Genomic DNA, 72,089 nt, shown 5'->3' with positions numbered 1-72,089 from the left:
GAAGTGACGAAATTACAGTGATAAAGAATAAAACAGATCAGTGCTTGTCAGGGTTAGGGAGAGGGCTGTGATTTTTAAAGGAATATCACAAGGTCGTTTTGGGGGGCACTGTAACTATCCTGTATCCTGATTATAGAGGGGGTTACATAAATCATACATGTTAAAATTCAAAGAACTATATACCCAACAGTCAATTTTCCTCTATGGTAATTTAAGAAATGAAATTAATCAATGAAAAGTATACTCTTCTGTTTTATTTAGCTATTCATTTGGTAACATTATTACTTTTCCAAAATTTGTATTGCCAGTTATCAGTTACATTGTTGGAAAAATGAGCCTTTGTCAACTAGCCTAGAAAATCTAAACACAACTTATCACCCTAGTTTTAGGGGAAAACATATTTTGAGTTTCCATCATTACTTGACAATGAAGGATAACTTCAATGCAGAAGACAGAGAAGCAAGATGAGGGCCAAGTGAAGACTAAGATGAAGGTAGGCAAAGAGAGTGGTGCCAGAAGAGCATAACCAAACAAGGTGAGCAGGTGTGGGTCCTCCAGGAAGAAAGGAGAGACTTCCTAAGAGGGAAAACATCACACCTGAAGGGAGTTTGAGCTTTCAATTAGTGGCTCATTTACCTGAAAGCGATTGAGGAGAACGTTGCAAAAAGAAAGAGACTGATCTTTCCAGTCACCACATTTCACGATAGTTTGACTACTCTCCCCCACCTGTTCTAGCCAGTTCAGGCTGCTATCACAGAATACCACAGACTGGGGGGCTTCTAAACAACAGAAATGTATTTCTCACAGCTCTAGAGGCTGGGAAGTCCGAGATCAAGGCTCCAGTAAATTCAGTGTCTGCTGAGAGCCTGCTTCCTGATGCATGGAGGACACCTCACTGTGTTTTCACCTGGCGGAAGGGGTGAGGGAGCTCTCTGGAGTCTCCTTAGAAGGCCACTAATCCATTCGTGAGGGCCCTGCCATCATGACCTCATCACTTCCCAAAGGCCCAGCTCCTAATACCATCACCTCCACGGGTAGGATTTCAACATGGATTTGCGGGAAACACAAACTTCAGTGGTTATGGTAAATTCTAGAGATAATGTTTTTTTACCTCAGATATATAAACATATATATATATATGCACATAGACACATAATACATATATTATGTGCAGTTAGGAGTTCAACATATGAATTTTGGGGGGACACCAGCATCAGTAGTTATGGTAAATTCTAGAAATAACCCTTTTTTTTTTTTTACCACAGATACATAAACATATATATACATATACACATGTACATGCATAATATGTATATATATTAGGTGCAGTTAGGATCTCAACATATGTATTTTGGGAGATCACAAACGTGAGGAGTTATGGTAAATTCTAGAAATAATACTGTTTTCCACAGCTACATAAACGTATATATGCATATATACATATACACACACATATATATGCACACACACTGTACATAATAAACATCTTATGTGCCAGGTGGGTGAGGACGACAGGGCCTGGCCGCGAGCAGAAGCGCGGGAAGCGCGCGGAGGGCCTACCTGTCCCGGGGATCTGAGGGGAGGCGCCTTCTGCAGCGGCTGTTTCAAGGTGTGAGCAGACGCTTGGGAAGAAGCAGCTAATCATTCGGGCGAGAAGGTTCTTAGGACGCGGTCTGGCGGTCGTGGTCCAGCCCACAGTCTGGCAGGTCCTTGAGGGCCCGAGCGGAGAATCTGACAGAAACGTGCATTTTGTGACAGGGGTTGTTGTCTAATTCGACGTCGCCGCGGGAACGGCCAACTGCGGCTCCGGCCCGGAAGACAGAGCAAAGCGCTGGGAAAATGGAGCCGATCCCGCAGACCGTCAGCTTCTCGCGGCACCTTGAGGCGGGATCATCCAGAGGTCGTGACCTCAGGTTGACCCGGGAGCTGGACCCGGAAGTGAGGCTCCTCGCCCTCCCCTGGCCTTGGAATGCCCGCCCACAGTTCCTTCCCACAGTGGGAGCCGTTTGCAAGGACGCAGCTTTGAGAGAGTGGGGTGCCATTGAGACCCTTTGGATGGTGTAGGTGACTGGACCCCGTTAAAGCCTTTCTATAAACTTGAGATTCTGGCGAGCAGGCGTGGAGATCTGCTTGCAAGGATGAGCAAGTAGCATGTTATCATCGTTTGTATAAATAAAAATATTTTTAGTTAAAAGAAAAATATATATATATGTAATTAAAATTACAATAAAAGTTGACATTCATTACAAGCCTGTCACGGATCTAAAATATGTTAAGTTCACTGACACTCTTCCATTCAAACAGTGGAGTCTAAATCCCTTCATCTTGAATATGGGCTGGACTTAGTGACTGTTTTTCAACAAGTAAATGTGGTGGGGGTGATGTTATGTGACCTCAGAGGTTAGGTCATTAAAAAGATACACCCTGTGCCCTCCCCCCGTCCCACACCCCTACTGTTCTAATGGGGGTGGGGGGGGGGGGGAGACAGCCACATGCCATGAGGCTTTTCAAGCAGCCCTGAGGAGAGGCCCACCTGGAGAGGGACTGAGGCTTCCCATCAACAGCCAGCACCTGGGTAAGCAGACCTGTGTGAGATGGCCACGTTCAAGGTGAATTCTCCAGCCACAGCCAAACCTTCAGAGGTCCAGCCAACATCTTATTGCAGCCTCATGAGAAACCCCACGCCAGAACAGCCCAGCCAAGCTGCTCCTGAATTCTGAAGTCACAGAAACGGTAAAGGATAATACATAATTATTGCTGCTCTAAGCCACTAAGTTACACAGCATTAGATAACTAATACAAAGCCTATAGGCATCAGGTTTCACATACATTATCCTATTTAATTCTCATAAAGTAGAACATCTCATTTTACAGATGAGGAACCTGCTGCCTGGAATTACTGAAGAATTTATCACATGGTCATGGGAGCTGGTCCACAGCCCAGCTGGGCTTTATACTCAGGATAGGTTATGTAGGTCATATGACTGCATGTCAGGCCCTGGGGACACAGTCATGGAAACTGGTGAGTGAAGTGTTGATCAGAGGGAGAGGCTCCCGAACAGGAGAAGGGGAAACATCATCAAGTTCAGTTGGAAGAATGGAAGGAGCTAAATTAGCAACTTCAGTAGCAACTCTGCAGGTCAGGTTGAACTTGAGGGTAAGGAATGAGAACTTTGGCAAAGAGAAAAGCAAAGAGCTAAATTAGCAACTTCAGTAGCAACTCTGTAGATCAGGTTGAACTTGAGGGTAAGGAATGAGAACTTTGGCAAAGAGAAAAGCAAAACGAGGTGAGAAAAATAATATAAATAAATAAAATTCAAAAAAAAAAGAACAAAAACGGTTATATCCTTTTAATAGCAAATGAGAGGGTAGCCAGGGACACAGTAGAAATCAGTCAAAGTGGAGTAAGAGTCTCTATCAAAGCTACACTGCTCATTTTCTGTTACTAGTTGCCCTGGCAATAGGATCCCCACCTTATTGTAATGATATTTAAATGAGAAAAGTGCATGATACTCACATGTGTCTAGTTACCTTCACCTTCTCAGGAGGCCTGAGTAAAATTTGGGCAGAGTTTTGTCCCAGAAAAAGAATTATACCAAAAAAGGAAACTTGGAGAATATGACTCATGGTCTGGTGCTCAGCCTCGCAGGAAGATCTTCCAGATACCCCTGATCTGTTTCTTTCCCTCATAACGCTGGTAGGAGTCAGTGTTAAGTAATAAGGCTTGCAATTTTTCACGTCTGGTGCATTCTGGTTTTAATCTAAAGGAAACCCTGTAAATCAGGGCCCCAGCCTGCCCAGCTGCTCCCTCCCAGAACTCTGTGTAAGGGATTAGAATCCTACAGGTGCCCTGCTGTTTGGACAGCTCTGCCAGCTTTGACCATTTCTGAGAGTCGGGCTGGCCAAAAAGAGTATATTTGTTTCCTAGGGCTGCCATGACAAAATACCGTAAACTGGGTAACTTAAAACAACAGAAATATGTTATCTCATAGTTCTGGAGTCTAGAGTCTGAAATCAGGATGTCGGGAGGGCCGTGCTCTCTCTGAAGTCTTGTGTAGGGGGATCATTCCTTGACTCTTGCTAGCTTCTGGTGTCTTTCTGGCAATCTTGAGTGATTCCTGACTGCCAGCTATAGCACTTCAACCCCTGCATTCATTGTCACATGGCCATTTTCTCTGTATGTGTCTGTGTCTTCTATAAGGACACCGGTCATATTGGAGTGGAGCCCACCCTAATGACCTCATCTTAACTAGATTACATCTGGATTACATCTGCCAAAAAAAAAAAAAAAGTAAGGTCACATTCTGAGGTACTGGGAGTTAGGATCTCTACAGGAGAATTTGGTGGGGTAGGGGCACAGTTCAACCCGTAGCGGAAAGGGAGTAGGACCCAGAGTCAGTAGAAATAGGCCAAAGGAGAAATGACCCAAAATGAATACCCCAAGGTGATTCACACTTTATATACACCCACCTGCACCCCCGTGAGAGTCCTTCTTCCCTTAGCTCCTCACGTCCCTTGCAGTCCTCACAACACTACAGTTAATCTAAGAGATAAGGTGCCAGGCTGCAATGGTGAAGATTTGGCTTGGCAGGACTCTGCCTCTGGCTGAGTGTGTGACTTTTCCAAGTTGCCCACCTGTGCACCTGATCAGTGACCTTCGGATGAGTGTCCCTCAAACATACAGCAGCTCGTGAGTCACTTGAGCTTTGGTCAGGCATTCGTGCTGGGCAGGAGTTTCATCAACACAGCAGACAGTTTACTCCCTAGACAGGCTCTGGGTCTCAGGTGTATTTTCTAGCTCCCATCATCACATCTGCAACTGATCCTTTAGGAAAGGGGATAGGCAAAAGGAACTCTAGTCCAAAAATGCTTAGGGGACAATATGGAAATGGCATGCGTCGCTCCTGGTCACATTCCATCGTCCAGAATCAGCTACATGGTCACACTCAGAAGCCAGGGATGCTGAGAAACGGTTTCTAGCTGAGTGGCCATGTGTCCGGTTAAAAATCAGGAATTCTATTATTAAGGTAAAAGGCCAGAATGAATATTAGTGAAAAACTGTCTGTTGCATTCTTTATACATGTTTTTTATATTGTGAACTTCTTCTGTGCCATAATTTTTGAAAATTTTATTTTAACATTTGCATAGTTTTCAACCACATAGTTTTATAATAACATATCATTATTTTCCTCTTGTTAGACATTTAGTGTTAAACTTTTGACATTATAAATAATGCTACAAAGAACAAACTCACCGATCTTGTGCGATTCTCTGATTATCTCCTTATGATAATCTCCTGAAAGGTTTTCTTGAGGCCCCTTGACCCAGGTCTTTGATCCAGGGACCAAATTAGCCTGAAGAACTGCTGATCTAGGTCATCTTTGAGAAAAGTGAGTTTCCTATGGTCTTAGCACATTCTGCCCTTCCCCCGGGCCACCTTGCTTTGTCCAGCTCTTCTTCTAGGCCCAGGGCTGGCTACCAGCAGCAAGCTACTTACTTGGGAGATAATTTGTAGCCAGATGCGCCATTGCTAGGTGTTTTCAGAGGGTTTGATTTGAAGGGTTTGCCTTGAAATTGTGTCCCGTGCATCCTTACTATTTTTACTCATCAACTGTATTTGCACACTGCTTTACAATTTGCAAGATGCTTAACTACACATGACCTCATTGGCTGGATCCAACAGTGATTTTTCTGAAACACAAATCTGATACTACCACTTTCATGGCTTAAACTCTTTGAAGAACCCTTGGCATTCTCCGATTCAAATCTAAATTCCTTAACATGATTTATAAATCTCTCTGACTGACACATCAATTAGCTTTTACCTAATAATAATAATAACTTAATGGATGAAAACAAAAGCCATTTATTTAGATCATGATTCTGTGGTGCTTTGAGCCAGTCTCAGCAGGGCTCACTCATGCATCCATGGGCAACTGCAGGTCAGCTGTGTGACTCTGTTTCTGGAGATAGCTGGCTGTAGACTGGGGTGACCAAGAAACTGCGGCAAGCATCTCTCTCATCATCCATGAGGTTACCCTGGACTTATTAAAATGTCATTGTAAGTTTCCAAGAGTAGCAAAAAGCTTCCATGTACAAACATTTTTCAAGCCTCTTCTTGTATCACATTTGTTCATTTTTCATGGGCCAAAGAAAGTCCCACCGTCAACTCAGAGACGGGAAAATAGACTTCCCCTGTTAATAGGAGGAAAAGAATCTGTGGCCATTTTTACCATCTACTACTTCTTTCTCGAGTCTCATCTCTTTTTGTCCCTACTTTCATCTCTATGGACTCTGTTCCAGCCAAACGGAACTGTTCACAACTCTGCCTTGTTTTTTAGGCTTTTGCTCATGCTAATACCTTTCCTGCTCTGTCCTCCCACTATTTACCTAGCCAGCTCCTGCCGGTCCCATCCTGGCGGTCCTTTCCAACAGGAAGCCTTCTCTCATCTCCAGTTCCCTGTGCTTCCTCTTATAACGCTTACCACACTCTGTTACAAATGTCTGTTTTCTTGTCCATTTACCCCACAAGACTATAAGGTACTTGAGAGCAAGATGTGTTTTCTGATGCATACTTGGTACCTAGTGTCATACAGTAGGAAGCACAAAGCTATTTGTTGGTCAACTGATCAACTGCATATGAATGAAAGAAAATAGATGTAGGAAAGCCTTTTGCAAATCTGCAGACAGATACTTCACAATGATGGAATCTTTGGGCTGGAAGGGACCTTAGCTTGTCTATGCATAAATCCTTAGAATAACACTGATAAAAATTGCTTCTAAGTCCACTGCGCACATCCCTTCTAAGGGATGAGAAACTCAGCTCTTCATCACAGATAATTCTATTGCTGAACTGTTTTCAGGCTTGAAACTTTTTCTCTCCAGTTGAACCCAAATCTGTCTCCCAGTAACTCCTACCTGTTGCCCAAGACCTTCCATCTGAAGCCTCAAAGGTAAAGTTAATCTGTTTCCCATGCATCAGGCCTCTTCATCCGAGATCTAGCAACTGTTACTCTTAGTGTATTCTCACAACCCTCACCATCCTGGTGGCCTTCCTCCTGGCATGCCCAAGTGTGTGTCTGTTTTTCTTGGAAAATGACATTCAGAACTGGACAGGATATTCCCCTGGAATTGGGGGATGCACCTCTTGGTAAACCATTTGTCAAGACCATGATGGCAGCCACGAAGTTTAGGAGTGCTGGGAATTGTAGCTCCCACAAGGATGGAACTCAGCCCCAAATCAAAACATTGGGATGACTTTTCTAAGAAGTGTGTTTAAACTCTACACAGGCACTGGCAGGAGGAAAACCTGAATCTTTTTTACTTGTTCTTGTCATTCGTATCCAGGTCAAGGCCCCCAAAAGGCCAAATTTGCCAGACTTCAAATACCTCTGATAAAAAGAGGGAAGGGGTGTTGAGGTGTGTTCCACCATGAATAGATCACAAGCTTCGGAAGGAAACAGACATGGACTGGACAACAAAATGCTTTAGATGCCTGTGTTAGGAAAGGGAGTTAATCCCCTAGGGTTTGCATTTCCTCATCACCTCCTGGGCTACTGTTAGGATCATGTGTGTGTAATTAGAGCTAACATTTGTTTGGAACTTGTCATGTGTCAAGCCGAGTGTGTACACACATTTTATACATTTTAACATGTGCCTACCTCTACCAAGAAGGTTCTGTTATTATGCTCATTTTGTAGAAGAGGAAACGGAGGCTCAGAATGTTAAAGTGATTTGCCCAGTGTCACAGAGCAAGTGAATGGCAGTGCTGGGCCATAAACCCAAGTCTTTCCAGCACCAGACTACAGGCACCCAGTGAACCCTCAAGCCATGTTGGTACCTGCAATTCCACATCAAAAGTCAGAGGAATGGGTGATTCCTGTCCCTAGATGGTGACTGACGTGAGCTGCTGCAGCTCAGTGACCACAGGGCTCACACAGCCACCGTGCTCAGCCCTCAGTGGTAAAAGCCTGGCAAAGATGCTCAGCTCAGAACAATATGCCATCAGTCTCTTGGGGTTTGGCAGCAGTGACCAGTTTTGCTGCTATATTGGCACACTTTCCCAGAGATAAAGTAGAAAGCAGGAAAAAAAAATTTTTTAAGGGAAAAAGAAAACCCACCCCTAAGTGTTATTTTGCTAACAGCCTCAACTTTGTAATAAATAAAGACTGCAAGTGGGAAGAAAATGCATAAAATGAAAATAAGCTGAGTGAATCATGGAACACACTATGTATAATATATAAATATTCATGTTAAATTACCTTTTACTCCAATTCCTGGTTCTCCTGTGTACACTTAGGGCTGAGTGGTTTTGTTCGGGAGGGCTTAGTTACTGACACAATTGCGTGTCACTTTTAGGAGAGCATGAGGAATAACTAAGAATGATTCGCACCGAGTAACGTCAAATCCCAGTGTAAGCCCCAGGAGCTCAAGCACCCTCTCTGCCTTTGGCAAGGGAACAGTAATCCATCTCTTGGTCCTTCCCAGTCAACGGAAACTGAGCTGAGGGAGAAAACAGGGAAGAAAATCCTTAATCTTAGCAACAGCAGGATCTGGTATTTTAGCTGTGGAGCTTAAAGAAAAAACAAAACGTAACAAAAAGCCTTGTTGAAAAGTTCAAGTCTAGGTAAGCAGTTTCTGAAAGAGTCTTTTGTATGAGTGGGGAGATGGGCTGTGCGGGCAAGAAGGAACGAGGGCCAGGCAAGGAGGGGCCCTGCTTTCCTGCCCGGGAGGGGGTGGGTTCCCTTCCTGTGGGAAGAACGTGGCTGCGTTGCTAAAGGCTGGTACAGACTGTCACGGCGCTGATGGGCAGGCCAGCAGAGGGAGGCCAGTGTGCCTGGAGGCTCAGCTGGCTCAGGGGCCAACATTCTTTCCTTTGTTCAGCTCTGGCCTCCCAGTGACCTTGAGGTTAAACTGCAGTCAAGCCCAATGGCCATGATAACATGTATCTTACTCCTCTATGCGGCCATGAGCTGCTTCCCACCAAAGGCAACATTCTAAATGTGAGCTCTTGGAATTTCCAGACCAAGCGATGAGTCGGAATCTCACTCTCTAAGTTATCCCAGCTTGTCCCTACCTGGGAAAGGTATGGTGTGTGTAGTTTGTGTGTGAGTGTGTGTATTTATACCATGTTAGGTAATGGTCTGCATGCCAAAATGGATCCTACATAAACAGTTTTATATATAAGAACAGAATGACTTTAAATTGTTAAATCTGGCTTTTTCCTGTGCCTCATGGACATAAATTCATTACATCAGCCTTTCCTTCAAACAGGGTCTATAGTCCATGGAGTTAAAACTTTCTAAACTTTCTATAGCTCTGTGCATTTACTCCAGTTAATTCAATAAGTACTTCCTGAACACGTACTATGAGGCAGGAATGCCCACAGCCAGTGTAGAGAAAAACAGAGGCTCTGCAGTCAGACTGGATTCAATTTCTGGCTCTGCTACTTGGAGCTTTGAGAACTTAGGTTAAAAAGTTGAAACTTTTGGTGCCTCAGTTTCTTCATCTGTAAAGTGAGGGTAAAAATTCCTCAAAGGGCAACTGTGAGGATTCATTAAGATGCATATAGGACGCATAGTAAAACAGTGTCTGGAATCCAAAATTCTTTGCAAGTGTTTGCTGGTATTAAATCTCAGATGCTACCTGCAGAGAGGGCACCTCCTGACAGGGAGCATCGTGGCAAGTCGAGGCCCCATTTCCCACCCCTCCAATAACCCAGAGAACCCTTACTCTTTCAAGAACCACTGCTTTAGTGACTAGTAGCTTAAATCACATTTTCTTCATTATAGCATGGTCACATGCTACCAGAAATGGCAAAGACAAGATGATAGGAGTGCAGAAAGTGCAACAGGGTGCACGAAGTATCTGAGCATTCCTCAGAGAGGAGAAACAAAACTTAACTTTCCTTTTATACCAAAGGAAGCACAGACTTATTACCTGGGCTTGGGTGGGGACCATGTATATAACCCTCTATTACTCCAGACAGGTCCTACTTCATGTGCTCAGCCCTCAATCATTGACAACTATTTCACTTTTGACCTAGAAAAGAGAAATACTAATAATCTTAGCTAACTTTCGTTAAACACTTGATGCCAAGAACTGTGTTAGCCCTTAATGCCATTTCATTGTTTAATCAGCTGAGCCACACCGTGAACGAGTTTGTGCAGGATGTTTGACCTACACAGCCATCCCCACCCTCCTCCATTTTGCTCTCTGCCCTGGCAGGCTGGTCTATACAGATTATATTGCCTCCTCTCATGTCCTCCAGCTTCTAGTTGGGTTTGGCCAGCAGGGAGCCTTAGGAGAGCAGAATTTTGGAGAAAGGAAGGAAAGTCAAGTCAAATTGACCGCTGCCTTCCGTAAAGTCATTTCTGGTGAACTAAGGTCATAACTTTTCTGAGAGCTTTTTTAAGAACCACTTCCCCATTTTGGTTCCTGTTCCTTCTTTCTCCCCTCTTTCCTAGCGGCTTAGGAGTGGCTTAGCTCTGTGCTGTTAACCTGGGTTCCCTCATTATCTAGGGTGGTTCCCTAAACCTTTCACACATCTATGATTTCTCCTTTTGTGAACACGTCCTGTTTGAATGATCCTTATCTGAGTGCAGTACCTATTTCCTGTTGGGATCCTGATACACAGATACTATTATTATTCTCATTTTACAGATGGGTCTAGGGGGGTAAAGCAACTTGTCCATAGCTACCTCATAGCTAGTCAGTGGCAGAACTGGATTTCAAAACCAAAACTGTCTAAATCCAGAGCCCATGTTCTTAACTGCTGTACTGTAGCAGTGACAAACAGTTCTGGACAAGGCAGGCCAGCTGGGAAGCCTGGGAGATGCAGCCTCAAGCAACACCTCATGGAAACCTGCAGCAGGCAGAACTACATAGTACCGGCAGTTTGAATACCTGTCAACTTCTTTATCAGGCAGGGAGCTAGCGCATGTGAACTGGGGGTGAAAGATGAACATCCTCGCTGGGTCTCCTTGTCCTGGGCAGAAAACATCTGCTGGTGCAGAGAGGCTGTGTGGAGCTGTCAGATCTCACTCACATTCAACTCTTGGCTGGAAATCACACTCCAGGGCGCCTTTGGCCTTTCTCTAATTGTCCTGGCCAAACCGTGAGAGTCTCCCATTGGGTCAGAGTCTTATTTAAAACAGCCAACCAGACCAGGACAGGCAATGATTGATTCTTCATCCAAAAGGAAAAGCAAGGCTACTTTTGCCCCTGAGCATCTAATTCATTCACCAGACCCCAGGAGAATTCATAGCGGTAACTAACTGAGGATGTCATTTGCATCTAAGCAGGACTGCCCTCCGCATGCTGGCTTCCATCTTCCATCTCAGGAAGCTCAATGATCTTTATTTAATGCTGCAATACTGAGGCTTCCTCTGCAGAGTGAGGAATTTATCATCTCAGGCTTCAGATTAAACAGAGAGAATTTTTTAGCTAAAATAGTTACGTATACACATTTCCATAAATGGTTTTATGATAAAATAAGAAGTCTACTTCCTCTGCCTAAAGCGTTAAAAAAAAAGAAAGAGTTTAAGCAAAGACTCTCAACCATGCCTTCTTCCAAGGAGTTCTGTTGTCTGTTGTCTCCATCTTGGCCCTCGCTGCCCTGAATCATGTTTACAGGTCACCCCCTGCACCAGAAAGTGAGATCCTTGTAGGCAGATCATGTGCCTCTTTCATTTCTGTGTCCCCAGCCCAGCACAACACCTGGAACACAGAAGGCACTCAATAGATATAGTGGGATGAAGAGACACATGGATGCCCCCAGAGCACCCTGCAAGGACTGTCATCAGAGTGTATTATCCAATTATATGTTGACTCATCAGCCTCATCCACAAAGGCAGACACCATATTTCATTTAATTTTATACCTCCTATGTTTGGAGCATCATGACTGCTCAAAACATGTTTTGCAGAAAAGTTGGTAACAGAGATGTAGCAAGCAAGAAATACAGCTTCATTAACACTTGCCCTCCTGCATTCCTTGGAGATACTTGTCCAGCTCCTTGGGTTGGTGTCTATGGGCTAAATGGTTGCAATTATATGACATTCCGGAAAAGACAAAAATATGGAGTCAGTAAAAAGCTCATTGGTTTCCAGGGTTTCAGGGGAGGGATGAATAGACGGAGCACAGAGCATTTTTAGGGCTGTAAAACTATTCTATGTGATACTGTAGTGGTGGATACATGACATTATGAGTTTGGCAAAACCATAGAGTGTACAACAAGGAGTAAACTGTAAGGTAAACTATGGGCTTTAGTTAATGTATCAATATTGGTCCATCAATTGCAACAAATGTATCACACTAATGCAAGATGTTAATCACAGAGGAAGCTGAGGAGGGGGAGGAAAGGGGGTTTATGGGAACTCTGTACTTTGTTCTTAATGTTTCTGTGTATTGAAAGCTGCTCTAAAAATGTAGAGTTTGCTAATTAAAAAAATTCTGCATCTTAGATGGTCACTCAATATCTAAAATATAAGAATAGAGGGGCATTGGCTCAAGTAGGGGGTGTAGCCCCCCCCCCCTCCACTTTATATCCACAAACACATCTCAGGTCTCATTTTCCTTCTCTTGGGTTCCTGAGTCATTTGAAAACTTCTCTTGTTTCCCTCCCCCATCCCGCAGCTCCCACCTCCACTCCTGGCACCATAAATGTACCCTGAGTAGCTTGAACTAGCTCCTGGCTCTGTAGCCCAACCTTGAAACCCATGGATTCCTCTTGCGTCTTCTCATGGACCTCTGCACAACTTGCCTGATTTAAACTTTTCTCATTTTGGCTTGTCCACTGCATTCAATGAGAAATCCCTGTTTGGGCCCAACCATCTCCCATAAATTCCCATTCAGGACCAGTGCGTAGGGGAGATGAGATAGCCAAGGAATGCAGGGAGAAGGGAACATTAATTCTGAACTGGCTATATGTGAAGCCAGACTGTTTTCATATTCCAAAGTCACAGCCGAGACTCCTCAGCAATCCTGCTGATAAACACATCCTAACTGCCAACAAAGAATCTAAAAGAGAACTAAATAACCCCTTGAAGCAAACCAGAGCAGGTTAAATAAAAGTGGTGACACCACAATTACTGGCCAATGTTTGCTGGGCAGAAGGGGTGCCTGTGAAACGCCGCAGGGCACCAAGACAGGGAGGAGTGGCACCAAGTAATGAAGTGCTTCCGAGCAGGACTCGTGTCTAGAAGGTTTCTGAAATAAGCCACGGCTGCACCAGCTAAGGCTCCTGGGAAAGGGGAACAAACTCGCTCTTTGGCAGCAGGGAGGCGAGAAGCACAGCATCGCCATGGCTACCCAGCAGAGCCTCCCTCAAAGCCTTTCAGGAATCTCTACTATTTGTGGAAACTGGGTAGCATTCCCCAAAGGCCAGCATTCCTCCACTCTTCTGCACTTTCAGTGGTTGCCTCTCAACTTTCCTTCGATCCAGTTAAAAAGCAAGAGTGGGCCCTTACACTCCGCTCATGCTGGGGACCCTCAGTGACACTCAGGTGGAATGCCTCCATCAGAGACCCCTGCGTGGCCGAGGTGATCCCAGTGATTTCTGTTTGCCCCAAATCCCATATATTCACAGATCCCGATGTGGAACTTTGTTAGCATGCTCTTAAATTCCTAACAGGATTGGAGGAAAAAAATAGACCCTCATTGATGTGACTGATGTGCCAATTAAGGACGCAAGTCTTTCTTCTTTTGCTTTCTGTGTGCTGTTTTCCCGACACAATCTCAGAGGGAGGTGAGTGACAAGTAATGTAATCTCTATTGTATATTTGCCACAAAGAACACTCAGTTAGAAACCTTCCCATGGGGGCCAGCAGTGGATGTTAATCTGCATTTTTTCAAAGAAAATAAGGAAAATGTGTAGATTGGTTTAATAAGGTAATGTTTTGGAAAACAATAGAAACTGATTTTTAAACTAGCTTAAGTTCTTATTAAATCCAGACTCTCCCAACCACCTAACAAAACAAAAAAAAAAAAAAAAAAAAAAAAAATTCTAAAAAGAGAGCCTGTGAGGTTTTCTGTTCAATGGTCCCCAACACTGCACATCTATTTGTCTTTTCTGGCCACTATATCTCCATTATTCCAGAAGGGATCTCCATTCACTTTTAGAATGGTGTCTCTAAAATTGCTCCTTCTGCAACCTCCCTCCAAATATGAGGGTCTACTGGGAGCTGCCAATGATCGTATCCCAACTGCTTAGGCTTGGGGTGAGCATCTGACCCACAGCAGACCAATCAAAGTTCTTCCTAGCTATTTTCAGAATAGAATTAAAGAGGAAAAGACCTGTTTCCCTTTAGGTGGGAAGCTGAAGAAGTGATTCCTGGATTACAGACTTAGGGGAAGTAGTTTGTGTAAAGGAATGAAGGTGACATGCAGAGAAAGGCAAAGACATGATAAGGAGTACCCTGCAGACATTCAAGTCCTTGGTCTAGGGTATATGTGGTAGATTGTGATACAGTAATGGGCCCCAGTAATCCATGCCTCCTTGTATACACAACCTTGCACAGTCCCATTCCGCATTGATTCAGGTCTTGACCAAGTGACTTGCTTTGGCCAGGAGGGCATCAGCAAATGCAATGCAAGCACAGGCTTAAAAAGCACTTATACGTTGGGACCTACCCTTTCTCTTGCAGCTTTCAGAACTCAGTCACCATGTGAAGAAGCCCAGGCTAGCCTGCTGGAGACAGATGGCCCAGCCAATAGCCAGAAACAATTGCCAGCCATAAAGAAGACCATCATAAACCATTTGGTCCCAGTCACGCCACATGTGAGACACCAGAGATCATCAGAAGAACCATCAAGCTGAGCCCAGTCCAAAACGATGACTCATAGCTCACAGATGAGCAAATGAAGTGGAGGTGATTTATTTCACCAAGTTTTCGAGGGTTTGTTTCTCAAAAATAAATAATTTGCTGCTCTCTGAAACTGTTCTACCACCACGTGAAGAAGGTGAATGTAGGGCAAGAAACCAGGTAGAAAGAAAATCCCAGGTGTCCCAAACATCCCAGCCATCTAGCTAAGGTCACAGCAGTAACACTGTGTCCAGGTGACACCACATGGAGCAGAGATGAGTCTCCCAGCTGAGCCCAGTCCAAGTTGTCAATCCACAGATCCAACATCAAATAGATATTTGTCTGAACTTAAACTTTAAATTTAAAAAGTCACTAGGTTTTGGAGTGGTTTGTTATGAAGCAAAAGCTAACTCATACAGACTTTTTGAAGACACTCCATTGCTTTTCTCATAAAGGCAATTTATTCCCCATTCTGCCCAATTTGCTGTGCATGATTATTAAGTGCTTTCCTAATATCCAATCACTTCTTTTCCTTTGACTACAAAATCCTCATTTTGTGTAGGGAGGCAATGTACCCAACTAACCACTCACTCTATCCATTTCTCTTGCAGCTAGATATGGTTATGGGACACAGTTGAAGCCTTAAAGCAGGACATGAACAACTGATGAGATGGACCACACCCCTTCCATTTTCCACCTTCTTTCTTACTAGAACACAGATGTGATGACTGGGGCCACAGCAGCCATTCTGAGTAAACGAGTAAAAAAAAAAAACTTGAGCAAATGAGTCATGAGTAAAAAAAGAAAATAAAAAAGAGATGTCAGACCTGATATTGTTGAACTTCTAAAGCAATGCCAGTGACCACCTAACTCCAGAAGTGTTATTGTACAACAAAATCAGAAACTTGGTTCCAAGACACCTGTGTAAAGTGAGCTTCTGTTACACACAACCAAATACAATTTTAAATGAGTGAAGTTAGATTTTTGTCACTTGTGACCAGAAGAGTCCTGACTAGTGATTGGGCCTTTCCTCTGGGGAGTCCTCTGGCCACGTCTGAACTCTAAACCTTAAGGTGCACTGCTCCCCCTTACTCTCTGATTTGCCTGTAGACACAAAGTCATTTCCCTTTTTCCCCTTAAAATAGATGAGATAGGTGGATAGTTCCAAAAAGTATTTTATTAAAATCCAAACAAAAACACAAAGGAAATAATTACAAGAAATATAAACAGCATGTAATTGCCCTATTCCCATGTCTGACCCTAAAATCACCAAATAAGCTTTAAGAGTCCCTATTCTAATCTCTTTACTTTATGGCAGTAGTTCTCAAAGTGGAGCCCCCAGACCAGAGTATCAGCATCCCCTGAGAACTTGTTAGAAACACAAATTCACAGGCCCTAGCCCAAACCTACTGAATCCGAACCATGGGGGTGGGGTTAGCAATAAGTGTTTTAACAAGCTCTGCAGGAGATTCTGATGTAGCCAGTGTCTGAGAGCCACTTCCTTAGCATAATTATTTGCCAGTTTCTTGTAGGTAATTAAGCCCTGGCTCCTTTTCTTCCAGGCACTGTTGGGTAGAGCCAAAGGTTTGGAATCAAAGAGTACTTGGAGCCACATTGTGACTCTGCCATATTATCAACAGCTGTGACATCTTGGGCCAGTTGATTAACCCCTAACTGCCTGGGGTCTTAATTTCTTCACAGGTAAAATGGGATATTACTTGTTAGGATTATTTAAAGATTAAATGAGATGAGACCAGCAAAATGCCTACTCACTGTCCGGCTTCATGCAGTACTAAACAAAGTCAGCTAGTTCTTTTAAAGTCTGCATCTCAGTTATGCAGCCACAGGTCAGTCCAGCAAGAAATGTCTGGTGTGTACACTCATCTTATTTTCAAAAAACAAAATATATAAGTTCCCTAAATTCAGTTCAAATCTCCCAATACTCCTAGCTACTCCCACTTCAGCTAGGTGTCGAGACAAAGAGTCCAGCTTATTTCTTAACTGATTTACTTGGAATTACTGACACTCATCACTCCCTGGTGGTTAATCTGGCCTTTCCTGGCTGGGGCTGGAGGGATTTCCCTCCTCTAGGGCGTTTCCATCCTCTTCACCTCCAAGGGTCTTCCATCAATCCGCTCCTCTCCATTGAACAATAAACAGCCTCCAACCGTATCATAAATACTCTTAGAATTAATCACATTCAGAAACAATCATTCACTCACTCACAGGAACCAATTCAGAAACATCGGAGTGTAAGACAGACACGGGAACATTGTTTTTGTGTGTTTTTCTTTTAACAATTTATTGTTTTGAATAAGGAATCCATATCCATGATTAAAAGGTTCAAATATTATAAAAGGGAATGTAATGCAAAGTTACTCTCTTTACCAACTCTGGCACTTAGATCCCTACTCAGAGGCAACCATGCTTATAAGCTTTTTGGGTAAACTTACAGAAATAGTCTATATGTGGAAAAATCACGGGAAAAAAACATGAATATATATATTACATATCTCATCCTTTGTTTTCCATAAAATGTAACATATTATACACACTGTCTGCACCAGGAATATGGAAAGTATGACTAATAAGACTAATTAGAGACTTTAATAATCTGCAAAGTCCTACGTAGGGGAAGCCTGAGAGTCGGGGTGATATTACCTGCAACATAAAAGAACCTTATCCTGTCTCTTGTATCTCTGGCTGCACACAGATGCTCTCTTGATGGCTGTATCCATGCGTGGGTGTGCACATGTGCATGCATGTATGTCTGGCCTTACTCTCCACACAACTGTGGCCACACACATCTTTGGGGATCAACCTGTTTTCTATCCCACCAGCCTGTTCACTCATCAGTCTTAGACTGGACTTCTGATACCTGGGTTGAATTGCCCCTTGAAGCCCTTGTAATAGTGACTGGCTCTCTGTTAATTTTTCTCATGCCCAAGTCTGTGTGGCAACATCTCGATTTTACTGGGGACTCCCATTTGACATTGCTCAAGCCTTAAAGCCCAGCGTCCCGGGCTGCTCACCTTCTTCTCCTGCACTTCTGACACCCACTGACAAGCAGCCTGTGGGATCCTAGTCCATCCCTCCCCCAGTTTTACAAATGGGAAACATGGGGCCCAGGCCTAGGCTCAGGGAAATCCCCAAAGGAACATGGAGGACCTGGGATCGTTACTCCAGCATCAGCTTGGACAAAGTGGGGTTGGACATCTAACAGTAGTAGGTTTGAATCCTGGCTTCATTACGTGAGAGCTGTGTTTTCTTGGCTCTGGACCCTCAGTTTCAATATCTGTAAAGTGGGATAATAATAATTACATATAGATTAATTAGAATTATTTTTAAAATGGCAGAACACCAAATAGTAAATATTATAGGATAATGATAATTTTGCAAAATTTAAGTTACATTCCTGTATTTCTTAAAGAGGTTCACCCTCAGAGCTCCAGCTTTCTTTCTTATTTCTGTAAACATTTTTAGCACATATAGAAAACTTACACATAAGGGATATAAAGATTATCAAGACTCTGCCTTTGTCCTCTAGAGGTGTGGTGGAGACAGCCAGCCAGTTCCTAGAGCTCAGTAAGGGCTTCCTTCCCAGGAAGTGTGATGAGAAGCTCTGGAAACTAAGAGCACTTTATCTACCTGCTGTTGACAAAATAAAGGGCAGAGGCAGGTCTAGGGTGGGTATGACTGCTGGACCAAGGCCAAGATGGGCTGAAATGGGAACACATGTTTTCTGGCATATTTCCTCAATCAGCCTCAGGGATCACACAGTTACTCGCTTCCATCCCAGCTCCTCTCCAGGATTTTCCAAATACTATAGCCCCGTGCCACTTTCATTTCTGAGCTTCCAGATGTGCAGGGACAGAAGAGTCCCCCTCCTCTGCCCCCAGGCATGTCCTTCCACCTTTCACATTTGGGCCCCAGTGAGACCTCCAGATAAAGTCTCTTAAAATAAGCCTCTGAGGATAATTTGTCAAGCACACGATTCAGCAACAGGGCAGGGAATCTCTCCTGACTTCTGCAGATAGGGGCTTACATCACAGCATGAAATTTGTTTACCCTTATCTTAGCACACAAGAACAAATTATCCCGTCAGTTATAAATCCATCAGCCCTGCTTCTGTGGGTAGGTTTCTGCGTAAATCTCCAGCAAACTCTACTTAGCTGACTGTTCACTTTGGTTTGCTGCCTTTTCCTGGCTCCGTGCTCACAATATTGTCAGTCTCACTAGAGGACACACTGGCTTTTATCTGTAGACAGAAGAAAAGAAAGAGAGCAACCAGAGTCACTGCTGTCACAGAAACCACACCAACAAGGGCATGTGTCTTCTCTCCCAGCTGAACTGCAATAGCTCCCTCCCCTCAGCTCCCTCCCCTCCTCTCCACCAAGCCCTGGTAAGAAAAGTTCTTAACAGACTGGGAAAACAGAACTTACCAGCTTCCAGGTCCTCCTGTAGACTCACCCCGTTCAGGATGGTTAGTACCAATAGATGATCATGAATAGGGTGAGGAACCTGTCCAAGGGGCTTAAGTAGCATCAGTAGTCCCAAAGCCAAATGACCAGGATGGAAGGGGAAGGGGAAACTTTTCATACAGCCGACTGCTAATTAAACATCAAACATTAAAGTAAATATCCTTGGCCTGGGTGCTCATGTCTCAAGGACAACAGTATGGCCTAAGAAAATGTTTTTTAAAAATCGTTAGCAATAACAACAATAGCTATGGCATCCTTACCTTACAGAGTGCTAAGCTCCACTGAGCGCTCTCTCACTTGCCCTTAACCCTCCAGGAGCATTACCTTGCAGGGATCACGATAGCCCAGAAGAGGAGTGTACTGTTAAAACTAGGGAACTGAAGCACAGGGTTAAGTGATTTGCTCAAGGGCACACAGATGTAAGAGATAGAGCTTGATTAGGTGGTCTGACTTCAGAGCCTTTGTTCTAAATCAGTGCTTCCCAAGCCTTAACGCTCACTAGAATCACCTGGTGATCTTGTTAAACGGCAGATCCTGGTTCAGCCAATCAGGGGCGGAGTCTGAGATCCTGCATTTCCAGCAAGCTCAGCTCCCGCGTGAGGCCCGTACTGCCTGGTGGTAACCACCCTTGGAGAAGCAAGCGTTGCCCTGATCCAGCCCTGCAGAGTGAGACATGAGTACCTCTGCTGATACACCGACTGCTTGTTACCTGCCGCAGCGGAAGAACGGAAATTGGGGGTGAGCTGCTAGAAATTTTATAACTATTTGGCAGTTATTTTATGTCTGCTAAATGTAATAATAACTTAAAAATTGGGCTTCTATGTCATTTTATTATATTCTTACTTCATTCTTCTAATAATTTATATCAATGTTATTTTACAAAGGTATCAGCTCACAAAAAGTTGGAAGTTATAAACAAAACAAACAAACAAAACAAACAGCCTGGCCCTTTTTTGCAGATAATTTGAAAATCACTTCTCTAAACTACTACACTGTCCTGGCTCCCTAACTGATGGGGTGTCTAGGACCAGGGTACGTGTGTGTCTGTGTGTCTGTGGGTGTGGGTGAGGGTATCTGTGTATATCTGTCTGTCCCCCCTCAATTCTCATTTCACGTAGGTTCCATTTCCTTATGGTTTTAGGGGCATTCCTGCCTATCTAGCCTCATATGCAGATGGAGACTACCATCCATAAAACTCCACAAGTAATGTGGATTCTAGTTCGTCCCTTCCTAGTTTTGGAATCTTGGCCAAGTCATTCAACCTCTCTTAGGCTGATCTGTGAGGTAAAACCCACCCACTGTGTGGCAGGGATGCAATGATATAAAGCACACAGAGTGCTTAGCACAACACCTGGAACCATCCCTAGCAATCAATAAAGAGCAGATACAATTATTATTGTGGGGAAAAAACCCAACAGCAAGAAATAAATTCATATCAGACATTCATCGACTTAGCAGAATTTTTGAGAAAATGCCCTGATACTCTGCTAAGTATGGGGTAAGCAAGATGCTGTACTTCTCTCAACAAAATTAAATTAAAATTTCTTCTTCAACTTAAACAGTTAGAGCCCCATTTCTCACAAAAGTCGACAACTACAGTGAAATTTTAATCCTAACCCTTAGGCAGAATAGTGCCCCAAGGCGCTGCAAGATGTCTGAGCATCAAGCAAAAATGTGATTATTTTCATTCTGCTCCAGAAATTTAGGCAGGTGAGTGAACTAACACAGTTTAAAAAGATTTTCAATAACAAGCCCTTAAGGCAGGTTTTATTTAACCTTCAGTTAAGCAGGAATCCATTTAACTAGAGATGGTCAAGGTGGGAGGGTTCCTGGTTAATGGCTTTAGATTCTGCCTGTAAGTTATTTACATAATGACTCAGGAGGCAAAAGCCCCTGGGGCTTGAGGATAAGGAAGGAAAAGGGCTGAGGACTGTATTGGTAAGAGTTGATCTAGTCCCTGACAATGGGACAGGAATTTGTAAATCGCTAGGTGAGGGAAAATTGCCCTGGTGGGAAACAGAATCTTTGTGACCTTGCCAAAATGGCAAACTTCATGCCCAGGTTACTGTTGTGTTTAAGTGTCTGCAGGGATGTAGTGATTTGGTACAGCACACTGAAATCCAATTTATTTATCTTAGTTGGCACTTCCCCAAAGCTCTAATGACTCAGACCCTCCCACGGTAATACATTCGTCAAATTAGTCAGGGTCCCCAGGTTGTTTCTTTTTCCTTCTCCCTGGGCCATCCTTACATGGAATGTTCAGGTTCCTTTTCCCAGTGGGGACATCTTCCATCAGTCTGTTTCTGCAATCAGTATGGGCATGCTAAATTCTAAGAAACCTGTTTGAAACCCTTGGACTAACTGCTATGGGTGAAGCATGCCCCACTTAAAGGAGGAGGAAGAGGAAAAGGAAACAGTTAATGGCTGCATTTTGCCTCACCAAGAAGCTCTGGCCTATTGTTTGTGACATCGATGGGACACACAGTGGTCGGAGTGCAAAGGAGCCATGTCCAGTGGGGCTTCGATTCAGACCTGCCTGGGTCCACATCCATTTGGTGGGATGACTGGCCAGCTCTGTGATAGGAACAAGTCACTTCTGACATTTCACCTTCCCCAGCTCTAAAATGGGTATTAGGATAATAATAGTATGTGCCCTGTGAAGTTGTGAGGAATATTAACCAGGTAATGATTACAAGTAGTTAGCACAGTACCAGGCACAGAATAAATCCTCCTGCCATCTCAGAGATAGGACCTCATCTTTTTGCTGGTTCGTAGTGAAGAGTAGCAGAATATGCTACCCCAAAATAGGCCACTTTGGTACAACGATTATTTTGAATTGAAGGCAATTGAGAAGAAGATACAAGAAAAGCTCTCCGCCTTCCCCCTAGTTACATAAAAACAGAACATAAATTTCCCTTGTTAAGGTGTCCCCTTCCCCACTTCTTTTTTTTTTTTGGCTTGTGGGATCTTAGTTCCCAGACTAGGGATTGAACCCGGGCCCTGGCAGTGAAAGCACCGAGTCCTAACCACTGGACCACTAAGGAATTCCCTCTCCTTCCCCACTTCTGTACCAGGAGGGGGATAACAACCTTATCATTGGAGACAAGATGGCACCCAGAAAGGGTCAACATGAACAAACCTTACTAACTAGCTTTTATCCCCCATTAGTTTCCCCACATATTTGCATTCTCACAATTTTCTGCCTCTAGAAGCTCAAAGTCCTTTTCCTTTGTCTTGTCACTTCTCTACAAAATTATCGTTCTTGGCTAAGATGCTATACAAGCCCAAGTTCTAATATCCCTTTATCTACTTATCACAAGAGTGCTCCCATGTGTACATGATACACACATTAATAAACTTCTATTTGTTTTTCTCTTGTTAATCTGTCTGTCAATCTAATTTGAGGGCCCCAGCCAAGGAACCTAAGATACATAGAGCAAAAACTTTTTTTCCTCCCCTACAATAGGTATGTGCAGAGTGGTTATAGCCTCTCCGATTTGCAAAAGCTAGGTCAACATAGCTTCTGTAGTTATATTGTTGGCTCAGTCTCTAAATAAATATCCCTTGTCTGACATTCCCAACTGCTTTTAAGACTCTTAAGGCAAAGGCCCTATTCTATGCACTCATTAATCCAAATACTTCAAAAATGTTTACTGATCATCTACTAAGTTGTTCAGGAGGTGCTAGTTGGGGTGATGGGTCTGTGAGCTCCCAGAGGGCAAAGATCAGGTTTCAGTCCCTTTGTTCAGCAAGTAGGAAGGGCGGGTGACATAACGTAGGTGTTCAGTGAGGATTCCTGGAACTCCACTGCCAGGCACAGCAGCTGACTGCCAGGTGCACTGGTGCACATTCAGCTCCAGCCACAGGGCCCAGGGCAGCGCTAGACCGAAGCTAAGTCCTCACCATGCAAAGACAGAACTCCATCCCACTCTTTACTCCACTGCAGTCAGATGACTCATTCAATCAACTGGAAGTCAACCCCTCATGCAATGAACTTTAGCAAACTTTGTTTCTCCTTACTAGGCGTGACAGGCCCTTACTGCTTTCCTCTTCTTGTGTTTTGTTTTTTGTTTTTTTATTTCTCTTCCTTGACCCACTTTACTCCATCCAGCTTCCTCCTGGTTCCACTTAACACCTTAGCTTTGCAAACCTGAGCACATACCTGAAACTCAGAAATCACTTTTTGAAGAGCTGTTTCTCTTGACACATACAGAATGAGAAATATCAGGCTAATCCAAAGAAGCATTTATTTACTCAGTGCATATTTGTTAAGCATCTACTGTGTGTAGGATATGACACTGGACACTGAGGGTGTGACAGTGACATGTCAAAGTCTGGACTCCTGAAGAGACAGGCAGGCAATGACGAGCAAATAAGCAAATACCATCACTACTGTAATAGGCATTTGTAGGAAATAAGCAGGGGCTGAGGAAGAGTGAGGTGGGTAACAGGCTAGTTAACAAAGCTCGCTCTCTATAAAGACTTGACTTAATTGGAAGCAGAAAGAATGCGAGGAATTTAGCTTTGTGAAGAGTGAGATGAACATAAACCAAGGACTGGTAATGGCCGAGGCATACAGGGTGATTGGAAAACTGGCAGATAAGCCCAGAAGGATGGTGAAGAGTCAGACTTGTGAACACATGCAAAGGCGATGGCTTCATCACCCACAGACGGGACCAAGAGGAGTGTGGAGTATGAAGACAGACGAACTCAGCCATATGGGTTACTGTCTGGGCAAGGTGGGTAGCAGGAGGCCACCCCTACTCCATGGCACTGTCCTGTATATGAATCTTGGCTCTGCAAATCACTAGTGGTGTTGTCATGGGCAAGATCCTTAAATTTACTATTCCTCTGCTTTCTCATCTGTAAAATGAGGATAATGATAATAATGCCTACCTCACAGGTAAGGATCAGAGGAGTGAATACATATAAAGCTCTTAGGGTGGTGCTGGATACAGTAAGCATTCAATAAATATTAGCTGCTACTATCTTGTTTCTTTGTTTAGTACCACCTTTATGAATTCTCTATCATCTGAAGTGAGATCCTCAAGATTGAAAGTTCAGAAACCCAACTCTGCCAACCCACTGAAAATGGAGAGACTCAGCCCACAGAGTCAGACACATAAAACCAGCCCCCTCAGCTTACTGAATGGCAAAAAGAACTGTAATTACTAGGTCAATATGTCATCTTTATAAGCAGGTCTATAGGGGCAGCAGAAAGCCTCTTAGAAGGTTGCTCGCTTGGCAGGGAGTAAAAGGGAGTAGAAGATGCTCGGTAATGCTAGGGGTGGAGTTCTGGCTCTGTGACAGCCAGCCTCGTCCACCTCCATCAGACTGGGAATTCCTTCTTCACAGACCCCACTCTCAATTTTGTGCAGGGGGCTATCTGCTTTACCAGAAGTTGCTTAAAACACATCCCCCTGGAGCCTACTTTAGCCCATTTGCTTTCTCTGGAGATTTACTGTCCTCCAGAGACAGGCATCCATCTTTAGGTACTGTCTCGGGCAGCTTGGGCTACCATAACTAAATACCACAAACTGGTGGCTTAAACAACAGAAATTTATTTTCCTACAGTTCCAGAGCCTAGGATTCCAAGATCAGGGTGCTGGTTATGTCAGGTTCTGGTAAGGCCTTCTTCCTGGCTTGTAGATGGCCACCTTCTCACTGTGGCCTCACAAGTCAGAGAAAGGAAGCTCTGGTATCTGTTCCTCTTCTTATAAGGGCACTAATCCCACCACGGAGGCTTCATCCTCATGACCTCATTCTAATCCCAATTATCTCCCAAAGGCCCTACCTCCAAATACCATCACATTTGGGGTTAGGGCTTTTACATATAAATTTGGGGGGGGACACAGGCAGTATATAACAGGTATATTAATCCTTTTGAGACTTGTTGATGCATTCTGCATATCTTGGCTCTTATCCTCATAGGAAAGACAAATTCATTTCACTCTTGCCCTCAAGGGTCCAAGAGGTAATATACTTGAAGACAGAGACATAAGGTGTCATGGAAACAGCTAGAAGAGCCAAATGCAAGCCACACGTGTAATTTAAATTTGTATAGCGGCCACATTAAAAAAAGTAAAAAGAAACAGGAGATATTAATTTTAATAATATATTTTGTTTAGCCCAATAGATTTAAGATGTTATAATTTCAACATGTAATCAGTATGGAAACATTAGCAAGATCTTTTACCTTTTTTGTACTCATTCTTGGAAATCGATGTACATTCTACATTTATGACACATTTCAGTTCAGATGCTTAATAGCCACATGTGAGTACTGGCTACCATGTTGGACAGTACAGAGATACAATTTCATGGTGAACTTAGCTGTGTTACCTGGGCCCAACTTCTTAAGCCCCCTGAAACTCAACTGCTTAGTACAGTACCTGGTGTACCCTAAGCATTTAGTACATTTTAGAATTCATTTTCTCATCTGTAAATTGACAATATTCCCACACCATTAAAGCTGTTGTGAGGAGGACTACAGATGACCCATAAAAAGCCTTTTCACTTATTCATTTAACTACAATGTATTGAGCCTAGCACTGTTCTAGGAGGTCGGGAGAACCCAATAAACAAGACAAGGATCCCTGATGTCATAGCGTGTATAGTCTAACAGGGAGAGATAATAAACAAAAATAAATTAATAAAGTATATAGAATACTAAAAGGTGTAAGTGAGTTGAATAAGTGATAGAGAAATAGAGCAGGAAAGAGGATAAAGGGTATTGTGGATGACAAATGTCGCCTGCCATATCAGTAAACAAAGGGTGTTTCAGCCATCAAGCCATCAGCCACTGCAGTCACCCTGACTCTGCACCCTGAGGGGATTTGGGATGGAAAAAAAAGAAAAAAGATACTGGCCCTGGATAGTTAAGGTGCACATCAAAGGAATGGTTTCAATGAGCCCAGACTCTTGCATCTTCTCATACATAGGAAAATGCTAAATTCATTAATTTGAGATGTCTGGTTTTTCTTTAATTAACAGTAATCTTTTGATGGTCTGACTACCTGGTTTTTGTTGCAAAAGCTCCTTTCTATCTTGGCTCTTCCTTAACCATTTTTGTAGCCGTCCCTCAGAGCTAGCCTCCCAGACGTAAGTTCTCAGCAAGCCTGAGGAATAAAACATAATTCTCAACTTTTAGGTTGTGCATTTTTCTTTTTCAGTTGACAGTATGTATGGGAGGACATTTGAAATTTTAAATAGGGCTGTTGGGGAAAGCTCACCAAGAAGCTAGCATCTGAGTCAAGACTAAAGAGCACACCATGAAGATACCTGGGGGAAAAGCGTTCCAGGCAGAAGGAACAGCAAATGTTGAGGACATGGGGGAGAAGCATGCCAACCACGGGGGAGGAAGAGCAAGGGGACAGTGCATCTGGAGGTGTGAGCGATGGGGCATCAGACGGGTAATGAAGGAGGCAGGCAGGGCTGTGGGGCTATTTTAGGGACTGATACCGAGCAGGACCCTGTGGGGCTCCTGGGCACAAAGCCTTTGTGTGTCCCCCATTTCTTTGATGACAGGAAACAGGCTTTATTCAGCCTCCATGACCCTCCCTGAGTTCCAATGGGCAGGTTCAAGTAGTTGTTAATTAGGGAAAGGAGGGGATGCAGAGACAGGGGAGGAACAAACAGTCAAGAGAAACCATAGTGCAGCCTTGGGACGAGGTCCTGGTTCCCCATCAAGGGATACACACAACAACATCTTTGAGCTGTTTTGCAGATACTGAAACCCCCACCAAGTGGGAGAAGTTAACAGTTAATGGTTAAGGACAGTCTGCTGCCCACAAGCACGGAGACCCCAGACTGGTTGGAACCAGAAGGCTGATGATGCCGACTCCCGCTAACCTCACCACCAAACCATCAGGAGAATGTCCACCAGCTGATTACACCCTCTTTGAACCATTCCTATAAAACTCCTCACTACCCTCTCTGGGTTGGGACACACAGTTTCGAGGGCGTTAGTCTGCTGTGACCCCCTTTGCCTGGCAAAGCAATGAAGCTAATTCTTCTCTACTTCACCCAAAACTCTGTCTCCGAGATTTAATTTGGTGTCCGGGTAAGAGGCCGGATTTGGCTTCATGACTTTGGCTTTTCTCCAAGGGAGACAGGGAGCCATAGGAGAGTTTTGAGCAGACCTGGCTAGGCTCGCTGTCTCACAGGATTGCTGGGGGCTGCTGTGTTGTGAATAGACTATAGGGAGGTGAGTCCTTCATCAGGATCCCTTGGCCCCAGGCCTAGAAGTGGTTTGGGGAAAGCAGGCAGAAATTGACCAACCAGATTTAGTGAGCCCAATGCCCCAGTTACTGGGTGGGTGGTCCCCCTAATCTGTCCTGCAGAAAGCTGCACTGAACAAACACTGTCTTCCTCTCTCTTGTCGGAGCTCTTCTTCCCTGGAAGCATGAAGAATGGCCAAGGAAAGAAAAGGACGTTGGGTTTGCTCTGTCGAAGCTTCTCTCGTTATTGACAGCCTTGTCTCTTCTCTGAATAGCTCATCCTCCCCTTCTTGCACAAGAAGTGCAAAATAAGATTGTTAGAATTTAGATTTTTTTTTTGAAATCCCTACATTTGGATTTGCAGATATGCCAATATTTGGATTTGCAGAGCTGTAATTTAAGCTAGTCTCTCCCCTGGAACCACCTGGTGAAATGCATCTTTCATGAGGCTTCTGCAGGAGCCCAGCTACAAGCTCAGACTCCCGGGCACAAATCAAACTCCGGTTCAACATCAACAATATAATGTCAGGGGCCTCCTAAAACAGCCAGCTTCCAGGAGGCACAAGCCTCGGTATTTTCCAACTGGTGAGCCCTCTTCCAGGAAAGGGTTAAAAGCTTCCTCACAGTTTAGGCACAGGATTAATGCATGGAGAGCTGAAGGTCTGGGGTGGGTGACAGCCCCAGACCACTTCTCAGGGCATCTCCTCCACATCCCAAACCACAGGGCAGACTAGCTCTTGCCCAGCCTGCTTGAGAGAGCCTGTTCTGGGGATCTGAGGGGAAAAGGAAATAAAATGCAGAAGCCAAGGAAAAGGATGACACTCGGCAGCCTCTGTGCTGCCTTCCTTAATCTGAAGATGAAGGAATCATTCAGCCAAAGTGCAAAACTGTTTCTGCAGGTTTTAAAGCCCAAGACAGGCTGGGAGGGCGAAGAGAGAGGGAGCAGCTGCAGGCCAGTCCTCTCAAAGGAGAGACAGGCCCAGCCCTCACCTCCTGGAAAGAATCCAAGTAAAAAAGAAAAAAAAAAAAGAATGAATGCCAAAAGCATGTAATATTTATTGTCTCTTTTACTGGATAACCCAGTTTGCGTAGCTGCTGCTGTATGCATAACCTCGCCTGGAGATGGCGACCCTTTATGAGAGTGAGGTCTGGACTAGAACACCTGACTCTCCTTTCTCCCTTCCTCCTTCCGTGCTCCACCCCCAGCAATATCCCCAATCCGCTCAGGGGCAGAAAAAGCAATGACCAGGATAGGGAGCCACCAAGGTAGGGCAGCCAAGTGTCCCAGTTTGCCTAGGACATGGGACTTTCAGTGTGAAACCAGGATCGTCCTGGGCAAACTGTGACAAGTTGGTCACTCTACATCCAGAAGACAAAGCAGCCCCCTGGTCCTCAGACTGGCCAGTGTCTGGATGAACAACACACATGCTGGTACTCCTGACGCAGCTTGACATGGCGTGAAAAGTATGGACTTGGAGCCAGCCAGATTTGGATTTGAATCCAGCTTCTCCCACTTATAATCCATAAGATTCATACTCCTGAGCCTTTGTATTCTTATCTGGGAAATGTAAAGAAACAGGATTGGTATGGAGATTTAGTAAGCTGATGCCCGTAACAAATGGTTATTCTTTGGCTCCGCATATTAAAATCATCATCTGGCTCTAACACGGCCCTAACCTAGGGTTTGGTAGGTGTAAATAACACGTGGCATCTACACAGTCTTTAGGATTTTCGAGGTGCTTCCACATACACTGTCTCATGTGACGATTCCCAAGTGAGGCAAATAGGATCATGAGCCCCACTTTAGAGTTTGGAAAAGGAGGCCCAGAGCAAGTAAGAGACGGCTCCAAGGTCATGAACCTGGCAAACAAGACGCCAACCCAGGTCATGTGTTTTCATTCTGCTACCACTCACTTTCTATGTCTCAACAGAACTCCAGCTGTGGGTAACAGGCACGGGGAAGTCTGGAGGTTTCCCAACATAAGGAAGTTGTGGAGGAACCTGTTTTCCAGCAAACTCACTCAGCTATCTGCCGTTGCCGTGAGCCTGGGGCCCGGCCCTGGGAACAGGCAGAGTTCCAGACTGCCTAAGCAGATAATTCTGCCCTCCTGCTCCTGTTTTGTACATTCTTGGGTCGAGCCATTTAAACCGAGATCTCCACTACACCTGCAGAGTCGGGGGCCAATGCCTTGTCAGGTAGAAACATCTATTCTCGATTATTCCCCTCTGCTCTGGACAGGAATACTGTGAGAGTAATTAACTGGCATTCAACACAACTTGTTTTTATTGAGTGCCTCCTCCAAGGAGGTGTGTGGAATGTGACACCTGGGTCACTGCTGGGGGAGGACAAAGCTACAGTATGGCTGAGAATTCAAATCTAACGTTTGAATTGAATCTAATGGCTGCTCTCAGGGAAGGTGCCTTGGTGGCTTTATCCTTTGTTCACGAGGCTCCATCTGCAGGGAAGGCCTTTCCTCCCCATGGCCTGGTCATTTATAGGACCTGCTTCCTCTCTCATCCCTTTACAGTCCATTTCCCACAGGGCAGCCAGAGTGACAACCCTAAACCCCCAAAGCTTTCCCATGGCTCTAACTGCACCGCCTTATCACATACCTTCTCACTGACTGTGCTCTAGTCGTAACCTTTTATCCCCCCTTTTTCCTAAACACTCCAATTCCTTCTCACCCTAGGCCTTTGCTCTTGGTGTTCCCTGTGGAGGGAATGCCAAGGCCACCTCCTTCTCATCCTTCAAGTCTCAGCCCAAGTTTCACTTCTTTAGGAGCCCATCTCTGACCATTTTATCCAAAGTAGGCCACCTCACCCCTGCCACCCTCTGTAGCCACAGTTATTCAACCCCATTACGCTAGTCTATTTCTTTATGGCCCTTATCACTCTCAGAAAGGGATATACAGTTACTTAAACCTGTCAATTGTCTCCTCCTGTCAACACATAAAAGCCATTAAGAGAAAGGACTTTGTCTACTGAGTCTGTGGCTTTTTATCTCTGGAGCCCAGTAAAGCCAGACACTCAAATATTTGTTAAATATTGAAGAATGTATTTGTCTCTATTTAAAACAAATTGGTTATGAGCACAGGCCTTGAAGTCAAGCAGACCTGTGAGATCTTACCAGCTGGAAGAAGTCACTTAGCCTCTCTAAACTTAATTGTCTTTTATAACAGAATTAGGAGCTCACTCAATGGTAGATGTCATTGTTAATTTTAGGGTTGTGTCACCCTAGTCCAAGCCCCTGATGGCAGGCACTTTAACATTCACCTTTGTATCTACATGTCTTGAAACTTCCCCTCAGCATCCTCTACTTTCCCTTCCTGTAGGACATGTCACACTGTCTTAAGGAGTCTATATATTTCATGGGGACATGAATACCTACAAAACCTAACATAGTGCCTGTTGTACTTGTAGAATAAATGTGTGGTGTTTAAGACTAACAGGTACCTAGTAGGTCTTCAAGAAATATATTTTGAAACAAGTTCTCTTTACTATTATTTTTTTATTGGAGTGTAATTGTTTTACAATGTTGTGTTAGTTTCTGCTGCACAACGAAGTGAATCAGCTATATGTATACATATATCCCCTCCCTCTTGGACCTCCCTCGCATACCCCCCATCCCGCCCATCTAGGTCATCACAGAACACCGAACTGAGCTCCCTGTGCTATACTGCAGGTTCCCACTAGCTATCTATTTTACACATGGTAGTGTATTTATGTCAAACCTAATCTTGCAATTCATCCCACCCTCCCCTTCCCCCCCACCCAGGAGTTCACACATCTGTTCTCTACATCTGCATCTCTATTCCTGCCCTGGAAATAGGTTCCTCTATACTATTTTTCTAGATTCCACATATATGTGTTAATATACAATATTTGTTTTTCTTTTTTTTCCCCCATCTTTACTGGAGTATAATTGCTTTACAATGTTGTGTTAGTTTCTGCTGTACAACAAAGTGAATCAGCTATACATATACATATATCCCCATATCCCCTCCCTCTTGCGTCTCCCTCCCACCCTCCCTATCCCATCCCTCTAGGTGGTCACAAAGCACCGAGCTGATCTCCCTGTGCTATGCAGCTGCTTCCCACTAGCCATCCATCTTACATTTGGTGGTGTATATATGTCAATGCTACTCTCTCACTTCATCTCAGCTTCCCTTTCCCCCGCTGTGTCCTCAAGTCCGTTCTCTACGTCTGTGTCTTTATTTTTGCCCTACCACTAGGTTCATCAGTACTGCTTTTTAAGATTCCATATGTATGTGTTAGCATACGGTATTTGTTTTTCTCTTTCTGACTTACTTCACTATGTATGACAGTCTCTAGGTCCATCCATGTCTCTACAAATGACCCAATTTCATTCCTTTTTATGGCTGAGTAATATTCCATTGTATATATGTACCACCATGAGGTATCACCTCACACGGGTCAGAATGGCCATCGTCAAAAAAAAAAATCTACAAACAATAAATGCTGGAGAGGGTGTGGAGAAAAGGGAACCCTCTTACACTGCTGATGGGAATGTAAATTGATACAACCACTTTGGAGAACAGTATGGAGGTTTCTTAAAAAACTAAAAATAGAACTACCATATGGCCCAGCTATCCCACTACTGGGCATATACCCTGAGAAAACCATAATTCAAAAAGACACATGCACCACAATGTTCATTGCAGCACTATTTACAATAGCCAGGTCATGGAAGCAACCTAAATGCCCATCGACAGACGAATGGATAAAGAAAATGTGGTACATATATACAGTGGAATATTACTCGACAATATTTGTTTTTCTCTTTCTGACTTACTTCACTCTGTATGACAGACTCTAGGTCCATCCACATCTCTACAAATGACCCAATTTCGTTCCTTTTTATGGCTGAGTAATATTCCATTGTATATATGTACCACCATGAGGTATCACCTCACACCGGTCAGAATGGCCATCATCAAAAAAAAATCTACAAACAATAAATGCTGGAGAGGGTGTGGAGAGAAGGGAACCCTCTTGCACTGTTGGTGGGAATGTAAATTGATACAACCACTTTGGAGAACAGTATGGAGGTTCCTTAAAAAACTAAAAACAGAACTACCATATGACCCAGCAATCCCACTACTGGGCATATACCCTGAGAAAACTGTAATTTAAAAAGACACACGCACCCCACTGTTCATTGCAGCACTATTTACGATAGCCAGGTCATGGAAACAACCGAAATGTCCATTGACAGATGAATGGATAAAGAAGTTGTGAATCAAGCTCTCTTTAGAAGACATTTTAAATATATGAATTAAAGAATAATACCAGATGCTATGTGATCAAGTGCTGACTTACATATAATCAAGTGATACAATGTATAATGTAGAAATTTGATGGCAGAGGTGGCCAACACAGAGGCTCCCAGGGCCAGTCAAGGAACTAGTAGGTGAGGTGGGTAGGACAGGGACTGGGGCCAACTGGAGGCTACATCTCATCTCCAAGGCAACCACTGCTCAGCTCTAGCTTTTTGTTGCCATCCTGGAACGTGGGCCCCATGGTCTCATACATTAGCACTTTCAAGTGAATCTGAAAATCTGAATTTTTATGTGAGATTTCCCAAGTCTCCAAATTATTGACAGTTAATTTAAATTTATTAAACAAGCATTTGAGATGAGCAAAGCATGTTTGGGAGCCATTCTGTAACCTATGACCAAGAGCCCTGGGGGATCAGATGGAGGCTGGGCCCTAAACAGGCATTCATGGAAGAAGTTACAGAGGAGACAGGCTATTGATATGTCCAAGAATTCCCCTAAAGCGTCCATCAAGCATTTATCGAGCACTTACTGAGTGCCAGGCATTGGGATATAAAAGACTCAGAGCCTGTTCCCTCTGAGACTTTATAGTTGGTCAGTTCAAGAACTGTTGTTGAGCCACAACCGTGTACCTGAACAGAGCTCATCAAGGCAATAGGCTAGACACCTGGACAACAAGGTGTTGTTTCCTTACTCATTAGATCTGTGCCTCAGAGTGCTGGCAGCAAACTGTCATACTACTGTGTCCTTCTATGGATTCCCCCATCACCAGGCAAACTAGCCAGTACCACCTAGGGGCAAAGTGGCCTACAACAGCTGATGGTAGCAGAGGTTCCCCAGTCTAACAGACATGGGATGACTTGCCATTGCCTCTCTCAGTCTAAACCCCCTCCCTCCCTGTAAAATGGGCATCTACGTGAGCTCGCATGCTAGTGGCAAATACTAGTCAAGTAAAACAGCAGCTTCCAGAGCACGTGTTATCAAAAAGTCCAGGGAGGAGACTCATCTGGTCACACATGCCTGAGGCTGGTCGGAAAATACTTAATCTATACAGCAGACATACAGAAGTCTCTTTTTGGTCTAACTTATACTGTGATCTTAGACTTGCTGAAGGACTAACTTCCATCACAGCCCTGCCAATATTGATTGTTGGGGCTCAAAAGTATGTAAGTAGATTAATTTCTTTTTTTTCCCCTCAAACTAAAAAGGATCACAGTGGTGTTAGTATATTCCTGTTTCCACTGGTCGGTACACACACTGAATAATAGTGTTACCTGGAAAAACTGAGTCAAAAGAAACAGTGATGGAAAACAGGGTAGAGGAGGTCTTCAGTTGCATTCTTAATTCCACCAAGAATTACTTTGGGTGTTCCAGTGTTCCAGTGAAAGTCTAAGCTTGTTTATTGTCATCCCTCCACCCCGACTCCAATCCATTATTTAAAAAATAAAAAAATAAAAATAAGAAAAACCACTTTGGTAGCTTCCATCTTAGGTACAAGAAACAAAACCAACATAGAGGGGAGAGGGAGGAACTGTCCTCTTGTAGTGGAGGTTAATAGGCAATACTATTATTCTCCTGTCACTTCCTTCTGTAAGTCAGCAGGAAGGAAATATATCCACCGAGGGCCTCTGCTAATATGTTCTTAAAGCCAATTAGGCAATTCCTACATCCTCTACCCCCAAAATAAACAAGCAGAGCTGAATGCTTTCTTTCACTATCCCATGTATGAACTGGTAACTCTCAAAACAACACTGGAGGTTATGAAATCAACTTTGTACTAACTTCGAGGGATATTATTAAGAGCCCGGGTCTTGGAACCAAGTCAGTAACTACGTCTTCATTCTGTTTTATACTGTTTCCTTTCTGTGAAATTTTTTTTTCTTTTTCTATCTTAAAGTTTCACAGGGCTTATTCTGGTAATACCTCTAAACGGAAGCACTTCTCCAGCTGTCCTAGTACAAAATTCTCTTCTGTGACCTTTGGCAAGAAATCGGTTCTAGGAAAGAAAAGAAAGAAGCAAAAGTTTGTTTGCTTTCTAACGACTGTTCCTCCCTCTCCAGGTACTCTGGGGATGAAGAGGCGAAGGGGAAACGGAACAAATACCAAACTCTTAATCCCTCTCTCCTTTCTACACTGGCAGGTGGCGTTTGCTTTCCAACTCCATTTTAAAGCTCACAGCTCCGAAAGATACGACCTGAGCAAGCAGCGAGGACTCCACAACAAGGTCTCGCTCTAAGAAGGTAAGCAGGGATCCTACTGGTTACGCGCGAAGACCGCCGGTCCAGTCGGCGCGTCGGTTATTTACCGGCGGGATTTAAACCCGCTCCGGAGCGGGGGCGTGGTCTGGGCGGAGCCCCGTGGCCCGTGTGGGCGGGGCGGAGGCGGGGATGCCTGAGGCTCAGCGCCGTGCAGGAAAGACCCGGGCTCCGGGAGCGAGCGCCTGTGTCTTTAAATGCCAGGGGCTGCTCTCCCGCCTTGGGAGCCTGGAGCCGGATCTACAATTCCGTCTCTCCCGCTCCGGCGCTTGTTGCTCGCCCGGCCCGTGCGGCAGCTGCCGCCGCGGGGCACCAGGGCTGCTTCCTTCTCCTCCTTCTAGAGAGCCCCACCTCCCCCAAGAACAGGTTGAAGGGGAAAAGCGGCCTCAGGCGGAGGGAAGGGGTGCTGTGTGAAGAGGCGGCGCTCCCCACCTTCAAGTCTTGAGGCGCTGCGTAGCCGCGGTGGCAAGACATGCGCTGCTCCCCCCTGCCCAGCCTCGCAGCCGCTGGCGCCCGGAGAGGAGAGACCGCGGACCCCACACCTGCAAACTCGCCCTAGAAGTCTCAGGGTGCGGCGGGGGGCCCCTCCCAATTCCCCACGGCCTCCACCTCTAGGCGGGTGAGTTTGCGCAGGTAACCCGAGCTAGAGGGCGGGCGCGCGGGGGGAGGGGCGGGCAAGACGGGAGGAGAAAGCGCCGCAGGTGAGCCAGGTAGGGCGGTTCACCTGCCCGGGCCGCGCTGCGGGGTCCTAGCCGGTTTCCTCAGCGATGGATGGGGGGGCGTCTCTGGGGCTAACTTAGGACCCTGAGGTGAAAGGAGGGGGCTAGGAAAGGGGAATTAAAGTTTCTTTTCCTTTCTCCCTCCTGCTTGGGATTGGCAGGTAGGGCGCTGGCGGAAGCGGTAGGAGTCGCTGATGCAATGGGCTTTTGCCTGGGCGAGGTGAAGGGATGGGGGCGGGGGAGAGCTGGAGTTGCCCGGCCTCCTGCGACCGTGACCCTGGAGGCGGAAAAGTGAGGAAAAGCTCGCCACATCTGAGACTCCCCGTAAAATGGCTCCAGGTGCCCGGCTCCCAACCTTTCTTCCTCCTCTTAAGAACAAATCGCACGTTTCACGGAAGGGCTCCTACATGGCTTCCTTGCCTTCCTCTCCCAACAGGTGGTCTGGGCCCCTGTCCGGGGACCTGTGCCAATGACCCTAGTGGTGGTTTCGCTTTCTCCTCTCACGGCGGTGTGAACGTGTGTCCGCAGCGTGATGGGCAACCAGGTGGAGAAACTGACCCACCTAAGTTATAAGGAAGTTCCCACTGCCGACCCAACGGGCGTGGACCGGGACGACGGGCCCCGCATCGGGGTCTCCTACATCTTCTCCAATGACGACGAGGACGTGGAGCCGCAGCCGCCGCCCCAGGGGCCGGATGGCGGTGGCGGCGGTTTGCCCGACGGCGGGGATGGGCTGACGCTGCCCTCGCCGCAGCCCTATGACCCGCGGCTGCACGAGGTGGAGTGCTCTGTGTTCTACCGCGACGAGTGCATCTACCAGAAAAGCTTCGCGCCGGGCTCCGCGGCCCTGAGCACTTACACGCCCGAGAACCTGCTCAACAAGTGCAGGCCTGGCGACCTGGTGGAGTTCGTGTCGCAGGCGCAGTACCCGCACTGGGCTGTATACGTGGGCAACTTCCAGGTGGTGCATTTGCACCGGCTGGAGGTGAGCAACAGCTTCCTGACGGACGCGAGCCAGGGCCGGCGCGGCCGCGTGGTAAACGATCTATACCGCTACAAGCCGCTGAGCCCCAGCGCCGTGGTGCGCAACGCGCTGGCGCACGTGGGCGCCAAGGAGCGCGAGCTGAGCTGGCGCAACTCGGAGAGCTTCGCCGCCTGGTGCCGCTACGGCAAGCGCGAATTCAAGATCGGCGGCGAGCTGCGCATCGGTAAGCAGCCCTACCGGCTGCAGATCCAGCTCTCTGCGCAGCGTAGCCACACGCTCGAGTTCCAGAGCCTGGAGGACCTGATCATGGAGAAGCGGCGCAACGACCAGATCGGGCGCGCCGCGGTGCTGCAGGAGCTCGCCACGCACCTGCACCCCGCCGAGCCGGACGTAGGCGACAGCGACGCCGCGCGGACTACGCCGCCTCCCGGGCGCCCCCCCGCGCCCGCCCGGGAGGAGGGGGACCGAGAGGCGGTGGTTCACTGACCGGCGAGTTGAGAGCGGAGCTATGTGAGGGAGCTGTTGTAGCAGTCGCTGCCCCCTCCCTCCTCTCACTCCCTCCTCCACCACCTTCTGGGCCCCTTCTGGGCTCCTGGGCCGTTTGGAAAACGGAGAGTTGGCGAAAAGCGCAGCCAGCTGTGGCTTGAGTTTGTTATCTTGGACGGAGGAGGAAGAGGGAGCAGGTAGGAGCACTTTGGCCGGGGGCGCTTCTCGGCTTCTTGCCCGCCGGCTCAATCTGTTTTCCTTTCCCGGGGTGAGGCACACTGTGGACTTGCCACACACTTAATCCCTGCTGGACTTGGGTCCAAATATCGACGCTTCTTATGCACTTAGGGGTGGAGAAAAGTTCGGAGTACCAATGCCTGCTGTTGCCTTCCGCCCGCTTCCCCTCCTACCATGGGCTCGGAGGATGCCCTGTAGTAAAGCCAGAGCAGGTTTGTGGTGGTGCTACCTCCAAAGAGCAGTGTGAGGGATCCGGGAAGCTGGGGTGATTTATCTTGTGGTTTTCCTGGGGTGCAAGGCTGGTAAAACCAGGACCAGGTCTGGGAGCCGCAGACTGAAATCAAGCAGCCCCCTGTGAAGTGTAACAAATAGTTGAGTAAACTTGGGCTACAAAACAAAGATTTTGCTACTTTCCCTCTCCCCATCTCCAAGCGATTTGTCTTCTGGAGCTGGCTTCCAGCTGAGTCTCCTGGGCCTTCGCCACTTCCCAGGTTACATGTAAATCATTGTCAGGGCCAGCTAAAGGAAGGATTCAATTTTGGTTCTGTTTTGCTGCCTTTGTTTCTCGCTTGCTATTGTAGGCACTTACAGCTGCGGTATTTGTTATCAAAGGAGGGAATAGCCCTTTGTGTCTCTGATCTAATTAAGCCTGCTTGGCCGTGTTCATCGCCAGGTCACACAGGAGGTTGGCTGCTGCCACCCCATAAGGTATCCACTACAGAAACAGCCAAACAGGGTTGCCCTGGCAGGAATCAGTTTCCTGTCCATTCCCCCACCTGACTCTCTTCCTGAATAGAGAAGGTAACTTTTTTTTTTTTTTAATTTAAGGCTTTGGTGTGGTGGTCCTGTGAATTTTTTTTTTCCTTCACTGCCTCATCCCCCTCACTCAGTTTTGTTTTGCTGGTGGTAAAATCTTAGGCTTGAGGCATATTTCAGTGGTAGTTGTTTATTTTGCTAGCCACACTCGATGCAATTTAATTCAAGATGTAAAGTCTTGTTATATTGCTGCAGTTTTCTTGTCGCTTGGAGAACAGCCCTTCAGAATGCTTTCTCAATGAAGAGGGGTGACAGCAATCATAAATAAATGCAACCTGGTGTAGTCAGCGCCAGATCTGGTGACAGTCCTAAAGCATGGATTGGTGATTGTGGGATCTGTCCGAAGCAGTATGGCTGATACTATTTGAATCTGCTGCTGTGTTTGCTTTACTCTGAGGCTTTAAAAAATGTGTACAATCTGTCCTTTGTTTTCATGTGAGCTCTTTAATGATGTGTGCCCTTGATTTCAGAATCCTTCTCTGCTGCGCATTGGCATTGCTAATGCTGTCTTAAAAGTTGAGTAAAGTTTCTTTTTTTTCTTTTGGGAATCATTATAGGTTACACTGAACAAGTCATTTTGTGACCCAATTCTTACAGCTGGAGTAGACTCATACTTGAGTGTTCTACAGTGGTGGCCATCTCAGGCCTCCTGCCTGGAGATCTTTACATCAAGGCAACAAAACTTGAAGGATTTCCTTGTACACATACTTTTTTTAAACTTGGGAATTTGAGGCCATAATTTTTAAAAGCCTAGGCCTTTATAGCACCTCAACATGAAATTATTTCATTACAAGGGCATTAGCTATGTTCCCTGTTTTCACAGGAATCCCCAAACAGGTCCTGTCACTGTTAAAGATGAACCACACTTAGCCCTGGTCCAGGAATTTGGAGAACTGTCAGTCTCCTGTTGGAAATGTTGATCTAGTTTTCTTGTTTAATAATCTTGCAGCTTTGTGTTTGTATTCTTTTGCTCGTGGAAAAGCGGAGCAAGGTAAACGTGGGTAAAGACATTTAGGAGAGCCTTCTAGATTTGGATTGTCTTTTATGTTTAACACAAACAAGGGAAAGTTGAATGTAATGACATTGTGCAGACAACAAGAGAGAAGAACAGAGCAGCACTGTCTAGCAGCTCTGGGCTAGCCAGCCAGCTCTTTTCCACTGCCCGGTCTCTGTCTCCCTCCTTCACCCCTCAATGGAAAGTGAATGTCATTGGTCACACCGAGGGACAGCAGTGACTCTGTTACAAACAGCTTTGTGAGAAATCTCAACTTGAAGGAAGAACTCCTATAAAATCTATATCAATAGTAGCATTCTCCCTCTAGAGAAGAGGTTTTTGATAACAGGGCTTGAAAATGATCTAGAAGAGGAAAGATCTACTCCAGATGCTGCTTTATCACGTGTTTTTACAGGGTACCAGAGATGTGAAGTACGTAATGCTTCGGAACAGTGATTCTGTTGGAAGTTTTATTAGGGTCATCATGCTTAAAGTAAAGCACCAACCAGCCACTGAAGGTTGCAAGGAAAGGGGACTGAATCAGCTGTTGGCATCTTTCTTGAAGATGGCAGTGTTGTGGATAAGAGTTTTTAATGTCCAGGCAATGGCTACATCTGGCACTTTAAAATATATATATATATTTAATAATTTTTGTTTCTCCTTAGGACTAAGACTCTAGAACTGTTTTGTACTGTGAATTACGGATGCTTTTTGAAGGCAAGGAATATTGATTCTGATGTTCTTTAGAAACTCTGGCAGGGATAAGCAGGACACCCAACTGGAACGGATGCTAAATGTAATCAGACAAATTATATTTTCTTACTTGAGCAAGTATTTTATTGAGACTGCTTATGTATGGCAAAGGAGCCTACAACTTCAGCTACACAACTTTTTATATTGAAAGAACTCATACTTTTTGTAGTTTTACTCCACATTTCATTTAAAATGACTTTATAGCACTAACAAGCCTAGCAGAAGACTTTACTCCAGACCCTTAAGGAAATTTTTAGTTTTTATGAAAAATGACACTTCAGTAGTTAAATTTCTCATGTCTTTGCTGCTTCTGGCCCTAATAGCACCAGTCGACAACACCATAACCACATGGAAACATATTTTTGGAAGCAAAACTTTAATTTTCTACAACATATGCTATGGAGAGTGAAGAAGATTTAAGGATTACTTGTTTTCTATTTTTTTTCTCTTAACAGAATGGAATCCACTGTGTTGAAGACTCTTGATATTCTGTGATTGTCTAACCGTTGTTTTTTTGTAAATTAAAATCTAGTGTGATCATCGTCATTGAAAGGATTTGTTTGGAAAGTTACATTTTATTTGTGAATTTTTTTTTTTTTTAAATCAGGGTAACTATAAACTTGACTGGTTTATTCAGCTTTTCATTATGTTTTGTTCTTAACGATACTTGTGACCCATGGAGAATTACATTGACTAACTTGATAAATTTCATATGTATTTTATTTCCTAGTGAATTGTGTAAACTTTACTTTTGTTGAAGATTGTATGTTAAATCAATGTTATGTTCTCACACCACTTCTTGAGAAGGAGGTTCCGATTTGAAATTGTATCATTTCCTTCAAAATGAAGGGCAAGTGCTTAGTTAAATAAAAGATTGATGATATCTTTTAAACCATTTCCTCTTCACTATGTCTTATTACAATAGAATCTGTTAAGTCCTTTTGAAAAATGCTCTGAGGGTTTCCAATAAACCATTCATTAGAGTTAACTCTATTTATATACGTTTTTTTTTCCATTTGTATACTTTCTTTCTGCCATTTTTGGTCCAAATCCAAGCTCCTCGGCTTAACTGCAATTTTTCTGAAATATTAAGTGTGTTTCATCTTTGCATTACTCAGTAAACATTTTGATGAATTCTTTTAGTGACTGAAAACCCTCCCTGCATTTACTGTGTGGGAATTAATCACCTATTGCTTCTAGGCTCCATGTTCATGAAGAAAGTGTTGTGAACATAAATTTTCAATACCCATTGATTTTTTCAGGATCAATGCAAACGTTGCCAGAAACCACACTCACATTTTGTAGTCTGTACTGGGGAGATTTGGTAATAAGATCAGTAACCCATGTTGCGTCTTAGGTGGTTTCAGAATCCCAGACAAAGGGAATGGGTTCGCTGAGTGATTTAATTACAGAAAACAGGCACATGTGATCAAGTGGCACTGCTGACATGATAAAGGATGCAGGTGCCAGCAGTAGGTACAGGAGCAGATGTGGCCTCTGGGACTGGCGTGTGGGAGGCCACCAGCACTCCTTAGACCAGCACCTGAAGTCACTACCACAGTCCTGTGAGGCTCAAAAACCTTGGCTCCATCAACAGGCTCCCGTGAGGATTTTAAATGGGAAGAGTGTTGAATGCTGAAGGTTATCGAGAGCTCAAGCAGCAGTGAGACCATTTTTCCCTAGAGTGGTTGTCCTTAATTTATCATGGTTCTCATTGCACAGGAAAGTAGAGGGAAGGGAGCCTAATATAGAATGTGCATATATTTTGGGGTGATTTTGGTGGAGGCTGCTGTTCCTTTTTCTCCTAAATGGACTGAGTTTGCTTAATGTAGGAAAATGACATGTTTGGAAGTGTTTAAAAGGACCTCCAAAATGAACAGGCCCAAAATGTGTGCAAAAGGGCTTTTATTTCCCTTTACTGAGTTTCCTGGAAAAACTGCTTATTAAACACAATTTTATCTGCACAGTAGATGCAAGAAAGGTTAGTGTCTGTGATTTGCAATCACAGCAAGGTACTGAGTATGAAGGGCTAAAGGATGCTGAGCCCTAGACGAGATACTAGAACATATAAAGATTACAGACGAACAAAAACCTTAGATAATCTCTACCCCTGAGCTTGTTTCTAAGGGGAAATCAAATTTCACTCATACATGTAGAACAAATATAATGAAAGGTGGTCCTGTGAAGTGCTGATGGTTGATCGGTATTCAAATAAAGCAGATATGTGTAGGTTTAATTGGAGTACTCAGAGAAATTGGAGAAATCAGATCAAAGCCCTGAAGGTACAACGATGATAGAGGAAAGGATGTAACTAATATTCATGAAGTATTTAATGGGGAGTCTCCTCAATTCCATTGCCTAAGGTAAACCAGATCCACAGTGTCCGTCCTCATGTGACTTACTTTCTAATAGGTAAGACAGATAACTACTTACTACCAAAATCTTCACAAGAAGGAATTTAGAGATGTGATAGGTGCAGTGAAAGAAATGTGCAGGGTGTAGGGAGAGACTCTCTCTCCATCGCTGAGTCAGTAGGCTTCCCTGAAGATGCATTTATGCTGAACTTTGGAAGAGGTAGAGGAGAAAGCCAGGTGCTTCAGAGTGGACACTGATTACATTAATTCAGGGAGGAAGGCTGGGGAGTGAATGAATGAATGGTGAGTGGTCTCAGAATGCCTTTGCTTAATGCTCCAGTGGTAGCCATTTCTCCTTGGGGTTCCCTTCTGCAACCTGTTGCCTAATTCAGTGTATCTGACACTTAACACAGGAACAGGCAGAGATACTCTCAAAGTTTGAGTGAATGAATGAATTTGGAGGTTGGGATTTGGTGGTCTAGAAAGCCCTCCTATTAACTCAAGGTGATGTCAGGACTGGTTTGAAGAGGTGAAGTCGCGGTGGTCTTTAAGATGGATTGAACGGGGAGAGCAAATGTGACTCTGTCCTCCCCTCTTCCAGAACTAGAGGCTGTACTGCTCATGCTATTGATGGCTTATATTGGCAGCCAGGTAATGATGTGTGTGAATTCGGGCCTTTGCCCAGTGCAAGTGAAAGGAGAAGTGGCCAGGCTGGGCTTGATGGGAACAGAGGTAAGCGGGAGCAAGAGGTTTTATAGCCTGTGCGCCATAGCCTTGGAGCCATGATTGAAATAGAGGCTCTTTTGTACAGTTGGCTAACACAAGCCACTGCTATAATACAGTCTCTCATGCCTTGTCTAGTGTGGCCATAAATGACTCAAAAGATTAGCTCACTGCTCTTTTGGGAAACATGTGCAACAATGTAATTAACTCCCAAGGTTTGATTATCAATATTCCGTGCCGCCTTTTTAGCCTCATAACTTTGAGGATTCTCAGTTGTTAGGCTAAACTGGAGGTAGAGGGTCTGGTCCTAGGCCCACAGAATCAAATAGCAGTTAAGGCTTAACAGTTAAACTACCTGGGTTTCTCTACTTCTGGCTCTGCTGGTAACCTTGGGAGAAATGAGACACCTGCTTGGAAACTTTATTTCTTCCTATGTGCAATGTGGCTTATTGCATTGGTCAATTCAATTCTGAATATCAGTTGTATTTGTAAAATAACATAATATATGATACATGTAATATAATATAGTAATAGTATCAACTTCAAATGGTTTTTTTTGAGTCCAAAATGAAACAATGCACAGAAAGCCCAGATCATTAGCTACTGAGATTAACTAGAGAAAATCTGGGATATTATAGGTGTTCAAAAGCCTTATTCAAAATAAAGTTACTGTCTGGGAGAGAGAAGTCTTCCCTTTAGTCTTGGAGAATTTCTTAGCTAAATAACTCTGGTTAATAGGTAAGTTGTTTAGCTACTGCTGTAGTGTTTGAAATGTTTCTTGAGCTTTGATCTTTAGTAGAAGAACCATTTAACTTGTTTCTACATTTTATACGTTTACTCATTAATTAAACAAGTTATTTCCTGTGAACTTTTAAGGTGCTAGGTGCTGGAGAGCCAAGAGGGGATAAGAAGGGATTATTGCAATAGATAGTAATATTGACAGTGATGAGGTCACCTTGCCTGCACTGTCCTATTTTAATCATCACAATAGCCTTTCTGGACAGATACTAATATCTTCATTTAATCGTTGAGGAAACAGGTTTAGAGAAATGAGGTGATTTGTACATGGACACGTAGCTAATAATCGACTGCTTCTGGCCAGGAGCAGGAATGCTGGTCTTCCAAGCCCTAGGCCATGGTTCCTTCACAGAGAGATCATCTGACCACTTCCACCCCTTTGGCCACTCCTCCCTTCTCCTTACCCTGGGAGAATGCACAGAACCTTATTCTGCTCCAACTTTCGGCATGCAGCACGATCTGAGTAGCACACATATTTTCACTCTTGTTGCAGCAACTCTGGAGCAAGTGACTCTGGGAGGCAAAAAGAGGCAGGAAAAAGAGGAAAGGCAACTCTCAGCCATGAGGAATTTTACGTCCTTATCCATCCTGCGTAATAGTGACAGGGCTAGGGTGAAATTGGCCAACCCATAATTACGCCCCCTTCCCTGTGACTGGGCACTGTGACAATCCCTCCTCAAACTGCCCCTCTTCTCTCTGCCCTTTGTGACTCTTTTTACCCCTCCAGGCTGAGGTCAGGTCACACAGGCCTGCTTCCAGCTGACCTGCTATGTGACCTTGCCGAGTTAGTAACTTTTTTAAGCCACCTTGACTTATTTAAAAATTAGTGCCTCCAACATAGAGGTGTTCACTGGCTTACACGAGACATAGTAAATCAAGCACATATGGGACACTTAGGTGTGGCATGGTGGCCATATTGGTTGGCTCTGCCACAAATGGCTCTGTTAAGAATATATGACCTTGGACTTTCCTGGTGGCGCAGTGGTTAAGAATCTGCCTGCCAATGCAGGGGACACGGGTTTGAGCCCTGGGCCGGGAAGATCCCACATGCTGCGGAGCAACTAAGCCTGTGTGCCACAACTACTAAGCCTGCGTTCTAGAGCCCGCAAGCCACAACTACTGAGCCTGCGTGCCACAAATACTGAAGCCCGCACACCTAGAGCCCATGCTGCACAACAAGAGAAGCCACCGCAGTGAAAAGCCCACGCACCGCAACAAAGAGTAGCTCCCGCTCGCCGCAACTAGAGAAAGCCTGCGCGCAGCAATGAAGACCCAATGCAGCCAAAAATAAATAAATAAATTTATATTAAAAAAAAAAAAAGAATATATGACGTTGAGGAAGTCCCTTTACCCTCTAGGACCCTGGATCTACGTTTCTGTGTGTGGAGCACCCAACTCGAGCAGGAGTCTATGACAAGATTCCAAGTGCAACTTTGAGATGGTTATAGTAGTTGCTCTACTTAATTATAATTAATTAATACTAATTAATACTGATTCCTGGGCCATAACCCTAAACCTCACCTCATTCATATAAAAAATTAATATGTAAAATGTAAAAAAGTTAGTGATAGTAATAATATGATGGAATTTCAGGGAGTGCTTTTATTGTGAAAAGTAGGAACTGTACACAAAACTTTTTTTGAGAATTGGCAAATTTTTTTATGATCTTTCATATTAGAAGTCCAAATCTGGGCCATGGATAAGGAAAAAGATGATAATAGAAATAAATTAATCCATGTCTCCTTTATTTTGGAAAAAGTGTTTAGAATTTTTGTTTGTTTAAAATTTTTTAATTTTGCTTTTCGAACACTGATTCCTCCCCCCATTTCCCCCTCCCACACACACTCGAGTACATTTCTCTTTGCTACCTGGCTCTACTCTTGGCCAATACATCATACCCATGAGAGAATTCTTCTTTATCTTCAATAGATAGGCGTGATTTATTCTACTTTATTTTAATGGGGTCTATTTCTTTTTGTATTTGAGAAAGAGCAAGGTTGTTCATAAAGCCATAAAACATCACATGGTGGCAGTTCTTTGTGCTGACATCTATTTTACTACTTTAAAAAAATACTAATAGACTTAATTTTTTAGAGTAGTTTTAGATTTACAGAAAAATTGAGTGGAAAGCACAGTATTCCCATATAACCCCCCTCCTAACCACACAGCCTCCCCTTCCATCAACATGGGTATCAGAGTGGTGCCTTTGTTACAATGGATGAACCAATATTGACTCATCATTATCAACCGTAGTTTATACTAGTTTTCACTCTTTGCGTTGTACATTCATTGGTTTTGACAAATGCATCCACCATTATAGTATCATACAAAGGAGTTTTACACAAGACGTCTTCTTTATTTCTTTCCCTTCCCAAGCTAAGAATTGGACTATTTTCAGCTGCTCTTATCAAACCGTAAGAGACACTTCTCTGCTGGGCCCTTCTGCTTTCTTTGCCCTTCCAACGGACATTCCTGGCTAGAACTGTGTTCATTCATTCTTTAAGTATTTATTGGGGCCTACCAGGCAATGTGCTACTTGCTAGGGCTAGAAATAGGAATGCCGCAGGGTCCCTATGCTACACGTGCCTGCCCACATTCCACTGAGGAAAACAGGCAAACAATGAATGCAATATCTTGTGATTAAAGTGTGATGGTGGAGCATAGGTAGGCATCAGGAATTATGGTGGCACTGGAGGGGCAGGGGGTCTGGTGACTAACCCCACCTAGTGGGGTGGGGAAGGGTCCAGGATAGGCTTCCTGGGTAGACTTAAGCAGGTAAGGGGAGGTATTATCAGATAAAAGTTCTGACATAATCCTGCTCACATCTCATCAATCCTATATTTTAGGAGTAAGACACACATCTGTCTTTGTATGTGGCTGGGGTGGGTGGTGGGGGGAGGGGGTTTTGAGGACAAATACTTTAAATTGCTTAGCAATTCCTTTTTTCTTTTTCCTAGTGCTGATATAGATTTCAGCCAACTAGGGAACATTATCAAAAACTCTGAAAGGATATTAAGTCAAAGTGTTCTCTTATCTTTAGCACCATTATCCAGCTGACTTTGGGCATAGCCAAGCAGTTCCAACATGGTGAGGATTGAGGCTGCTTTCTCTGTGTTTTGAAGGAGCTGAGAGGCACTGGGGAAAACATTGCCTATGGTTGGAATTAAGCCTGGGCTGACACCCCAGCACCTCCCTTGCTACACCACCTGGACAGATGACCTCCCCTGGCTTGGGAGGCTGCATTGTATTCATTTGTAAAGTGGGTATAGTATGTCACCTATCAAGCAGGGTTATGGAGTTAGTGGTAATATACATAAATCACCCAGAAGTGGTCCTGGCAGGAAGGTATATGCTCAGGGATTGGTTGCTGTCATTATCCATTTTCTCTTTTTCTGTTTTGCCCAGTGTTCATGACTCAATCCCAAAATCTCACAGATGAATTTCAGATTGGAGCAGGTTAAGCCAAACAAACTTAATCAGAGTTAAGATGGTCAGAGGTGGTGAAACATCTGGTTTCGTAATGGTTAACACCATCTGGCCCCAGGTGTTTGGGAGAAAATCATAAATATGTATGTACACATACACACACAGACATACATATCAACAACCCAAGTGCATTTGACTCTGGTTTCTACCCAACCTGACAACCGAAGAACTGAAGCTCTGGACTTTGATATCATCACAAAGCTATGATCACTTTCTTACCTCCCTAGTTAATGTCTTTCTCTACCTACACTTTAAGCTTATGGGTATTTTTATTAATGTAATTTTATCACTTTATATCTTATTTTACTTTTTTGGCTGTGCCACACGGCTTGCAGGATCTTAGTTCCCCGACCTGGGATCAAACCCTGGGCCCCTGGCGGTAGAGGCACTGAGTCCTAACCACTGGACCACCAGGGAATTCCCAACTTTATATTTTAAAAAATATGTGCTTAATATAAAAGAAGTTCAAATACCAAAGTATACATAGTAAAAGTGAAGGATATCCTCCACTGCCTTTTCTCACCCTGTTCCACCTCTAACCAAGGGTTATTGGTATTAAGTGTATTGTGTGTTCCTTCTAGACTTTTTTTCTGTAAACTTTCAGATATCTTTATCTGCATATATTCTCCCATTTTAAAAAAAATTTTTATTTTATTTATTTTTTATACAGTAGGTTCTTATGAGTCATCCATTTTATACACATCTGTGTATACATGTCAGTCCCAATCTCCCAGTACATCCCACCACCACACCCACCCCCTGCTGCTTTCCCCTCTTGGTGTCCATATGTTTTTTTCTCTATTTCTGTGTCTCAATTCCTGCCCTGCAAACCGGTTCATCTGTACCATTTTCTAGGTTCCACATATATGCATTAATATACGATATTAGTTTTTCTGACTTACTTCACTCTGTATGACAGTCTCTAGATCCATCCATGTCTCAACACATGACTCAACTGTGTTCCTTTTTATGGCTGAGTAATATTCCATTGTATATATGTACCACTTCTTCTTTATCCATTCGTCTGTCGATGGGCATTTAGGTTGCTTCCATGACCTGGCTATTGTAAATAGTGCTGCAGTGAACATTGGGGTGCATGTGTCTTTTTGAATTATGGTTTTCTCTGGGTATATGCCCAGTAGTGGGATTGCTGCGTCATATGGTAATTCTATTTTTAGTTTTTTAAGGAACCTCCGTACTGTTCTCCATAGGGGCTGTATCATTTTACATTCCCACCAACAGTGCAAGAGGGTTTCCTTTTCTCCACACCCTCTCCAGCATTTGTTGTTTGTAGATTTTCTGATGATGCCATTCTCACTGCTGTGAGGTGATACCTCATTGTAGTTTTGATTTGCATTTCTCTAATAATTAGTGATGTTGAGCATCTTTTCATGTGCTTCTTGGCCATCTGTATGTCTTCTTTACAGAAATGTCTATTTAGGACTTCTGCCCATTTTTGGACTGGGTTGTTTGTTTTTTTAATATTGAGCTGCATGAGCTGTTTATATATTTTGGACATTAATCCTTTGTCCGTTGATTCATTTGCAAATATTTTCTCCCACTCTGAGGATTGTCTTTTCATCTAATTTGTAGTTTCCTTTGCTTTGCGAAAGCTTTTAAATTTCATTAGGTCCCATTTGTTTATTTTGGTTTTTATTTCCATTACTCTAGGAGGTGGATCAAAAAAGATCTTGCTGTGATTTATCTCAAAGAGTGTTCTTCCTATGTTTTCCTCTAAGAGTTTTATAGTGTCCGGTCTTACATTTAGGTCTCTAATCCATTTTGAGTTTATTTTTGTGTATGGTGTTAGGGAGTGTTCTAATTTCATTTTACATGTAGCTATCCAGTTTTCCCAGCACCACTTATTGAAGAGACTGTCTTTTCTCCATTGTATATCCTTGCCTCCTTTGTCATAGATTAGTTGACCATAGGTGTGTAGGTTTATCTCTGGGCTTTCTATCTTGTTCCATTGATCTATATTTGTTTTTGTGCCAGTACCATACTGTCTTGATTACTGTAGCTTTGTAGTATACTCTGAAGTCAGGGAGCCTGATTCCTGCAGCTCTGTTTTTTTCCCTCAAGACTGCTTTGGCTATTTGGGGTCGTTTGTGTCTCCATACAAATTTTAAGATTTTTTGTTCTAGTTCTGTAAAAAATGCCACTGGTAATTTGATAGGGATTGCATTGAATCTGTAGATTGCTTTGGGTAGTATAGTCATTTACACAGTATTGATCCAAGAACATGGTATATCTCTCCATCTATTGGTATCATCTTTAATTTCTTTCATCAGTGTCTTATAGTTTTCTGCATACAGGTCTTTTGTCTCCCTAGGTAGGTTTATTCCTAGGTATTTTATTCTTTTTGTTGCAATGGTAAATGGGAGTGTTTCCTTCATTTCTCTTTCAGATTTTTCATCATTAGTGTATAGGAATGCAAGACATTTCTGTGCATTAATTTTGTATCCTGCAATGTTACCAGATTCATTGATTAGCTCTGGTAGTTTTCTGGTGGCATCTTTAGGATTCTCTATGTATAGTATCATGTATCTGCAAACAGTGATGGTTTTCCTTCTTCTTTTCCAATTTGTATTCCTTTTATTTCTTTTTCTTCTCTGATTGCCGTGGCTAGGACTTCCAAAACTATGTTGAATAATAGTGGTGAGGGTGGACATCCTTGTCTCGCTCCTGATTTTAGAGGAAATGCTTTCAGTTTTTCACCATTGAGAATGATGTTTGCTGTGGGTTTGTCATATATGGCCTTTATTATGTTGAGGTAGGTTCCGTCTATGCCCACTTTCTGGAGAGTTTTTATCAGAAATGGGTGTTGAATTTTGTCAAAAGCTTTTTCTGCATCTATTGAGATGATCATATGGTTTTTATTGTTCAGTTTGTTAATATGGTGTATCACATTGATTGATTTGCGTATATTGAAGAATCCTTGCATCCGTGGAATAAATCCCACTTGATCGTGGTGTATGATCCTTTTCATGTGTTGTTGGATTCTGTTTGCTAGTATTTTGTTGAGGATTTTTGCATCTATATTCATCAGTGATATTGGTCTGTAATTTTCTTTTTTTGCAGTATCTTTGGTGTTGGTATCAGGGTGATGGTGGCCTCCTAGAATGAGTTTGGGAGTGTTCCTTCCTCTGCAATATTTTGGAAGAGTTTGAGAAGGATGTGTGTTAGCTCTTCTCTAAATGTTTGATAGAATTCACACATGAAGCCATCTGGTCCTGGACTTTTGTTTGCTGGAAGATTTTTAATCACAGTTTCAATTTCATTACTTGTGATTGGTCTGTTTATATTTTGTTTCTTCCTGGTTCAGTCTTGGAAGGTTATACCTTTCTAAGAATTTGTCCGTTTCTTCCAGGTTGTCCATTTTATTGGCATAGAGTTGCTTGTAGTAGTCTCTTAGGATGCTTTGTATTTCTGCGGTGTCTGTTGTAACTTCTCCTTTTTCATTTCTAATTTTATTGATTTGAGTCCTCTCCCTCTTTTTCTTGATGCGTGTGGCTAATGGTTTATCAATTTTGTTTATCTTCTTAAAGAACCAGCTTTTAGTTTTATTGATCTTTGCTATTGTTTTCTTTTTTTCTATTTCATTTATTTCTGCTCTGATCTTTATGATTTCTTTCCTTCTGCTAACTTTGGGTTTTGTTTGTTCTTCTTTCTCTAGTTTCTTTAGGTGTAAGGTTAGATTGTTTACTTGAGGTTTTTCTTGTTTCCTGAGGTGGGCTCGTATAGCTATACACTTCCCTCTTAGAACTGCTTTTGCTGCATCCCATAGGTTTTGGGTCGTCGTGTTTTCATTGTCATTTTTCTCTAGGTATTTTTTGATTTCCTCTTTGATTTCTTCAGCGATCTCTTGGTTATTTAGTAACGTATTGTTTAGCCTCCATGTGTTTGTGTTTTTTACGTTTTTTTCCCTGTAATTGATTTCTAATCTCATAGTGTTGTGGTCAGAAAAGATGCTTGATATGATTTCAATATTCTTAAATTTACTGAGGCTTGATTTGTGACCCAAGATGTGATCTATCCTGGAGAATGTTCCATGTGCACTTGAGAAGAAAGTGTAATCTGCTGTTTTAGGATGGAATGTCCTATAAATATCACTTAAATCTATCTGGTCTATTGTGTCATTTAAAGCTTGTGTTTCCTTATTAATTTTCTGTTTGTATGATCTGTCCACTGGTGTAAGTGAGGTGTTACAGTCCCCCACTATTATCGTGTTACTGTCGATTTCCTCTTTTAGAGCTGTTAGCAGTTGCCGTATGTATTGAGGTGCTCCTATGTTGGGTGCATATATATATATAATTGTTATATCTTCTTCTTGGATTGATCCCTTGATCATTATGTAGTGTCCTTCCTTGTCTCTTGTAACATTCTTTATTTTAAAGTCTATTTTCTCTGATATGAGTATTGCTCCTCCAGCTTTCTTTTGATTTCCTTTTGCATGGAATATCTTTTTCCATCCCAACACTTTCAGTCTGTATGTGTCCCTAGGTCTGAGGTGGGTCTCTTGTAGACAGCATATATATGGGTCTTGTTTTTGTATCCATTCAGTAAGCCTGTGTCTTTTGGTTGGAGCATTTATTCCATTTACGTTTAAGGTAATTATTGATACGTATGTTCCTATTACCATTTTGTAATTTTTTGTGTTGGTTTTTGTAGGTCCTTTTCTTCTCTTGTGTTTCCCACTTAGAGAAGTTCCTTTAGCATTTGTTGTAGAGCTGGTTTTGTGGTGCTGAATTCTCTTAGCTTTTGATTGTCTGTAAAGCTTTTGATTGTCTGTAAGGCTTTTGATTTCTCCATTGAATGTGAATGAGATCCTTGCCAGGTAGAGTAATCTTGGTTGTAGGTTCTTTCCTTTCATCACTTTAAGTATATCATGCCACTCCCTTCTGGCTTGTAGAGTTTCTGCTGAGAAATCAGCTGTTAAACTTATGGGAGTTCCCTTGTATGTTTTTTATTTATTAATTTATTTTTATTTTTATTATTTTTTTAATCAGTCATCAATTTTATACACATCAGTGTATACATGTCAATCCCAACCGCCCAATCAGCACACCACCATCCTCACCCCACCGTGGTTTTCCCCCTTTGGTGTCCATACATTTGTTCTCTACATCTGTGTCTCAACTTCTGCCCTGCAAACCGGTTCATCTGTACCATTTTTCTAGGTTCCACATACATGCGTTAAGATATGATATTGTTTTGCTCTTTGTGACTTAGTTCACTCTGTATGACAGTCTCTAGATCCATCCACGTCTCAACAAATGACTCAATTTCGTTCCTTTTTATGGCTGAGTAATATTCCATTGTATATATGTACCACTTCTTCTTTATCCATTCGTCTGTCGATGGGCATTTAGGTTGCTCCCATGACCTGGCTATTGTAAATAGTGCTGCAATGAACATTGGGGTGCATGTGTCTTTTTGAATTACGGTTTTCTCTGGGTATATGCCCACTAGTGGGATTGCTGGATCATATGGTAATTCTATTTTTAGTTTTTTAAGGAACCTCCATATTGTTCTCCATAGTGGCTGTATCAATTTACATTCCCACCAACAGTGCAAGAGGGTTCCCTTTTCTCCACACCCTCTCCAGCATTTGTTGTTTGTAGAGTTTCTGATGATGCCCATTCTAACTGGTGTGAGGTGATACCTCATTGTAGTTTTGATTTGCATTTCTCTAATAATTAGTGATGTTGAGCATCTTTTCATGTGCTTCTTGGCCATCTGTATGTCTTCTTTGGAGAAATATCTACTTAGGTCTTCTGCCCATTTTTGGATTGGATTGTTTGTTTCCTTAATATTGAGCTGAATGAGCTCTTTATATATTTTGGAGATTAATCCTTTGTCCATTGATTCGTTTGCAAATATTTTCTCCCATTCTGAGGGTTGTCCCTTGTATGTTATTTGTCGTTTTTCCCTTGCTGCTTTCAATAATTTTTCTTTGTCTTTAGTTTTTGCCAACTTGATTACTATGTGTCTCGGTGTGTTTCTCCTTGGGTTTATCCTGTATGGGACTCTCTGCGCTTCCTGGACTTGGTGGCTATTTCCTTTCCCATGTTAAGGAAGTTTTTGACTATAATCTCTTCAGGTATTTTCTCGGGTCCTTTCTCTGTCTCTTCTCCTTCTGGGACCCCTAGAATGTGAATGTTCTTGTGTTTAATATTGTCCCAGATGTCTCTTAGGTCTCATTTCTTTTTATTCTTTTTTCTTTTTTCTGTTCCACAGCAGTGAATCCCACCGTTCTGTCTTCCAGATCACTTATCCATTCTACTGCCTCAGTTAGTCTGCTATTGATTCCTTCTAGTGTATTTTTCATTTCAGTTATTGTATTGTTCATCTCTGTTTGTTTGTTCTTTAATTCTTCTAGATGTTTGTTAAACATTTCTTGCATCTTCTCCATCTTTGCATCCATTCTTTTTCGAGGTCCTGGATCATCTTCAGTATCATTATTCTGAATTCTTTTTCTATCTCCACTTCATTTAGTTGTTTTTCTGGGGTTTTATCTTGTTCCTACCTCTGGTACATAGCCCTCTGCCTTTTCATCTTGTCTGTCTTTCTGTGAATGTGGTTTTTGTTCCACAGGCTGCAGTATTGTAGTTCTTGCTTCTGCTGTCTGCCTTCTCCTCCCAGATTTTTTAAAATTAGATCATGCTGTGCATCTGTCTTTGATGCCCATTGATATCCAATTTTTCCTAATTATAAATGGTACTGAAAGCATCTTGCTACACCTGGTCTTGGTATATATGTGAATATTTCTGAAGGATATAATCATTGAAGTGAAATTTCTGGCTTCAGGGTCATGCAAAATTTAAATTTTGATAGGAACAACCATATAGCACTCTATAAAGAATTGTGCCAATTTACAGTAATACTAATAACTTTCTCAAGTGTTTGAAAATATTTGCTTATTCATATTTAAATATTAGTAGATTGTTGTTAGAGTTTCTATGAGAGTTTTATTTTTCACCACCTGAGCTAGTCTTATTAGTATCTCCAAGAATTCAGTTCAGTGGTTTACCAGTTTTATTCTAGTACAAACATTCTAATTCCCTCCAAAGCACTTGGTTATTGGATCAGCCTGGCAAATTCTAGAGTCCAATCTATGAACTTGAAGAAACAGTAGAAAGGTAGTGGTGGGAGGTATCCAAAGTTATCCTTCTTTTAAAAATGTAGTTCGGAGTATGAAACATACTGATTAACATCATTTAGTGGCTTGCAATAGTGCTTAGAATGAAATCTAAGTTCCTTGCCATGGCCTGTTGGCCTGCACAGCCTGGCCTCTGCTTATGTTGCTGACCTCACTTCTTATCACCCTCCCTTTCAGGGTATATCCCAGCCTCACAGGCTTATATTTATTTTCCTAAACACACCAAGGTTATTCTTTCCTGCTTGAGAGCAGTATTTTTCACTTTCTGACTATTTACCTGCACTAAGAAATGCACTGTGTATCACAAGTAAATGCCCACATATATGTGTGTGTGTGTGTGTGTGTGTGTGTGTATGTGTGTGCATATATATGAAAGTAAAATTTATAAATAAATAAGTAAACTAACATTGTACCAAATACCTCCTAACTGTACTATGATGCCATGGACTAAGATAATGTGGTGAGCAGAATAATGCCTCCGCCCCATCACAAAGATGTCTGCACAGGCCAGGGATTATGTTTTCTGACCAGTCTAAATCTCAAAATTGAGGATTTGCTGCAATGGGGAGCGAATACCCAGAGCCTCATATTTTTACCAATTTCCAGCATCAATTTGGGCAAACCTTTCATTTTATTGCCTCTCATATCCTTAGCCTTCACTTTGGAAATGCAAATGTTTACGTGTTTGGAGTGTCCACAGCCCTGGATTAGGCACTTTAGGGTGATGTGCATTGTGTTTGGAGGAATAAATAAATTCCATAGTGTGTGCTTGTTGGAGAAATCCAGATTAAAGAGTTAGAAGAAACTTGAAAATAATAAAAACAGAATGAGACACTCCACTGTGAAACGTAGTTAGGAGCAAGAGGACACTTGGGTTATGTTGGTCATCTCCAGCAATAACAATACCCATTTGTAATGGGATGCCTTTCCAAAGCATGCTTCACAGATTATCACTTTTGATCTTTGCAGTCTCTCCTTAATAGGTGTGGACATTGAGCCTCAGAGAATGGGAAATAAAATGTTTATTGAGCACATACTATATACCGGAGCCCATGATTGGAACCTTGCAAATGGTATTTCATTTAATTCCCAGCATAACCTAGGAGTTCCCCACTGTGATTATCATGTTATAGATGAAGTTATGACTCTTCCAGGCTTGCTGAGCTGCAAAATGGACTAAACAAGATTCAGTCCACAGTCATCTGACTCCTGGGTCAAGGTTCTTCCTGCCACTTTGCATGTTACACTCATTCTCATTTGCAAGCTTTTCCAAATCACATAATCACAACGGCTTCTCTTCAGATTTCTGCAGTGCTGCTGAAAGTTGAGTAGGTGGAATATTAGACTAAGATTTTCCTTGGTGGCCCTGTTACTCTGAAAAATGAGTTGATAAAGGCAAGAAACTGAATAATCCAACTGAGAGATTACAGAGAACCAAGGAAGATGAAGTTCCATGTGCAAAGGACTTTGCTTTTTTACTTTAACTTTTTATTTGGGCATAATTTCAAAGTTGCTTGAATAAGCAAAGTGCAAAAGAACCTCTGTCTACCCTTTCTGAAGATTCATCTTTTCTTAACATTTTATTTCATTTGTAAGTGCAAGTGGGATAAATGTTTTTTTTTTTTTAGCCTCCATGTGTTTGTGTTTTTTACGTTTTTTTCCCTGTAATTGATTTCTAATCTCATAGCGTTGTGGTCAGAAAAGATGCTTGATATGATTTCAATTATCTTAAATTTACTGAGGCTTGATTTGTGACCCAAGATGTGGTCTATCCTGGAGAATGTTCCGTGCGCACTTGGGAAGAAAGTGTAATCTGCTGTTTTTGGATGGAATGTCCTATAAATATCACTTAAATCTATCTGGTCTATTGCGTCATTTAAAGCTTCTGTTTCCGTATTTATTTTCATTTTGGATGATCTGTGCATTGGTGTAAGTGAGGTGTTAAAGTCCCCCACTATTATTGTGTTACTGTCAATTTCCTCTTTTATAGCTGTTAGCAGTTGCCTTATGTATTGAGGTGCTCCTATGTTGGGTGCATATATATTTATAATTGTTATATCTTCTTCTTGGATTGACCCCTTGATCATTATGTAGTGTCCTTCCTTGTCTCTTTTAACATTCTTTATTTTAAAGTCTATTTTCTCTGATATGAGTATTGCTACTCCAGCTTTCTTTTGATTTCCATTTGCATGGAATATCTTTTTCAATCCCCTCACTTTCAGTCTGTATGTGTCCCTAGGTCTGAAGTGGGTCTTTTGTAGACAGCATATATATGGGTTTTGTTTTTGTATCCATGCAGCGAGCCCATGTCTTTTGCTTGTAGCATTTAATCCATTCACGTTTAAGGTAATTATCGATATGTATGTTCCTATGTCCATTTTCTTAATTGTTTTGGGTTGGTTTTTGTAGGTCCTTTTCTTCTCTTGTGTTTCCCACTTAGAGAAGTTCCTTTAGCATTTGTTGTAGAGCTGGTTTTGTGGTGCTGAATTCTCTTAGCTTTTGCTTGTCTGTAAAGCTTTTGATTTCTCCATCGAATCTGAATGAGATCCTTGCTGGTTAGAGTCATCTTGGTTGTAGGTTCTTCCCTTTCATCACTTTAAGTATATTATGCCACTCCCTTCTGGCTTGTAGAGTTTCTGCTGAGAAATCAGCTGTTAACCTCATGGGAGTTCCCTTGTATGTTATTTGTCATTTTTCCCTGGCTGCTTTTAATAATTTTTCTTTGTCTTTAATTTTTGCCAACTTGATTATTATGTGTCTTGGCGTGTTTCTCCTTGGGTTTATCCTGTATGGGACTCTCTGCGCTTTCTGGACTTGGGCGGCTATTTCCTTTCCCATGTTAAGGAAGTTTTTTACTATAATCTCTTCAAATATTTTCTCGGGTCCTTTCTCTCTCTCTTCTCCTTCTGGGAACCCTGTAATGCAAATGTTCTTGCGTTTAATGTTATCCCAGAGGTCTCTTAGGCTGTCTTCATTTCTTTTCATCCTTTTTTCTTTATTCAGTTCCACAGCAATGAATTCCACCATTCTGTCTTCCAGGTCACTTATCCATTCTTCTGCCTCAGTTAGTCTGCTATTGATTCCTTCTAGTGTAGTTTTCATTTCAGTTATTGTATTGTCCATCTCTGTTTGTTTGTTCTTTAATTCTTCTAGATGTTTGTTAAACATTTCTCACATCTTCTCGATCTTTGCCTGCATTCTTTTTCTGAGGTCCTGGATCATCTTCGCTATCATTATTCTGAACTCTTTTTCTGGAAGGTTGCCTATCTCCACTTCATTTAGTTGTTTTTCTGGGGTTTTATCTTGTTCCTTCATCTGGTACGTAGCCCTCTGCCTTTTCATCTTGTCTATCTTTCTGTGAATGTGGTTTTTGTTCCACAGGCTGCAGGATTGTAGTTCTTCTTGCTTCTCGGATAAATGTTTTTTAATGTCATTTTTGCCCAAGGACTCTGTGTGTCTTGCAGCGTTTTTATTCCTCATTTGAATTGTCCTACAGCCCAGCTCTCTTATTCATCCTTTCCTACCCATGTTCTCAAATTCAGTTGTGCATTATTGCCCAGGATTTCCTTCTCTCTCCCATTTTGCATACAAGTCTGGCTCTGCCACGGGTCAGCTTGAATTTGGATCACTGTTCTACCACTTACCAGCCATTGTCACTTTTATAATAAGAGTGTTAGAATTTCCTTATCTGTAAAATGGGGCTTGAAGTAGCACTTTCCATAGTGTTTGTGAAGATTATATGGAATCATTGGTAAGTTTAGCCATAGTACCAAGCACAGAGTAAGTTCCCCTGGAAATGCATACTCACATTGCAAAGGACCCGTGTTCATTCTACAGCTGTACCTGTTGTTAAAATATTGAAACACTTTCGTATCAGTTGATAAACAGCTGCTTCCCTGAAACCCACCCCTCACCACCGTAGCACTCTCATCTTCCTGGCCACCTGGCCACTGCTCTGGGGCCACCGTGGATATTCCCACAGTCCAAAAACAGGTACCTGCCTGTGGAGCTGGGGCCTCCAGGACCCTGCTGTAGCTCTGTGTGCAGCATTGTGATTGGTTGATGACTTCTGAAAAATATTAATTTCTGCAGAATATTAGCTTAGTGCCTATAAATACTATGACTCCTGTTTACAAATGACAAAGGAAGCCAGGGGAGAGAATGAGTAACTTTGCCCAAGGTCACACATAATGACTTAAACTGAAACTATTTAATTTCCAAAACCAAGTCCAGTCTCCATGGCATCAAGTCCCAGTCATTAAGTGTGGTTCAGCCCCTGTGACCTTGGGCAGGGGACTACATCTCTTAGAGGGGGCCAGAGTGAGAATGATTCCTCTGGCTTCCCTTTCTCTCCAGGCATTGAAAAGTGCCAATATAGGGAAATTTTCCTTGTCTTTTTGTTCAGGGCAAAAAAGTTGAGCAGTCAGTTTTAGGCCAGAGATCAAACTCCACTCGTTAATTATTCACAGAGTTGATCACTCTGCTCTGTTCTTGAAACTGCTAAACCAGCTGAGACAAACCAGAACTACAATGCTGGTAAAATAAACTTTTTGAAAAGAACTTGTTGAAGCAGAGCATACAAATACTTTTAGAGAGGGAATGTGAGCCAATGAAAGCAAAGACACATAGTGAAAGGAGCATGGTCTTGGGAGCCAGAGAGACGCCACTTAATGAGCTGTGTGCTCTTGGGCAGATCATGTAATAGGTAACCTTGGTTTCATCATTTGGTAAATGAGAATAAGTACCTTGAAGAGTTATTTAGAGGCAGATACAGTAGGTGCACAGCCCAAGCTCTGTACCTGGCACCAGGAGTGAGAGCCAAAATATCTCCTAACTTAGACTACAGGACCCTAAAGAAACCAGGGTCACTGTGAATCAGCATCCCAAAGGCTACCGGAGGGCCCCAGCAGGCCAGGAGTTAACATTTACCTTGCTGGATAATGGGGGAAGGATGAGACTATTGACCAACCAGGATGGAAATCTTTTATCTGCTGTGCTCAAAAGTCCCAGCTGAAGAGCAGCCCTGCCTGGCAGTAAAAGGAAGCGCTCAGGCACCATCAGGTCCACTCTTCATTACTGGAGAAAGAGGGAAGGACAAGAGACAGCTAATAATTGGGGGGTTGGTTTGTTTCCAATGGTACAGAAGGGGTAAAGAGAAAGTTGAAGCCCTTCTCCTTCCTACTTCCCATGCTTACGCCCAAGAAATAACAATTAGTAGCAGATTCTTGTATCTTTTTCTATAAATGAGTCATTAGCCTTCCTTCCTTCCATACAAATGGAATTATAATAATGGTTAATATTTAGCATGTGCTTGCTATGTGCCTCAGAATATTTTAAGCATCTTATATAGACAGTATGTTATTTAACCTTCATGACAACTCTGTGAAATAGGTACTGCTTTTATTTTCATTTTTCAGCTGGGGAAACTGAGGCACAGAGAGGTTAAAGCACTTGCCTAAAGTCACACAGTAGGTAAGGACAGGAAAAAGAACCCAGGAAGTCAACGTATATCTATCTTATTCTGTTTTATGCTTGTATAGCGTCTCAGTATGAATGAATGATAGTTTATTTAACTTATTGTTGGATATCAAAGTTGTCCAAATCTGTTCTAACAATCACAGCTCCACCAAACATCTTTGTGTATTTATCTTTGAAGTTTTAACTCTTATTTGATGTCTACTTTGTGCCAGGCACTCTGGGACACTCTTGACCTGCGTTTTGTCATTTAATGCTCACACTCCCTGAGGTTAGGAACCATTCATTTTGCAGGGAAGGCTATTGAGACTCCTAGTCATTAAGTAACTTGCCCAAGGTCCCAGAGTTGGTAAATGGCAGAAGGTGAAAATGAACTCAGGCTCTCTGATTTCAGGGTCTATAATACCACAGTTGCTATGGAAACTACACGGTTGTATGTGAAAATGCGCACGAGGAATTCACACATCCACAGGAATCTCCATTTAATAACATTACCCTTTTATATTTTTTCTTCTGTATTAATCTCACTGAGGCCAGTTTTCATACCTATGAAAGAGAGTTAATAATACCTATTACTATGGACTGAATTGTGTTCCCATAAAATTCATATGTTGAAGCCCTAACCCCTCAGTGTGTTGGTATTTGGAAGTGGGGCCTTTTAGAGGTAATTAGGTTTAGATGAGGTCGTGAGGGTGGAGTCGCCTTGATGGGATTGGTGTCCTTATATGAAGAGACACCAGAAATCTTGCTTCCCCTCTCTCTCTCTGTCTCTTTCCACCATGTGAGCAGGCATCAAGAAGTTGTCCATCTGCAAACCAGGAAGTGGGTCTTTACCGGAACCTGACATACTGGCACCTTGATCATAGACTTCTAGCTTCCAGAACTGTGAGAAATAAACTTCTGTTGTTTGGGAATTCCCGGGTGGTCCAATGGTTAAGACTTGGCGCTTTCACTGCCGTGGCCCTGGGTTCAATCCCTGGTCTGGGATCTAAGATCCCGCAAGCTGTGCAGCACAGACTACATAAATAAATAAATTAATTAATTAATTTCTGTTGTTTAAACCACCAGTCTATGGTATTTCATTCATTATGTTACCCTGAGCAGATTAATACACCTCCCTTATAAAATTATTTTGAAGATTAACAGAAACAACAAGGTAAAGCAATTGAGAATAATTTCTAGCATGAATTATGGAGTTATTGTATGCTAGGTATTGTTCTAAGAGCTTCAAATGTGCATTAGTTTCCTAGTGTTGCCATAACAAAATATCACAAACTGGGTGGCTTAAAACAATGGAAATGTATTCTTTCACAGTTTTGGAGGTTAGACATCTGAAATCAAGGTGTTGACAGGGCCAAAGTCCCTTAAAAGCCTCTGGGGGAGGAGTCTTCCTTGCTTCTTCCTAGCTTCTGGTAGCCCAGGCCTTCCTTGGCTTGTGGTAGGATAACTCCAGTCTCTGCCTCCATTGTCAAATGGCATTCTCCCTGTGTGTTTGTGTTTTCATATGGCCATCTGCTTATAAAGACATCAATCCTATTGGAGGGAGGGCCTACCTTACTCCAGTATGACCTCATCTTAACTAATTACATCTATTGATACAGTGACCTTATTTCCAAATAAAATCCCATTCTGAGATATTGAAGGTTAGGACTTCAGCATATCTTTTCTGAAAGGAACAATTCATCCCATCACAGTACATCTTACCTCATTCAATCTCCATGGCAACCCAATGAAGCAGATATTATTACATTAATTTTAGAGATGAGGACATGGAGCTCGGAGAATTCACGTAACTTGTCCAAGGCAGAGTGTTTTAGTTTTAGTTTTAGTTTTAGTTTTTGCAGGTGATGTTTTTAGTTTTTAGTGTTTTAGTTTTAGTGTTTAGTTTTTAGTGTTTTAGTTTTAGTTTTTGCAGGTGATGTGGTCAGCCTCTGTTGCAACTACTGAACTCTGCTATTGTAGCACGGAGGTAGCCAAAGATAATATGTAAGCAAATGACCATGACTGTGTTCCAGTAAAACATTATTTACAAATAGACAGGGTTTATCTATTCAACAGTTGATGGACATTTGGGTCACCTCCACATTTTGGCAGTTATGATGAATAATGTTGCTATTTGATAGTGTCTTTCAAAGCCCAAAACTTTTAAATTTTGATGAAGTTCAAATGATCTATCTTTTTCTTTTATTTCTTATGCTTTTGGTATCCTAAGAATGCATTGCTTAATCTGAGACCATGAAGACTTACTCTTAGGTTTCCTTCTAAGAGTTGTATAGTTTTAGTCTGATATTTTTCTTATCCATTTTGAGTTAACTTTTGTACATGGTGTTGACTAGTTTCATTCTTTTTCGTGTAGTTATCCAGTTGTCCTAGCACAATTTGTTGAAAACACTGTTCTTTTCCCCACTGTATTATCTTGGCACTCTTGTCAAAAGTCAATTGACCATAAATATAAGGGTTTATTTCTGGACTCTCAATTCTATTCCATTGATCTGTATGCCTATCATTAAGCCAGTTCCTCACTGTGTCGATTACTGTTGCTGCGTTATAAGTTTTGAAATCAAGAAGTGTGACTCCTCCAGCTGTGTACTTTCATTTCAAGATTGTTTTCACTTTTCAGGGCCCTTGTATTCCCATATACATTTTAAGATCACCTTGTCAGTTTCTTCAAAAAAGCCAGTTGGGCTTTTGACAGAGATTGCAATGAATCTGCAAATAAAATTCGGGAGTATTACCATCTTAACAATATTAATTTTTCTAATCCATGAACATGAGATATCTTTCCATTTATTTGTGTCTTCATTAATTTATTGTAATGTGTTTTGTAGATTTTAGTGTACAAGTGTTGTACTTCTTTTGTTAAATTTACTAAGTGTTCGTTCTTCTTGATGCTATTATAAATGGAACTGTTTTCTTAATTATATTTTCAGATAGTTCATTGTAAGTATACAGAAATATATTTGATTTTTGTACACTGATTTTATATCTTGTAATCTTGCTGAATTCATTTACTTGTCTTAATATCTTTTTAGTCAACTCCTTACTTTTTTCTATAAACAAAGTCATACTATCGGCAAGTAGAGATAGTTTTCTTCTTCCTTTTCAGTCTGGATGCCTTTTATCTCTTTTCCTTGTTTAAATGTTCTGTCAAGAACCTCCAGAACAATATTGAATAGAAATGGCAAGAGCAGGTATCTTGTCTTGTTCCTAAACTTAGGGGGAAAAACTTTCAGTCTTTCACTATTATCTAAGATGTTAGCTATGTTTTTTTCATAGATGCCTCTCATCATTTGAGGAAGTTTCTTTCTATTCTTAGATTGAGTGTTTTTACCATGAAAGAGTGTTGGATTTTGTCAAATTATTTTTTCAGCTATTGAGATGACATTGTGATTTTTAAACTTTATTCTATTGATATAGTGTGTTATATTAGTTTCTTTCTGTATGTTGAACCAACCTTTCATTCCTGAGATGATCTTATTCATGGTATATAATCCTTTTTATATGTTGGTGGATTCAGTTTGTTAGTAATTTTTGAGGACTTTTTGTCTGTGTTCATATGGGATATTGATCTGTAGTTTCCTTTTTTGTGATGTCTTTGATTTGGTATCAGGATAATGCAAGCCTCATAGAATTGTGTCCCATAGGTCTCTGTTTATTTCCTTTGATTTACTTTCTATTTATACTGAGTAATCTTAATTGACCTGTCTTTAAACTTACTAATTCTTTGACCTGCTCAAGTCTGCATTTGGGCATACTTTATATCTTTTAGTTGATGGTCTCTGTTTGATGACACATTTTTCTCATACTTTAATTCCTTAGAAATGGTTTCTTTGAGTTCTTTGAATATATTTATGATAACTGATTTAAGTCTTTATCTAGTAAATCTGTCTTTCTTTCTAGTAACATCTGGGCTTTCTCAGGGACAGTTTCTGTAAACTTTTTTTCCCTTTGGGCCATATGTTCCTGTTTCTTTGTATTTCTTATATTTTTTGCTATTGTTATTGAAAATTGGACTTTTTATCAAAACAAACAACTTTTTATTGAAATATACTTGATTAGCAATGTTGTATTAGTTTCAGGTGTACAGCAAAGTGATTCAGTTATACATCTATCCATCCATCTCTCTGTATACATATGTCTGTTCTTTCTCAGATTCTTTTCCATTATAGGTTATTACAAGATATTGAATATAGTTCCCTGTACCATACAGTAGGTCCTTGTTGTTTATCTATTTTATATATAGTAGTGTGCATCTGTTAATCCTAAACTCCTAATTTATCCCTCCTTCCCCTTTCCCTTTTGGTAACCATTAATTTGTTTTCTATGTCTGTGAGTCTATTTCTGTTTTGTAAATAAGTTCATTTGTATCATTTTTTTTAGATTCCATATGTAAGTGATATCATATGATATTTGTCTTTTTCTGTCTGACTTAGTTCACTTAGTGTGATAATTTACAGGTCCATCCATGTTGCTGCAAATGACATTATTTCATTCTTTTTATGGCTGAGTAATATTCCATTGTACGTATATACCACATCTTTTTTATCCATTCTTCTGTTGATGGACATTAGGTTGCTTCCATGTCTTGGCTATTGTAAATAGTGCTGCTATGAACACTGGGGTACAAGTATCTTTTTTTTTTTTAAATACTTATTTATTTTACTTATTTATTTGGCTGGGCCATGTCTTAGTTGTGGCATGCAGGATCTAGTTCCCTGACCAGGGATCGAACCTGGGCCCCCTGAATTGGGAGTGTGGAGTCTTAGCCCCTGGACCACAAGGGAAGTCCCTGTATCTTTTTGAATTAGTTTTCATCTTTTCTGGATATATATCCAGGGGTGGGATTGCTGGATCATATGGTAACTCTGAAAATTGGATATTTTAAATAGCACAATGTGTCAACTCTGGAAGTAAGATTCTCTCTCACCTTTGTGCTTTGTTGTTGTTGCTGCTGTTTGTTTTTTTAGTGACTTTCTTGGACTAATTCTGTAAAACGTGTATTCTTTTGTCATTTGTGGCCACCAAAGTCTCTATTCAGTTTGCTTAGTGCTTAGCTAATGACTGGATAGAGATTTCCTTAAAATTCCTTGAACTAATAATCTCCCAGCATTTTTTTTTTAACATCTTTATTGGAGTATAATTGCTTTACAATGTTGTGTTAGTTTCTGCTGTATAACAAAGTGAATCAGCTATACGTATACATATATCCCCATATCCCCTCCCTCTTGCGTCTCCCTCCCACCCTCCCTATCCCATTCCTCTAGGTGGTCACAAAACACCGAGCTGATCTCCCTGTGCTATGCAGCTGCTTCCCACTAGCTATCTGTTTTACATTTGGTAGTGTATATATGTCAATTCCACTCTCTCACTTTGTCCCAGTTTACCCTTCTCCCTTCCATGTCCTTAAGTCCACTCTGTATGTCTGCATCTTTATTCCTGTCCTGCCTCTAGGTTCTTTTTTTTTTTAGATTCTATATATATATATATATATATATGTTAGCATACGGTATTTGTTTTTCTCTTTCTGACTTACTTCACTTTGTATGACAGACTCTAGGTCCATCCCCCTCACTATAAATAACTCAATTTCATTTCTTTTTATGGCAGAGTAATATTCCATTGTATATATGTGCTACATCTTCGTTATCCGTTCATCTGTCGATGGACACTTAGGTTGCTTCCACGTCCTGGCTATTGTAAATAGTGAACATTGTGGTACATGTGCAGTGAACATTGTGGTACATGTCTCTTTTTGAATTATGGTTTTCTCAGGGTATATGCCCAGTAGTGGAATTGCTGGGTCATATGGTAGTTCTATTTTAGTTTTTTTAAGGAACCTCCATACTGTTCTCCATAGTGGCTGTATCAATTTACATTCCCACCAACAGTGCAAGAGGGTTCCCTTTTCTCCACACCCTCTCCAGTATTTATTGTTTGTAGATTTTTTCATGTTGGCCATTCTGACTGGTGTGAGGTGATACCTCATTGTAGTTTTGATTTGCATTTCTCTAATGATTAGTGATGTTGAGCATCCTTTCATGTGTTTGTTGGCAATCTGTATATCTTCTTTGGAGAAATGTCTATTTAGGTCTTCTGCCCATTTTTGGATTGGGTTGTTTGTTATTTTGATATTGAGCTGCATGAGCTGCTTGTATAGTTTTCTCCCAGCATTTTTAAGGCCTCTGTGTGTGTGTGTGTGTGTGTGTGTATGTATGTATTATGTTTTAAGTGCTCTAGCAGCCAGTTTACAACTCCAACTTATCCTAAACTTCTCACTCATACAGAGACTCAAGATAACCATAGGTGAGAGAGTAGACTTTATCAAGTCTTTCCTAGATGTATGCAGTTCTGAAAATGCACATGGGTTTCTGGATTTCCAGGAATACGCTGGAGCTTTTCAAAGACCCCTATGGGCATCTCATTATCCAGTTGTTCTTTTTAAAATTTCTGGTTAGCCCCTTGTTAGCGCCAACTGTTAAAATATCCTCAGGTAGCTGTGATATTAAACAATTGCCACTAATTGTATTTGACAAATAGTCTGTGGGTAGGGCTCTTCACAAAAAGCAAGCTCTGATTAGGTCAAATAAAGACAATCCCTGAAAATGGAGCTTTTTAGTGAACTTCCAGACAGGTCAAATAGTGATAGTTTTCTAGAAATGGGGCTTCTGGGGAGCTCCAAACCCATTTTACTTCCTTCAGTAACAGTTTAGCTGCTGTTTTTCACACCTATTGTAGTTGTGAGCCTGTTGGCTTTCAGTGCTGCTGAAGAGCTAGGGAGAGGGTGATGGGCACAGGTTAAAATGCCATAAGGCTCACTGTCCTTGCTGAGATTCAGCCATTTTTCTTGAATAAATGTTCCTTGGATTGTTGCAAGCCTTTGGTGATTTTTCAGAGTTCTGAAAAAGTTTATTTTGACAGTTATCCAGGGTTCTCATTGCTTTTCTGGAGGAGTGTATTTCAGAGGTTGCCCTCAATCTGCCGTTTAAGAACAGTTGATTGTATGTTTGGTTTTTATAGCTATATGTCAAATTATCACACACTTAGCAGCTAAAACAACCCCCAGGTATTATGTCATAGTTTTTGTAGGTTAGAAGTCCTGGCACAGAGTAACTGGGTCTTACAAGGCAGAAATCAGCGTTTTGGTTGGACTATATGTTCTCTTCTTGAGCCCAGGGTCTTCTTTCACACTCATTCAGGTTGTTGGCAGAATTTAAATTGTTGTTGTAGGACTGAGGTCCCTGTTTTGTTGCTGGCTGATTCATCTCAGCTCCTAGAAGCCACCTTTAGGTCTAAACCATGACCTAGAAGCTTACTTTCTCAAAGCCAGTAGGAAGAATATTGCTCCAGTCTGTTAAACTTGAGTCTTATATAACCTAATCATGGGAGTGAATATCCTATCATATTCACAGGACATTCTCAAGGAAAGGGGAGTATATAAGGTATATTTACTAGGAGGTGAGATTCTTGGGGGCCATCTTAGAATTCTGCCTTCGTTAGGCTTAATTGTGGGCTTTTAAGCATTTGGCTACAAAAGATATCATTTCCAGCTCTACTTCATTTGTCTAGAACTGTTTCATATAAATTAATCTAATATAATCTTCACACTAACCCTCTGAGATAGGCAAGGACGGTGTTCCTAATCCCATTTTAGAGCTGTGAACCAAATGGCTCAGAGAGATTATATGATTTTCTCATGGACACACAGCTAGTGGGGGGCAAATTAATTCCTCAGACTCTAGGTAGAGTGCCCTCTGCCCTACCCCATACCTGTTCAGTCCTTTGAGTTTTGTTACATGGCAATGAGGATGTTAGTACCTGAGGTTTCTTTAAGGGACTTTGTCTCTGAAACAGTCTCCCTCTGGGCTCCTGTATCTCCTGCATGTGTATTTGGGGAGAATACCTGAGCATAGAAAATAGTATTAACCAGGAGTTTTGATAAAATGGAGTTTTCAGGGGTGAATTGCAATTTAAATAGCTGAAAAATTCCATTTACTTCCAGCAATGTATTCTGAATGCTCCCTCTGGCCCAGCTCAAGGGGAGCAGACAGTCATCTCCTGCAGAAAGTAAATGGAATTTTTCTTTTTCTTAAAAGGGCCTTGAAATCAGCAGTCTCAAGGCTGGCAGTGGGGCCTCAGTGAAGGCATCATCAGAAGGAACAGCAGAAGGTTCTGAAGGTACTCAGGCATCGAACAAACTCACTCTCACTTGAATTTGATGGTTTTGCAAGTGGTAGAAAAAATTAACCATTTAAGACCAGCTTTCTAACCTTCCTATACTTAATCTCCTGGTTCAGTATATCCAATCATTTAAAAGATAATGGGGTTTCATTAGTTCTAATTCAACCCTTTTAATTATTCTGTGTCTTTCTACAGCAGTGCAAATGGCTGTTTGTAGACTGCATTAATCAATCCTCCAAATTTCTGAGGGCAGCAGAGATAGATAGGATATTGGTTCCCTCTCCAGATTCCTTTTACCTGGGCCCTGTACCATTTCCCCAGCTGCTGGGAGAAGGTGGTTCTCACCTTCTACAAAGGCCAGCCCCCTTGCCTCAAAGTGGCAGTAACTTGGGTGGCTTTCATGCTCCAGAGCTCCCTGCGTGGTTGGGCTGAGGCTGGATCCAGCTGGGACCACATCTTTGCTTAGCCACCTCCCCTGCCCATCCTTCTTCCTGCATTTCCTGTCTCCTGAGAGCCCTCCCCATCAGAGAATCACATTCACCCAAATCACTGTCTCAGGTGCTGCTTCGATGGCAGTGACCTAAGACAAATAGTAAAGAAGTTCTGCTGTACCATTCCAATATCTAAGTTAAAAAAATATATATATGTATGTATATATATATATATATATATACATCTCCAGGAATTGAAGGCTTTGCTTACAGAAACATCCATTTAAATAATAAGGAGGTCATTTACCTCTCAACCTCAGTTATCTGGAATATGGCCACGAATATAGAAAAGGCCTACATGTAACCGATTTAGATATTGTAAAATGAAAGGCAGTCTGTACTTTCATCATTGAAAACAAGTGCAGGTTTTGGTGCCTGACAGATACACAAATGAATGACCCCCATTGCATGTACTGGGCAAGTGAGCCTGGGTAAGCTTGTAACCTCTCCAGCTCTGTTTCCTGTCTGTGATACAAGTGTCACTCCACACACTCACAGTGTTTCTGGGAAAACAAAGGGTACAATACATTAAATGGGTTAATACATATCACAGCTTCAAAACCCAGAGCTTTCTTTTATTATTAAGGTCTTCGTGTAACGGGGAGCATGCTATTTCAGTCTGGTTACAGGCCAGTTTCTGTTTCAAAGCTGAGGCTGAGAGCAGATCCTTTTTCATGCACAAAACAAACAAACACCAGCTGCAAGTAAACCAAAACTGAACTTTGATGTTGTTTCTCACCGCCCTGAGTCCCATTTGCAGAGGAAGGGGACGAATCGCTGAACCGAGGAGAATGTGGTGGGTTACAGTTCTCCAGGCATGGAGAGATAGGCATGGAGAGCAAAGGGAAGCAGGCATTGTCCTGGGCTGCTGGAGTTTGCTGAGCCCAAGGAGCTGGCTCACCCTCATCCAGACAGAAGAAGGGCAGCAAATGTGGGAGGTGGCTCATGTCAGCGTTGGTTAAATCTGGGGGACAGGTGATCTATGGATATTTGTCTTATTCTCTGTAATTTTCTGGAAGTTTGAAATATTTAAAAATGAAAAGTAACATAAGAGTAAAGGTAACAAAGGATTAAATGAGAATGATTAAATCCACTTTGTGAATGAACTAAGCATGGTATAATTTATACTACCCTTAACTCAAATTCATCTAAACACACCTTGTGCATGCATGTGGATTTCTATACATATATATGTATATGTATGTCCCTCTATATCTTTTTACATAACATATATAATCATGTATGATTATATATATATATATATATATATATTTTTTTTTTTTTTTTTTTTTTTACACACATGATTTTAACTGAAGCTTCTACCAGCTTACATGGCATCTGTCCCAGGTTAGTGAATGAGGAAATGCTTCGTTCCTGTGTCTCCTCTACAGATGTCTATTTCTCCCCAGATTTCAGGTTAGCTTCATAGCCTCAGTTCTTTGATGGGTTTAAGAAAAATTGTTAACTTGCAGCTTGTCCATCTTTTTTCATGTTGTAAAGATTGGAGCAATGTTCATTCCAGCTTTCTATATCTCTGAGCTGAAACCAGAAGTCTTTGCATTAAAATTGTGAATCTAAAAATGTGCCCTGCTTTAGAAAGCTTTCCTCCTTTGTTTTAAACCATTATTGTTATTTAGTTTCCTTTCCGCAGGTTTCTAGTGAAGTTGAACCTCTGTTCTGCTCTTCCTCAGTCATTTGTAGCACCCTGCCCCCCTGCCAGATCCAGTGTGGTCCGGATCTACTCTTGGGAGTCCTGGGAGGGAATCTGGGGGTGCCAGACTGGGAGGAAGGTGTGGTAGGGTGATTTTGGGAGGCAAGAGAATTGATGTAGGTGGTTCCTAGTTCCAATCATCAGCTCTTTCCTTAGGCTTTATTCATCTCTGGGGCTAAAGTCTCTGCAACACTCCCCTTCATTCCTCCAGGGCCTGAGCTGTCCACTCCAGGATCATGTATTTTAACTAGTACTTCATTCTCAACTGTTCTACCAACAGAGACTCAAGCCAGAAGAGCTTCAGAATTGGACCCTGACCTTCTGTCAGGGAAAGCAGCATCTAAGGCAGAGTGACGAAGCCAAGATCAGTCAGGGTCCTGGGAGAAGACATCGCCTTCAGGTTAGTCATGCTCAAGGAGAGTTCAACTGAGAGATTATGATGCTGTGAGTGTGTATAAGGAAACCCTGATGGAAGAAGCAATACCAGGGCTATTAAGAGCAAGGTTCCTTTCTTACCCCAAGGTCTGTGGTATGGGGGAGAAAGTGGTATATGGAGCAGGGACAGAGGGGGCCTGTATGGAGAAAGCTGCGTGACCTGAGCCAGACCCAAGGCGGAGAGAGGTGGCCAGTTCCAGGTGTGACTGAGAATAAACACCCACCTCACTCTCCTCCCTCCCTCTTTCTTCTGCTGGTGTTTAAAATTGGCCAAAGCCAATTAGAAGCCAAATGGCAAGGGAGCCCATTGATGGCTTTTTTTTAAAATTTTTAATTTAATTTTTATTTATCTATTTATTTTTGGTTGCATTTGGTCTTCGTTGCTGCATGCGGGCTTTCTCTAGTTGCGGCGAGCGGGGGCTACTCTTCGTTGCAGTGCATGGGCTTCTCATTGCGGTGGCTTCTCTTGTTGCGGAGCACAGGCTCTAGGTGCGCGAGCTTCAGTAGTTGTGGCATGCGGGCTCAGTAGTTGTGGCTCACAGGCTTAGTTGCTCCGCAGCATGTGGGATCTTCCTGGATCAGGGCTCGAACCCGTGTCCCCTGCATTGGCAGGTGGATTCTTAACCACTGCACCACCAGGGAAGTCCCCCACTGATGGCTTTTCCAGGTCAGTCTCTTGGGGCACAGAGAAGATGGAGAGAGGACCTGGGAGGGTCAACTGAACACATCCAGCATGAAAGCCATGGAGACCACATCTCAGTAGGTATTCATATGGCTATTTAAGAATTTTTGAATTAAGACCAAAATACTGGGTAATGATAATTATTGTGCTCTCATAATTCAGTCACTTCTTTGCGTTACCCTATACTATTATTACCTCCACAAAGTTCAAGGCAGAGAGTGATTAATAATTGCCCCAAATTATATAGCTAGAAAGACTGGTGAGAAAAAGTTTATACAACTCCAAAGTCCTTTCTTATGACTACTACACTCTACAAATTTATTCTACCCTTTTCTTGGGCAATCCCTTGGGGCCAGACTCTTCTCCCTCAACATTCTAAGGAGCATTTCTGACCTCGTCCTTGCCTTTCCTTCCTCTCCGAAAGAGTCACTTGTCACAGCTTCAAGAAACTGGGCTCAGGCACTAACAGGCAGAACCAGACCAAGCAAGGCCATGTGGCCTGTAAGCAGGGCACGTGGTGGACAGACAGAGCCAGGGAATCAGGAACA

At 42.5% G+C, this 72,089-nt stretch overlaps 1 protein-coding gene across 2 annotated transcripts; it reads left to right on the top strand.

Moving 5' to 3' along the window:
• Nucleotides 1–35,734: 35,734 nt before the first annotated feature.
• Nucleotides 35,735–40,938, top strand: LRATD2 (LRAT domain containing 2). Of its 2 annotated transcripts, none has more exons than XM_068525859.1 (2): nucleotides 35,735–35,766; nucleotides 36,212–40,938. In XM_068525859.1, exon 2 carries the CDS (start codon nucleotides 36,308–36,310, stop codon nucleotides 37,244–37,246), a length of 939 nt encoding a protein of 312 aa, XP_068381960.1. In that variant the 5' UTR covers nucleotides 35,735–35,766; nucleotides 36,212–36,307; the 3' UTR covers nucleotides 37,247–40,938. The 2 variants fall into 2 exon arrangements, with proteins under 2 accessions (XP_068381960.1, XP_068381959.1); XM_068525858.1 differs by lacking the exon at nucleotides 35,735–35,766 and adding an exon at nucleotides 35,858–36,114.
• Nucleotides 40,939–72,089: the final 31,151 nt, after the last annotated feature.

This window comes from Eschrichtius robustus, chromosome 17 (genome assembly GCF_028021215.1).
Source record: "Eschrichtius robustus isolate mEscRob2 chromosome 17, mEscRob2.pri, whole genome shotgun sequence".
NCBI classification, from domain to species: Eukaryota; Metazoa; Chordata; class Mammalia; order Artiodactyla; family Eschrichtiidae; genus Eschrichtius; species Eschrichtius robustus.
The sequence above is the reverse complement of the archived record's forward strand: the minus strand, read 5'-3'. Positions and strand labels throughout refer to the sequence as shown.

Bases quoted from the DNA above. Each gene is read 5' to 3' on its own strand.
- LRATD2 (XM_068525859.1), top strand. From the start codon at position 36,308: ATGGGCAACCAGGTGGAGAAACTGACCCACCTAAGTTATAAGGAAGTT.